This window comes from Dipodomys merriami, unplaced genomic scaffold, assembly GCF_024711535.1.
Source record: "Dipodomys merriami isolate MVZ:Mamm:240054 unplaced genomic scaffold, mDipMer1.0.p SCAF_6, whole genome shotgun sequence".
NCBI lineage: Eukaryota > Metazoa > Chordata > Mammalia > Rodentia > Heteromyidae > Dipodomys > Dipodomys merriami.
The window spans coordinates 69,537,113-69,609,201 of record NW_027206179.1 but is presented as its reverse complement, the minus strand read 5'-3'; the positions used below and the strand labels follow the sequence as shown (position 1 = coordinate 69,609,201).

At 39.0% G+C, this 72,089-nt stretch overlaps 1 long non-coding RNA gene and 1 pseudogene across 1 annotated transcript; both read right to left on the bottom strand.

The window, feature by feature from the left end:
* Nucleotides 1-32,692: 32,692 nt before the first annotated feature.
* Nucleotides 32,693-65,511, bottom strand: LOC138813569 (uncharacterized). The gene is made up of 3 exons (XR_011367850.1): nt 65,429-65,511; nt 50,539-50,641; nt 32,693-32,897 (listed from the first exon to the last, which is right to left on the bottom strand). It is a non-coding gene; the product is annotated as an uncharacterized lncRNA (long non-coding RNA).
* Nucleotides 36,902-38,727, bottom strand: LOC138813568 (lysine--tRNA ligase pseudogene; annotated as a pseudogene).
* Nucleotides 65,512-72,089: the final 6,578 nt, after the last annotated feature.

Genomic DNA, 72,089 nt, shown 5'->3' with positions numbered 1-72,089 from the left:
TAATCCTAGCTACTCAGGAGGCTGAGAGATGAGGATCTTGGTTTGAAGCCAGCCCTGGCAGGAAAGTCCATGAAATACTTATCTCCAATTAACTAATAAAAAAACCAGAAGTGGAGCTGTGGCTCAAGTGGTAGAGTGCCAACTTTGAGCAACAAAGCTCAGAGACAGCTCTGAGGCCCTGAATTCAAATCCTAGGACCAGCACACACATACATACACCACCACCACCACCACCACCACCACTACCACACACCACAGAGAGAGAGAAAGAAAAAGAGAGAGAGAGAGAGAGAGAGAGAGAGAGAGAGAGCACTAAATAGATACTCTACTGGGAACTGGTGACTCACACCTGTAATCCTAGCTACTTAGGAGGCTGAAATAAGCAACCAGTTCAAAGCCAACCATTGCAGACAATTCTGAGATTCTTATTTCCAATTAGCCAGTGTCAGAAATAGAGATATGACTCAAGTGGTAGGCTTTGAGTCAAAAAGGCAAGTGAGAGTGTAAGGCCCTGAGTTCCACACCCAATACTGGCACAAAAATAAATAAATAATACACAATTTTTATTTTGTTGCATGTTTAAGTTTTGGGGCTAGCTCAGTTAAAGTCTTGGATCCTTTTGGAAAGCATGTACAGAGAGAAATAATTAAAGACAATGATATCAACATAGGGATTACACCATTCGGATCCCCATGCTGCCCAAGCAAACTAGAATTTGGGGAAGAAAATTATACTCCCAGGAAGAGAAGATACATTTGTACCAAGAGCTCTGAACATCTTACCTCCTGCTTTCCTACTTTCTCTGTGATTTAGCATTTGTCTAGCTGTTAAATTTTTGTGTGTGTCTGCTAGTCCTGGGCCTTGAACTCAGGGCCTACGCACTGTTCCTGAGTTTCTTTTGCTCAATCCTAGCACTCTACCACTTGAGCCACAATGCCACTTCTGGCTTTTTCTGTTTATGTGGTACTGAAGAATCAAACCCAGGGCTTTCTGCATGCTAGGCAAGAACTCTACCAGTAATCCACAGTCCCAGCCCTTAGCTTTTGTCTATACTTCTTTTTCTGTGTGTGTGCCAGTGCTGGGGCTTGAACTCATGACCTAGATGCTGTCCTTAAGATTTTTTACTCAAAGCTAGTGCTTTACCAGTTGAGCCAGAGTTCCACTTCCAATTTTTTGGTAATTTAATTGGAAATAAGAGTCTTGCAAACTTTTCTGCCTGGGTTGTCTTTGAACCATGACCCTCAGATCTCAAGCTCCTAAATAGCTAAGAATACATGTGTGAGCCCTGGTCACCTGGCTAATAGACATTTATTTCTATAACTTGTATTTCAGATCTTTTGGGAATAGAGCACAGGCAGATAATTTGGGGACAATAATCAAAGGAAGAGGCAGATAAATGGCCATCATCCAATACTATGATATTACCTCCAAAACTTCCATTTGAAACTTAGAAGACTTCTACAGCTTGATCACTTTTGTGTTTTTAAATGATTTAATCTTTGGGGCTAGATTCCAGGTCTTCCGAGTGCCTCACAATCTCCCTCAGCCATTTTGAAGTAGTGCCCCCCACTTCCAAGGGGCTCCTGCAGCCCTGGGAACTGAGGCTCAGTTTGGGCCCTCCACCATTTCTTTCCAGCTGGCACGTCAGGAAGATGGTTATAACCATGCATCTCTCCAGATGCTCACTGTAAAAATATACTCAGGAAAACCACAGCATCCATTGTCCCGTTTTAGCTTTTGCTCAAGGGAAAGTGGGTATTTTCAAACTGTTTCAAAGAAAAGCACCAATTTCAAGGTCAGATAAAATACCTTCCTTTAGGTTCTAGAAAGTTCCACCATATCTCCCACACTACTTTTGTGCTAGCTTCTTGCTCTGTCTGTCCATGTTGATTTGTTTCAATCCCCCTACTTACAGGAGAGTTTGGGGAATATTTGAACTCAATTTTTTGCTTTTGTATTTGGGGGTGGGGGGCTTGAACTCAGGGTCTGGATGCTGGTTCTAAGCTTTTTTGCTCAAAGCTAGCACTATACCACTTGAGCCACAGCTCACTTCTGGGTTTTGGTACTTAGTTGGAGATAAGAATTTCACAGACTTTCCTGCCCAGCTGGCTTTGACCCATGGTCCTCAGACTGAGTAGCTAGGATTATAGGTGTGAGCCACTTGTGCTCAGTTTGAATTCAGTTCTTTTAGCAATGCTAAGAAAAGGATTCTGTCTGAGACAACTCTTCATGCTATCATGTGACATGTTAGTTACATAAACAAGAGACATTCCATTACAAAATTCTTTGGGAATGTGTAATGAATTGTTTTTAATATTTAACCAAAGGAAATGAGCACAGATTTGTCAGAGAGTATCAGACAGAAGTAGCTTAGCTTAGGGTCTGGTGACTCATGCCTGTAATCCTTGCTACTCAGAAGGCTAAGATCTGAGGATCATGGTTCAAAGCCAGCCAGGGCAGAAAAGCCCATGAGACTCTTTTCTCCAATTAACAAAAAGCTTGAAGTATACCTTAGGTTCAGTGGTAAATACGAGTCTTGAATATAGAAGCTCAGGGACATTGCCCAAACCCCAAGATTAAGCCCCACTACCAGCACAAAACACACACACACACACACACAAAACCCACAAGCCCAAACCAGCTAGTCCTCTGACTTATGTTACCAAGTCATGAATGAAAATTTTCACATTCTCTCACTTGAGAAGAAATTCAGTGTGGGAAAGAATAAGGAAGGTTCATTTCCTATCAGAGATGAAGCTGAAGCTAAACCTCAAGATCTTGAAGATGTTGTGTTGACAACTTGCTAGGTCTTTAATAGAAGAGATCTGACTTATGAAAACATCTGGAGACAAAATGTGAATGAGATAAAGCACTTTAAGATTTTCCCCTTGGAAATAATACTATCTCTTTTTGTGGACAGACAAGAAGATATAAAAAGAAATTTAAAATATCCTCTTATCAATTCTATTACTGGCCCATGAGTATATTTCTTTTTAGCCTTAAAATCATTTGTGCAGGCTGGGAATGCAATTAGCTGACAGACTACTCAGGAAGCTGAGATCTTGAGGACTATGAGTCAAAGCTATCTCAGGCCAAAAAGTCCATGACATTCTGTCTCCAAAACAAGCAGAAAAAAGGTGGGCTAGAAGCATGGCCCAAGTGGTAGAGTTCCAGTTGAGCAAGTAAGCAGAATGAGTTAGAGGATCTGAATTCAAACCCCAGTACCACACACACACACACACACACACACACACACACACACACACGCAAAATTAAAAGCAAAACCTAACATTAAAAAGTTAACATTATAAAAACAAAATTATTAATAATAATAATGATAATAATGTGTGCAGTGTGTAGCTCCCTGGTAGAGCATTTGCCTGGCATGCAGGAAGTACTGAATTAGATCCTTGATACTAAAAATATGATTATTAATAAAATTATTTTTATTATTTTTCATTTGTTTACTATTATTAATAAATAATTATAATACTTTGTGCATATTTGCTCACTTTTGTTTATATAGAAATGTTTAGAAAGCTACCTTGAAGATAAACAGATATCAGAATAATGGTCTAGTACTGAATATATTTTTTAAAAAAATCAACAGTCTATCAAGCCCTAAATTTCATTTTCAATGTCATCTTGCTCTCTTATGTGCCCTTTCCCCTTTCCCCATGAGCTCTAGGGGAAATCTGAGAGAAGCAGATCCTTCTCTGCTTCTAATGGTTTTTGCAATGGTTGCCCACACTAGTTGGATTCATGCCATTGACCTCTGCTTAATTATTAATAGACTTCTTTCTTGCTCTCAGAGGTATCTCAATGGACTCAATAAATTATATGGTCACCTTCTATAAAAAGGCACCCTAGCTTAAGTGTTTCTACATACTTTGCATGGAAAATGAAAAATTCACCTGAATATTCAATCTTGTTTTGAAAAAGAAAAATATTTTTCTCCTGTACTTTTTTGATTTTTAAATTTATTTATTTTGTTGTAATACTGGTGCTTGGACTCAGGGCTTGGGCTTTTTAGCTTTTATACTAAAGGTGGATGCTCTACCACTTGAGCCAAACCCCTACTTCCAGTGTGAGTGTGTGTGTGTGTGTGTGTGTGTGTGTGTGTGTGTGTGTGTATCTGTGTCTGTGTCTGTGTGTGCATGTGCATTATGGCTAATTAGAGATGAGTCTCAGGAAAATTTCTGCCCAGGATCACAGGTGTAAGCCACCAATTCCTAAGTCAGACTTTTTCCTAAGTCCTAAGACAGACTTTTCTGTCAGGGCTAACTATGAACCATGATCCTCAGAACTCAGCCTCCTGAATAGTTAGGATGACAGGTATGAGCCACTGGTGCCTAGCTTGGAAGCCAATTCTAAATGCTGTTCATTAAACTCAGCCTATCAGTATACCTCTTACATTTATCTCTACTTTACATATTTTGTGGGTCAAGCTAACAATAAAAAACTGGAAAATGCTAACACTGTTTTGGATGTTGTTGTTCTTGTTATAAATTCCAGTTCCTAAGAGTTTGTAACTCATACACAAAACATTCTGATATGCAAGGACTTGAGAACTGAATCAAATCACACTTAACTATATTTTATTACAGAATGCCTGGGGAACGAGTAGAATTGAAAGATGTCAGAAAGTGTGATAATCTGGAGCTTTGGAACTCTTATTAGAGTAATTGCCAGGTGTGGATGACTTACAATCCTAGCTGCTCAGATGAATATGATTTGAGAACTGCAGTTCAAAGTCAGCCTGGATAAGAAAGTCCATGAATTTCTTATCTCCAATTAACCACCTAAAAGCCAGAAATGGAACTATGGCTCAAATGGTAGAGCATCAGCTTTCAGTGATAAACCTAAAGGTTAGCACCCAGACCCTGAGTTCCAGCCCCAGTATGAGTACACATACACACACACACACACACACACACACACACACACACACACACACACACACACACACCATCTAGAGCTAAAAATGTAGCTCTGTGGAAGATCACTCTTAGAATTTACCCAGGTTTAATCTCCAACATCAAATTAAATATATACATATATATATACACATATATATTTATATATCACACAAATATATGTGAATATTCGTAAAATATACGAAAAATGTATAAAGAAGAAGGAAGGGGAAAATGATACGCTATCACTCATTACTTGCTTAAACCATAAGCCTTGCTTTCATTCTCAAGTTTGCTTAAATGATTATCTAACTATTATCTAGATCATTGGTTTCGATGGATTTCCTAGATCCCTGACTGTCTCCATCGCTTGGAATAAAAAACAGGGCAGATAATTTTCTCCATGTTGCTTCCCTGAGTGCTTTTGTAAAGCAATATCATGGCCCAAAACATGGGCATAGGTCTCTTGAGTTCATGAAACTTTGTTGCATTCTCACAGTGGCTGTGGCTGATGCTCCAGGGATCTTCTCCTTGAGTCAGGACTCTATCCTCTGATATTTTTGTCAATTGTGGGGCTTGAACTCTGGGCCTGGGCACTGTCCCTCAGCTCTTCAGCTCAAGGCTAACCTTCTACCAATTGAGCCAAAGTGCCACTTTAGGTTTTCTGAATGGTTTATTGGAGATAAGAGTCTCACCGGTGTTCCTGCCAGGGTTGGCTTTAAACCATGATCCTCACATCTCACCTCCTGAGTAGCTAGGATTATAGGCAGGAGCCACCAGCGCCCTCTGATTTTAACTGCTTCAAAATCACCCTTTCTGTCTGCCCTGTTTCATTGGGATCTCTAGTGCCAGTATTCATTCATAAACTGTGGTTCATAACACATGATCACACTCTAGTCCTGGGTCCTTGTATATTCATCTACTGTTTATTTACTTGTTTACATCCTTAATTAACTCAAAAATTCAAAAACTTTCCAGGCATCCATGGCTCACACCTGTAATCCTACTTACTCAAGAGGCAAAGATCTACAGATCAAGATTCAAAGCTAGCCAGGACAGGAAAGTCTATAAGACTATTATCTTCAATTGAACATCAAAAAGCCAAAAGTGAATCTATGGCTCAAGTAGGAGCTCATGTCTTGAGTGAAAAAGCTCAGGGAGGGAGGAATGTGGCTTAGTGATACAGCATGCATGAAGCCCTGATTTTGATTCCTCAGTACCACATAAACAGAAAAAAGGTAGAAGTTATGTTGTGGCTCAAGTGGCATAGTGTTAGTCTTGAGCAAAAGAAGCTCAGGGACAGTGCCCAGGCTCTGAATTCAAGCCCCAGGTCGGGTTTTAAAAAAAGCTAAAGGACAGTGCCCTGAGTTCAAGTCCCAGTACCAGCACCTGCACACAAAAATAACAATAATATATTCAAAGAAACAATTCTTTTTTTTTGGGGGGGGGTGTTTGGTACTTCTTGTGTGTCATATTGAAGAAATAGTTCCTTACCCTGAGGTCATAAAGCTGCTTCTTTATATTTTATTCTATTTTTTTTAGGTTTTTCTTTTGACATTTAAGTTCTTAATCCATCTGGATTTCATTTTTATGTACAGTCAGAAGTAGGAAACCCATTTTTTTCCATATGAATAACCAATTTTTCCAACGTCATTTGTTGAACTATATTTTTCCCTTTATCAATGTCACAGGAACACAACATACCCTCCAAAAACAAAGCCCCCAAAATTCCCCAAAGTTTCTTCTTCCTAATATTAAGTAAATCATAACAAGTAAACATCATTTTAAATGCATTCTTTTGGTTCAGTTATTATTGTTGTTTGGGGTGGGGATTTTTTGGTGCTGGAAATGGAACCTAAGGCCTTGAATATGTTAGGCAAGCCCTCTACCACTGAGCTAAACTGCCCATACTCCTATTAACATTGTATATAAGTAGATGCAAGCTTATACACAAGAAAGTTTATACCTATGGAACCACTATAAACTCACTGACAAAGTACATTATTTTTTTCATATTTTATAGGAAAGGTGAAGAAGGCTACAAGATGTTAAGTGGATGTTGTATTTAGACTACAGAGATGCTAACTCTTTCCCTGAATGCTAACCCAGATTAGCAGCAGAGTAAGGATTTTAGATAGACCTGATAGTTCTTGATCTTCCACAACTTGACAAGGATTTTTCTCCAGATACACATTTGGAGTTCCTAGCTCTCTTTACATTAACTAATTGGTTTATGATTCAGACAACCTCATGGGGAAAAAACACATAGACACACAAACCAAATCTACCATAGAAAGATTATAGCTGAGGTGTAGGATCAGGAGAATTTCTGCTCTGTGCATAGCTCTGATGGGAAGGCAGGAAAGCATCTGACTTAGGATTGTAATGATTTCTTCCTCATATGCAGCAAGGAGGGAACTATGGCTGGATCCTCAAATGATGAGCTCCATAGAGTCACAAAATCATAATCAAAGTGAATCAAGGTTGAGCACTCACCCAACAGTTGTGAAACTGATGGCTCAAGGAAGGAGGTGGAGGTAAGACAGGAAATGGCCAGCAGCTCTCTGCTGCTCAGTGGTCAGATATCCCCAGCTACTATCCCTCCTGGCCCCCATTCATCCACTCGCCTCTAAAGATGATAAGCAAGGGGAAATCACCTTCAAGAACAAATCAGCTGAATTTGGTATGAAATATGCACATGCACAAGAGATGAAAAGCAACAGGTATTTTTTTCTTTTTCTGTCTTATACTGTATAAAATTTTGTACTTCCAAAAGGTATGGCATGAACAGGGCAGATATTTCATGCAGAATAATGGTTCAATAAATTGGGATCAAAATTATAATGAAGATAAATTCTATACTACACAAATTATTCAGGGAATTTAATTATATATTCTTCCATATATTAAAACAAAGGTGGGGAGCAGTGTGTTGGTGGGTTATCTGTGTAATCCTAGCTACTCTGGAGAATGAGATCTGAAAATCAGAGTTTGAAACCTACACAGAAAAGTCCTGAGAAGACTCATTTCTAATTAATCACTAGAAAGATAAAAGTCGAACTGTCAGACACTGTCACTCAGTTGGTAGAGCATCAGCTTTGAGCAGAAAAAGCCAAGCAAAAGCACAAGGCCCTGAGTGAAAACGTCACTGCTGACATAAAAAGGAAAAAAATCATAATTGTTCAATTTAAAGTATATTTTAATATTTAAAGCAGGGAAAATAACTATAGAGTTGATTTTTATTTGACACTGATCTATATCTGCATAATTTATACTTCAAAGCTGAAGGATACAAAATCTATTAGCCTTAGTTTTGTCTTTGGTATTACTAAAAGGGCAGGTAAATGCCCCTAAGCAAAGCTGAACCATTATTTACTAACCTAAAGGCTAAAGCCAATTGTCGTATCCAAGTTATAAAGTCCTTATGAAAACAACTTATAATGGAAATTCTGACCCACTTCAGCTCTGGTAAGGCAACATGGTTCAACAATAGTAACAATAATAATAAATCTGGTTTTCTTATATTCAAGTTCATACCAAATTCTTGCTGGGAGGAAAATCAATTTATATTTCCAGGGAGGAATTCCAAAACAGAACTGGGTATTTATCATGCCTTAACTGAACTGACAACCTCTTTGCGTTTTATTTTAGAGGCTTTCCTACGTGTTTACAATTGTGATTTTATTTTCCCCAAAGTTAACCAATGAGCAAAAGACATTGACCTTTCCACTCTTGCCCTAAAGTAAGTCACCTCCCTCCTAATTAAATTAAGGTATGACAGCAATTCGTCTTATTAAAGATTCCATTAAAATACTCTTTCATAGCAAAGTATGTACTTGCTTAGCTTTGGCATCTTTAACTGCCGTCATTGGCTTGAATCATTCCCTTTGAAATACTTGCCAACTATTTTTTGCTCAATACCACAATAGCAATGCAGTAATATATGAGTGATTTATCCTGGTAAGTTTGTAACTGCTCTCTGAAGTTCAGACCAAAGGTTCACTTTTCTCTCTTAAATGACAAGTCAACTCACAATGTATTGTGTGGCCTTGGCGGATATAAACACCACCACCCATCGCTTGATTGCTTTCACTGACAAATAGAGGTTAAAGCACACGTATAATACACATGGACATTCATACTTATGCATACGTATGCTTATCAGAATTTCTCCTCCCCGCCCCCTCTTTCTTTTGTGCAGGTACGGAGGCTTGAACTCAGGGCTTCATACTCTCACTTGACTTTTCTCTAGTGGCAGTGCTCTACCACTTGAGCCACAGCTCCACTTCTGGAGCTGGTTTAATCAGAGATAAGAATCTCATGAACTTTGCTGCTGCCCAGGAATGCTCCCTTCTTAGCCTCCTGAGTAGCTGGGATTATAGAGGTGAGCCCCCAGCATGAGTGTACAATTTTATAAATGTATAGATTTTCAAAATGGAGACAACAAAAGATTTCATTCGTTCAAAGCTTTTCAAAAAAAATCTTTTTGCTTCAGCCTATTAATTTATATAAGCCTCTCTTTTCTAGGTTGCCTAACCATTAGACTTTATCCACAACCACCCAAATGAGTGTGTTTTCAAGTTGGTTTCTAGTTTTACTTCTGTGTGTGGCTTTAAAAAAAAATCCACAACAAAAGGAAAAAATGCTTGTAGACTGCAGTTCCTGAGGCTGAACACTTATTTAGAAAGGTCACTGTACCCCAAGGACTGATTGCCAGTTCTTTTGAATTTTCCTCCCATGGTTCCACTATGGAAACAGAAAGAAACACAGAGCCATGTTGAAGAGGCAAAAGGTAAAGACCACCCGGGCAGAGCCCACTTAGTGTCCAGTGACCTTCTGCTAGGAAACTATCCAGACCTAATCCCTGCAGATTCTACTTCATCTTGCTCTTTACTGGCTTCAAAGAAGCAGAGGAGACTGATTATCTTAGAAACAAAGCAAGATCAAACCCAGCCTGACCTTGCCCAGAGTCTTAGCCAGTGTTTTCTGATCTTCTTCTCCCCTCTTCACTCACCCCATTTAAGGAGAATGATGATCTGTTTTCTTTCCTGAAATAGCTGTCAGGGATGTATATTCTGAAACATTCGATCACTAATGGAGGACAGAGTGTGTGTGTGTGTGTGTGTGTGTGTGTGTGTGTGTGTGTGTGTGTGTGTGTGTGTGTGTGCGTGTGTGTGTGTGTGTGTGTGTGTGTGTGTGTGTGTTTATACAGCAGCTTGAACTCAGTGCCTGAAAGCTGTTCCTTAGCTTTTTCCACTCAAGGCTAGCATTCTACCACTTGAGCCACAGCTTCACTTCTGGCCTTGGAGATAATAGTCTTGGGGACTTTTCTTCTCAGGCTGGCTTTGAACCACAATCCACAGAATCTCAGCCTCCTGATTAGCTAGGATGATAGGCATGAGCCACTGGCACTAGGGAAATGGGAAACTTCTAAGATATGAAAATATGCATGCAAATTTGTAACCTCTGTACTCAAGGATCAAGAGTAGAGATGGAGTTTTTCACTTGCCACGGAGACATTTACATGACACTCCTGAGGGGAATGACCAGTCCATCCTACCTCCTATGTTCTATGGTATTCTATCAAAATGGACCAGCAGTAGGCAGGCGCTGTACCTGAAAGCCCAGGGGACAGGAAACTTGGCTGAGGTGTTTTGTACTGACTTTTTGTTTGTTGCAATAAAGCAATTCGATAACTTCAAAAACAGTTTGTATTTTTTACACTGTCTGGTAGGAATTGTTAAAATACGATTACATGTGTATGCATACTTGCATAGGCTACCTATGCTGTGGTTGTATCTATCACAGACTGGAACCAATGGACCTCCTTGCAAAACACTAGATTAGCAGGATTATTGGTGATTACAGAACAAGGAGAGTTGGCAGGGTGTGGCAGTTGGGAGTTATCAAATGGGCAAAAAAGGAATAAAAGTGTAACTTGGGGTCAGCAGGGACAAACAAGTTGAAGTTAGACAGTTCTCTACTGGGTAAACAATATTAATTGTATGTGTTGCATTGGTCAGATTCAGAGCTGAATGCTGGAAATTCCAGAGAGAAATAAGCAGATGGCTTATTTGCAACAAGCTTAAGTTTGATGGAGAAGGCAGGCCTATATGTAAGCAAGGTTTAAAATTAAATATAATTACTATATGCCATTTATTATCCAGTCTGTAAAGTAGTAGATAATCAAGAAATGTTTGCTGAATAGATGAAGGATCTCCTGTGGTGCATTCTTTAGTAGGCCATGTTGTTATTAACATGTTGTTAACATGGTGTTGATAACTTATTAATTATATTAATAATATTTGTACTAATAATCATCAATAATAATTAAGTTACCAAAATTGTTCACTATCAACCCATACACACTTCCATATGTTTGTTTATAAATGTTTTTGTACTTTATTTCTCTCCTAGAAGTTGCTAAGTTCACTCAAGGCAGACACCATGTGTGATATTTCCTGTCAAGTGTTTGGCATGGTAGGGGAGGTTTAGGAGGGAGGATTATATCCTGGAAGGAAAAAAAATTCTTTTGAATTTCATTGTTTGTCTTCCAAAGTCATGTATATCTTATTAATATAACTACTTTAATATTAAAATAACTTACTGACAGTACAATGGTGAAAGAGTCTACATTGTAACCTTAAGTCCTTTGATTATAGAAATCAGGTGGAATTAAAGTATACTAATAGTTTATATAGATACAACCATGGGAAAATTCTAATATCTATCTGTCTGTCTATCTATCTATGTATCTATCTACCTATCTATGATTGATGATGCATGCCTATAATTCTAACTTCTCAGAAGGCAGAGGCAGGAGCATCTCAACTTCAAGACAGGCATGGAAGAATCAGGAAGACCAGGTCTGTCTCAGAAACAAAGTATAAAAACAAAGGGCACTTTTTTTGGTGGTACAGCACTTGCCACGTAGGCTCTGGGTTCCATTGCCAGCACCAAAATATAAGAGAAGACGAGAGAGTACATAAAGGTAGAGATAAGCTCCGTGGTAGAGCAGGGCTTGGCTGTGAGGTACAAGGGCCTCGTTCCCAGGCCTAGCACTACAAGAAAGAAAAATAAAACATACAAAGATTCTAGTATAAAAAGAAAAGAAAAAAATGTCGATTAAATTTCATTAGTCAAAAATCTATTCTTCTAAAGAAACGGAAAATGCAAGTCACAAGCTGAAAAATAATTATTCACCCATATATCTAACAAAAGACATTTATCATATGAAATATTCTTCAAACTGAATAAAAAAGGCCAAGGCTAGGTGGTACATGTCTGTAATCATAGCTACCCGAGGAAGTTGAGATCTGAAGATCACAGTTCAAAGCCAGCTTGGGCAAGGACAAGCTCAACACTTATCTCCCATTAACCAGCAAAAAGCCAGAAGTAGAGCTGCGGCTCAAGTAGTAGAGTGCTAGCCTTGAAAAAGCTAATGGATGACACCCAGGCCTTGCGATTTTAAGCCTTAGTATGCGCACATGCGTGCACGCATGCCTGTGCATGCACACGCGTGCACACACACAATTAATTAATTAATTAAAAATTTTAAAAAAGTAACTCTATGTTCATGTTCCTCTGTGGGCTGTGTGTGTGTGTGTGTGTGTGTGTGTGTGTGTGTGTGTGTGTAACACATTAGGGTATGATTTCTTCATCATCCAGTTTTGCCCAAGTAGTAAGTAAAATAAATGTCCTTCAAGTCCATTATTATTCCCTGCTCTGATTCTGCTTATAAATACTCTTGTGATATAATTATAACTGAAGTATTCTGTTAAAAATTTTTCTAGTATTTTGTATTTCTTTTCAAGATTGAAAGAAATAGATATTTGTCTTGAAGCATTATCTATCTTGAGTCCTAGACTGTTTGTATTTATTTCTTAAAAGTTTTAAAAGCCATATTTTCTTTTCTTTCCCTTCCTTCCTCCCTGTGCATGCATGTGTGTGTGTGTGGGGGGATTATGCCAGTACTGGGGCCTGATACTTGTTCTTCCTTAGCTTTTAAACTCAAAGCTGGTGCTCTACCACTTGAGCCACTGTTCTACTTCCAGTTTTTTAGTCATTAATTGAAGAGTCTCACAAATTGGTTTGCCTGGGCTGGCTTTGAACCTTGATCCTCAGATCTCAGCTTCCTGAGTAGTTAGGATTACAGGCATAAGCCACCAGCACCCTATTGTAGTTTTTCTTTATCTGGGCATAATTTATTTTAAAACAGGTGATTTGAACAATGCTTTGCATTTACTTCTTCATCAACAAGACAGATTTCCTGATTCTTTCTTCTTCCCAAATCAAAGGTTTTTTTTTCCAAAACATAATACCTTTCTGTGTGTGGTGGGGGGAACTTGGCGCATTGAAAGCCATCCAGTAGCCTTTGTAAGTTTCTTTGGCTGCATCCACTCCTACTGGTTTGTTTTGATTTGTATTTCTTGATTTCTGACCTCAGATTCTGACATGTGCTTTGAGTTACCCATTTGGAGTTCAGCAGAAAGAAGAGCAAGAGGTATGAGACATGAAATTTGGCTTCTTCTCAAGAAGCGCTTTATGTTAGAAAAACAGAATTGGAAAAGACACACTGGAAACTCCACCCTATACAGAAAGCATTCAGTAAGAGCCCAGAGAAGATGCTACAAAAAGTCCTTGTGAGTACTTGTCTCTCACCGGCAGAGGTGGCATCCTTGAGAGGTCTTGAAAGCAGGCACTCTGCACACTAACTCCACACCGACCATGTTATTTATTCCATGTCTCTGCTATGAAACCGTAATTTTTTGGAGAATATCCCCCTGGCATGTTCCAATCATGGCCCTGACACAGCATACTCTTCTTACAAATTTGGTACAGAATTTCTAAAAATATTTGAAAAATCTATCAATAGTTCTAATGCTCTACTTATGTCTGGAGTTTCAGTGATTTATTTTTCCTCCTTTAAAACTATCTTGAGAGGCTGGGCATTGGTAGTTCATGCATGTAATTCTAGCTATGTAGGAGGCTAAGTCCTGGGGATTGGGGTTCAAACCCAGCCTGAGTAGAAAACCTGAGAAACGTTTATCTCTAATTAACTAATCAAAAAGTTGGAAGTGGAGATGTGGCTCAAAGTGGTAGACCACTATCCTTGAGTGCAAAAATCCAAACAAGAGTGTGGGTCCCTGAATTCAAGCCCCAATACTGTACTGATACAAAGGTTAATAAATAAATGAAGAGCAACAACACCAAGCGGATTTACAGTTAAATTAGTAATAAAATCCAGAAGTTCCATGTTGTAATATTAAAAGATATCCAGCATACAATAACAAATCAATAGATAATCTGAAACAGAAAAAAACATAAGTAGGGAAGAGCCTACTCTAAAAGAACCCGTGAAAAGCAGAGCAGAAAGCATTGCTCAAGGGTATTGAACCAGCATAGGGAGAGGGACGCTCTGAGTTCAGATCCAGTACTTCCAAAAAGTCAAAACCAACTAACGCCCAAAACAACAATGTAATTCAAAAAAGAAATATACCTAGATATTACGTAGGTATTATCGTATAGAAACATACCTGGATATTACAGAAAATTATTTATCAGTATATTGAAATATATGTAGGTTTTTTTAAAAGAGATTATATAGGATGTAAACCCAGACTCAAAGAAAAATAGAAACAAAATTAGATGGAAAATGTGTACTGTAATAAAGAGCTATAAAAAAGTAGAAAATCTGGTGCAGAAGATAATAGGGAAAATAAAAGCTTTGTTAGATACACTTAATAGGAGATTAGACATTGGAGAGTAAAAGAAGGACTAAATTAGCTGGGCGCCAGTGCTCACAACTGTAATCGTAGCTGTTCAGGAGACTGAGATCTGAGGATGGCAGTTTGAAGCTAGCCCAGGAAGGAAAGGCTGTGAAACTCCTATCCCCAAATAATTACTAGAAAAGCAGAAGTGGAGTTGTGGCTCAAAATGGTAGAGCACTAGCCTTGAGCACAAAAGTTCAGGAACAGCAAATAGGCCCTGAGTTCAAACCCCACAACTGATAAAGGGGAAAAAAAAGGAAGAAGGGCTAAACTGAAGACCCATAGGGCAATAACTTTTAAGTGCAGGTGCAACAGGGATCCAGGCAGAAACAGGTAAAGAAAATGTGAACCCTCATACAAACTTCATAAAAACTGTAAGTTAGCACAACTTAAGGTGCTCAGCGAATGTGAATCAAAGTAAGCACAAACAAAATTGGCCAAAGTATCATAACAAAAACAGTAAGAGAGAGAAAGACAGAGACTGAGACAGACTGGGACAAAAGCAGAAAAACAGAGGAAGAGAGAGAGGGAAAAAAGGGAGACAAAGAGTATCATAAAGATAATAAACATATACACAAAAAATACTTATTTCACTTAGGGGGGAAAACAATTAGAAATGGCATTTGGAACCATGCAAAGAGGAGAAACAATCCATCACTCCAAAAATAATACCCAAACAAGTAATTTTAGCCATAATGACAATATTTTGTAAAAAAAAAAAAAATAGAAAAATTTAGTCTTGGGTAAACAAAATGAGTCACTAGCAGATATACAGCCCATGGGAATTTCTGTTCTCTTAAGAAAAAGTAAGCCAGGCCCAAAGAAGCATAGGTCCCATGGTTTCCCTTATTTGCAATATCTAGTATAGGTATGAGTCAAGCGGAAAAGGTCAGATAATGTGATGTTAGGAAAATGAACCCTTAAATATGTATTTTAATGTTTTCGTTTCTTTCATGCATGTGTTTCTAACGCATTTATAAGATTATTTCTTTGTTGCTTTGTATGTCCCTCCCCCACAGTGTAACCCCCGCTTTCACTATATTTGATGTCAGTATAACATGTGGAGGAGCTGGGGACAAACAAGTCGTTTAAGGATTCAGGTGGACCTGTTGCAACAATGAGAAGTACAAAATGTCATGTCAAAACCAACTTTACAATGTCGGTGTGTGTGGGGGGAGGGGGGTATAATTGGGTGGGGGGAGGGGGGAGGCTGGGAAGGGAGGTGAAGGGTAAACAAAGGAGGAGGCTGCAATGCTTGGTAAGAAATGTATGCATTATCCTGCCCATGTAATTGTAGCCCCTCTGTACAGTATGTTCTCAAATAAAATAAAATAAAATTAAAAAAAAAAAAAAAAGAAAAAGTGATACCAATCAGACCTTAAATAGGGATTAGAGATACAGTTGGTATGTAAATGGAGAATTATGGCAGAGTTTCATTGTGCCATTTTTAATTTTTTGTGCTATTCCCGGAGATGAAACTCAGGGCCTAGGCATTATTCCCTGACCGTTTGTACTCAAGGTGCTCTACAACTTGAGCTACAATCCTACTTCTGGCGTGTGTGTGTGTGTGTGTGTGTGTGTGTGTGTGTGTGTGTGTGTGTGTGTGTGTGTGTGTGGAGTTGCATATTGGAGATAAGAGTTTCATGGACTTTTTCTGCCCCGGCTAACTTCAAACCATGATCTTCAACCCCCTGCCTACAATCACAGGCACAAGCCACTAAAACGAGGCTATGTTGCTTTTCATAATGTGAAAGTATGAGTGTGAGTCCCTATTTGAAGGAGAAGCCAACAGTGCTCTTAGTAATTAATGCTATTGTGAATAATGCTGTGATAAACATAGTTGTGCTGGTAGCTTTAGTATGGCCACACTTGTGATCCTTTGGGTAAATGCCCAAAAGTGGGATTGCTGGGTCATAGGGGAGCTCTATGTAGAGTCTTTTGAGGAACCTTCATACTTCTTTCAGAGTGGTTGAACAAGTTTACACTCCCACCAACAATGCAGTAAGGTTCCCTTTTGGCCACATCCCCTCCAGCCTCTGTTGTTACTAGATTTCTTCATTCTAGCCATTCTAACTGGGGTGAGGTGAAATCTCAATGTTGTTTTGATTTGCAGTTCTTTTATGGTCAGAGAAGTTGAGCATTTTTTCATGTGTCTATTGGCCATTCTTATTTCCTCTTCAGAGAGGTCTTTATTAAGTCTTTAGCCCATTTATTAATCAGGTATTGTTTCTTTGATAATTTGTTGTTGGGGGAGCTAATTTTTTGAGTTTGAAGTATATTTTAGATATGTCCATTGTATGGCTAGTGAAGATCTTCTCCTAATCTGTGGGCTTCCTATTGATCTTGCTTGCTGTGTCTTTGCCATGCAGAAGTTTTGCATTTTCATGCAATCCCATTTGTCTAAGCTTTCTTTGATTTGTTGTGTTTCTGGGTCTTTATTAATAAAATTTCAGCCTGTGCCAAGGAGCCCTAAAGTTTCTTCTATTACTTCCTGTAATTTTTTCAGGGTGTCTGCTTTGACTTTGAGGACTTTGATCCATTTGGAGTTGATTCTAGTGCAGGGTGATATATGGGATCTAGTTTTAGTTATCTATAGGTGTTTAACCAATTTTGCCAGCACCATTTACTGAAGAGGCTGTCTTTTTCTGTTTTATTTTTTTAGCTCCCTTATTGAAGATTAGGTGGTTATAGGTCTGTGGGATCATTTCTGGGTCTTCAGTTCTATTCCATTGGCCCTCAGATCTGTTCTGTGCCAGTACCAAGCTGTTTTGATTACAATGGCTTTGTAGTAGAGTTTGAAGTTTGGTATTGATATTCCTCTAGTACTGTTCTTTTTGCTGAGGATTGTTTTTGCTATTCGGGGTCTTTTATTGTTCCATATGACTTTTTTGATTACTTCTATTTCCTTGAAGAATGAGGTTGGGATATTGATAGGTATCGCATTGAATTTGTAGATAGCCTTTGGAAGTATTGCCATTTTCACAGTTAATCCTCTCAATCCAGGAGCATGGGAGGTTTTCCCACTTCCTTTGTTCTGCTTTAATTTCCTTTTTCAGGATTTTAAAGTTTTCATCATAAAGGTCCTTCACTTCTTTAGTTAACTCCTAGGTATATTATTTTTTGTGGGGCTATACAAAAGGAGTTGCTTTCCTGATTTCAGCTGCACTCTTCTCATTATTGGCATACAGGAAAGCCACTGATTTTTTTTTTTTTTTTGGTCAGTCATGGGGCTTGAACTCTGGGCCTGGGCACTCCCTCAGCTCTTCAGCTCAAGGCTAGCGCTCTACTACTTGAGCTACAGCGCCACTTCCGGTTTTCTGGTGGTTTATTGGAGATAAAAGTTTCACGGACTTTCCTGCCCAGGCTGGCTTTGAACCTAGATTCTCAGATCTCAGCCTCCTTAGTAGCTAGGATTACAGGTGAGAGCCACCAGTACCCGGCTAACCCACTGATTTTTGAGGGTTAATTTTGTATGCTGCTACTTTGCCAAAGTTTTGAATCAGCTCAAGTAAGTTGGGAGTCGTCCATGGGGTTCTTTAAATACAAGATCATGTCATCTGCAAAGAGGGAGAGTTTTACTTCATCTTTCCCAATTTGGATCCACTTTACATTTGCATCTTGTCTCATTGTTCTTGCTAGGCATTATAATACTAAATTGAAGAGAAGTGGAGAGAGTGGACATCCTTGTCTCATTCCTGAATTTAGATGAAATGGCTTTAGCTTTTTGCCATTAAGCACAATGCTGGCTGTAGGTTTGCCATACACAAGCTTTACAATATTGAGGAATATTCCATGAATTCCTAGTTTTTCCAGAGCTTTCTTCATCATAAAGGGGTGTTGGATCTTCTCGAGTGCTTTTTTTCTGCATCTATTGAGATAATCATGTGGTTCTTATGCTTGCTCTTATTAATGTGATGAATTATATTAATTGATTTGCATATATTGAGCCAGCTTGGCATCCCTGAAATGAATCCTGTTTGATTGTGGTGTATGTTTTTTTGATGAGTTGTTGAAGTCGATTGGCCAAAATTTTGTTGAGAAGGTTTGCATTGATTTTCATCAAAAAATGGGTCTATAGTTCTCTTTCTTTTATGAATCCATGCCTGGTTTGGGGATGAGGGTTATGATGGCTTCACAGAAGGAGTTTGGTGGTGAAATTTTACTTTCAATTTCATTGAAGAGTTGGAGGAGTATTGGTGTGCGTTCTGCTTTGAAGGCCTTATAGAATTCAGCTGTAAAACCATCTGGTCCTGGGCTTTTCTTGGGTGGGAGGTCTCTTATTGCTGTTTCTATTTTGATGCTTGATATGGATCTGTTAAGTTGGTATAAATCATCTTGATTTATTTTGGGCATGTCAATATTTGTTAGAAATTCATCCATTTCTTCCAGATTCTAAAGCTTATTAGCATAAAGGTTTGGGAAGTATTCCCTTATAATATTCTGAATCTTGGTTGTTTCTGTGGTGATGTTACCATGCTCATCTCTGAGTTAGTTTATATGGGTGTGTTCTCTTCTTTTTCTAGTAAGATTTGCTAAGGGTACATCAATTTTGTTATTTTTTTCCAAGACCCAACTCTTTGTTTTGTTGATTCTTTCTATGGTTGTTTTGGGCGCTAATTCATTTAATTCTGATTCAATTTTAATTATTTCTTTCTGTTTATAGGATTGGGGTTTAGCTTGTTGCTCGTTTTCAAGGGCTTCAGGTGCCTCATTAAGTCATTGGTTTCAGATCTCTCAATTTGTTGATGCAGGAACTCAGAGCTATAAACTTGTCTCTGAGTACTGCCTTTGCTATGAATGGATCAAGAAAATGTGGTGTATATATACAATGGAATTCTATGCCTCCATCAAAAAGAATGACACTGCCCCATTTGTTAGGAAATGGAAATACCTGGAGAAAATTATATTAAGTGATGTAAGCCAGACTCAAAAAACATAGGTCCCATGGTTTCCCTTAGCTGCAATATTTCTAAGACAAGCAGAAGAGGTCAAAAGTTATGTACATATGACCACAAAAGATGATGCTAAGCAAAATGAATCCCGAGATAGGGACACAAGAGGTTTTATCTTTGTTGCTGTTCTTTTTAATCTACTTATAATGTACTATGTGATTTTTTTTTGTTCTTCCCCCATGGTACAACACCTGTTGTCACTGTATTTGATTCCAGTGTCCTGCATCTTGTATATACATTTTTTTTAATTTGGGGAGGGGAAGGGAAATAACAAAATGCTGAAATAAGGATACAGGATGACCCATTGTATCAATGAGGTGTACAAGATAGTATGGTAAAAACGAACTTTACAACTTTGTGGGGAGAGAGGGAGGAGTTGGTAGGTGTAAAGGAAAGGGATGGTAGGGGAAAAGTAAAGGAAGATGGAACAATGCTCGATAGGAAATAGACTCATTATCTTGCTCATGTAACTGTAACCCCTCTGTACAGTATCTTTACAATAAAAATACATACTAAGAACTAAAAGTAATTAATACTATTTGTGGAATTGAGTTATATATCCAGAGGGCACAATTCAGATATTGTGATTCTGTGGATGTGGGATGTAGGTATTGAGGCTTTAACGTTTTTAACAATTTCTCAAGTGAAGCTGACACTGCCTTGGAAATCTTGCTTGTTTGTTTTTGCTGGTTCTAGGCCTTGGACTCAGGGTTTGAGTGCTGTCCCTGAATGCCTTTGTACAAGGTTAGTGCTCTGCTACTTAAGTCACAGCTTCACTTCTAGCTTTTTGAAGGCTAATTGGAAAGAAGCATCTCACAGACTTTCCTGCCTGGTCTGGCTTCAAACTGTAATCCTCAGATGTCATCCTCCTGAGAAGCTAGGCATGAGCCACTGACCCCTGGCATGGAAAACATTTTATAAGAAACACTGGGCTCTAATTTCAAAGATAACTCCATAAAAATTTCAGCATGGGTGTTTTATTTTTAAGAAATTATAAGATAGACAAGTTAGTTCCAAAGAATTCACAAAAATTCAAAGAATATAGCCAAAACAGTCATGAAAAATTACTATCACTGGAATACTGAATAATCTGATTTCAAGATGCGCTGTTGCACTAATCCTGATTTAGTGGTATTGTCTAAAGATAGAAACATAGATCAATGGATCAGAAAAGAGAGTTCTGAAGCAGACTAACATAAAAATCAACCTAGGTTTTAAAAAATTATCTGTAAGTGGTTGTACAAAGGAGTTTCAATTCCACACGTCAGTTTATGACTGCAATGCATCTTACTCAATATCATTCTCCCCTGTATTCCAACCCCACCCATTACCTCAACTTCCCTGCTTCCATTTTCATATATATATATATACATTGAATATCATGGTTTTACTCACTAACCCTTTCTCTCTCTATTCATCTGTTCCCCTCTCCTTGACTTACCCATCTGACAATACAAATTCCAGCTCCTGGTATTCATTTTGTTAAACTATAAGTTAGTTTGCTCAAAGGAATTATGCCATTGTAATCCTCCCCAATGTATACCATACTTCAATTTGTGTAATATATGTGTGTTACATGCATAGGGCCCTATATTTCTTTTCATGCATGTTTAATCATTTGGATCTATTTTCCACATGTGAGAGAAAACATGTGCCTTTTGTCTCTCTGAGCTTGACTTACAGATCAGTGTGTGTGTGTGTGTGTGTGTGTGTGTGTGTGTGTGTGTGTGTGTGTGTGTGTGTGTGTGTGTCTTGAACTCAGGGTCTTGGTACTGTCCCCTTAGCTTTTCCACTCAAGGATAGCACTCTATTACTTTAACCACAGCTCCACTTCCAGCTTTTTGGTAATTAATTGGAAAAAATTAATTGGAAACATGACATTTCTGCCTGGTCTGGCTTCAAAACATGATTTTCAGAACTCAGCCTCCTGATTAGCTGGGGTTGCAGGGGTGAGCCACGGCACTGACCTGGCTCATTTCCAAGTTTTGATGAGGACTCAGAACAACACTGGTGCTCAGGGCAATGGAAATGCTGCAACTGTTTTGAGCTGCCTTTTTTGAGTATATTTTGTTTTTAGCAAATTGAAGATACATTTATAATAGGGTCTGATAATTACACACCTAGGTATTTTTCCAGTAACATCATGTCATATGTAGAAACAGAGAATTCTGTGTGAGTATTCATAGAGGCTTTACAAATTAAAGTCACAAACTGAAAGCAGTCCAAATATCCCTCAATGGGAGAATACAGAATGTGATACATTTTTTCAATGGTATAATATTCAGCTGTTCAAAGGAATAGATTATAGATATATTTCAATGGTATATTGAAGGTAGGCACTAGTGGCTCACACCTGTAATCCTAGCTAGTCTGGAAGCTGAGATCCTTGGATCAAGGTTCAAAGCCAACTCAGGCAGATCAATCTGTGAGACTCTTATATCCAATTAACCAGCAAAAAATTAGAAGTGGAGGTATGGCTCAAGTAATAGAGATCCAATCTTGAGCGAAAAATCCAAGCAAGAATGCAAGCCCCAGAAATCACACACACACACACACACACACACACACACACACACACACACACACACACACACACACACACACACACACACACATGTTGAGCAACAAAGTCCAACAGAAAAGAGTTTCACATATCCTATATGGTTCTGCTTATACTAAATGTGATGAAAGACAGGGGAATCTTTTTGGTAATTCAAATATTTTATATCTTCATTAAGATGATGCATACCTTCCCCTCTCTATCTTTTGATCAGGATTTAAACCAAGGACTTTGCACTTGCTCAGCTGGTGCTCTGACACTTAATCCATGCCTCCAACCCAACTTTTTGCTATTGATTTTGGAGACAAACCCTTGCATTTTGGAGCTAGAGCTTGCCTAGGCTGGCTTCAAACTGTGTATGATCATTTGGATCTCAGCCTCCGGCATAGCTAGGATTATAAGTGTGAACCACTGGCATTTAGGCATATTTTTCAAAACTTTCTACATTTAAATGGACTACAGTATACAGTATTGCAGGTAAGTTATACCTAAATATAAGTGATTTTTTTAACTATGTAGTCCAAGTTGACATCACACTCTTGATTTTCCTATCTCAGTTTTGGGATTAAAGGTATGTGCCACCAATACCCTGCTTGGTGGCATCATTTAAATTTTTATTGACATATAGCAAATTGTATACAGTAAGGGTTTCATCATGACATCTCCCTACATGAATTATTCTAAAAGTCAATATATAAAGAAATATTTAGGAACACTCTAGTTACACAAGATGTAAATACTATAACATTCTTTCTCAACAAACTTTCTTATTTAAAATATTTTCATAATTATAACTCTACAACTTGAAGACTGCTTAATTTCTAAATTCTAATTTCTAATGAATCTGTTTAACTTCTATATTTTCATCTCTGGAGTTCATAGAATCCAATAATTACTTACAGCTACTTGACAAAATAGGTTCTGATAATTGCTTTATATATGAAGTAGTGTATATACTTGTGCAAAAAGGAGACACAATCCAAGTCTTTCACAGTGTAAGCATATCAGGGTTCTATTTTATGACATAATTATAAAATGCTATTCAACATGAATTTGGATAAATATTGAACTCTAGAAAGCTACTCAATAACAATGGCTACCTGTGACATTTTTATTAGGTCTAATCTTTTGGGAGCAAGAATTCAATTATCATCAATACTTCTAATCCAAAGGCAAGAGCAAAAAACAATCTGAAGAAAGAACCAAATTGTTCCTTGTCACCAGGACACCATCCATTTCATTTTGCCTTGGTTAAATGAAAAGGGTTGATGGATGTTAATTTCATTATAGACCTTTAATGCTACAGTAAATAATCCATCTTTTCTGATGAAATACAGTCATGTTTCAGAATTCTGTCATTGTCTTTCACTGTAGCTCAGATTCCTAGGACCTTTTGATCCTTAGATGAGGCCTTTGCTAACTTCCTTTAGAACTGTGGACAGATGCATTTCAGCACTGGCAGGATTAGCTGGGTTAACAATCTTCTGAACTCTGATATACATGGACTGCCTTAGTCACGTTTCTGAAAAATATAAGGAGAAGTTATAAATGCTATAAGGGCAATTTCTTGATTCATGATTTCTTTTTCCTTTTGTTGTTTCTTTGTTTTATTTTTTGTTTTTGTTTTTGTGCCAGTACTGGGACTTGAACTCAAGGCATGCATGCTGCCCCTGAGATTTTTACCACTCCAGGCTGGCACTCTACCACTTGAGCCACATTGTGATTCACTTCTGGTTTTTTAGTGATTAATTGGAGATAAGAGTCTCATGTGCTTTCTTGCTCAGACTGGTTCTGACTCTCACAGGATCCTCAGATCTCAGCCTCCTGAGTAGCTAGCATTACAGGTGTGAGCCATGATTTCTTGAAAGCCTAAGAAAATAGAGAGAGAAACTATAAAAACTTTTTTACAGACTTGAAATCAGCCAGGTGCTTGTATCCTAGTACATGTAATCCTAGCTACTCAGGAGGCTGAGAGCTGAGGATCACAGACCAAAGCCAACTCCAGTTGGGATGCCCATGAGATTCTTACCTCCAATTAACCCACAAAAAGCCAGAAGTGGAGCTGTAGTTCAAATGTTAGAGTACCACTACCAGGCTTTGAGTTCAAGCTCCAGTACCAGTACACACACACACACACACACACACACACACACACACACACACACACACACACACACACACACACACACGAAAACTTGAAATCTAAAGGTCCACTTCTGATTGGGAAGGAAGTAGAAAATGTACAGATAGCACTGTAAAAATGAAGATGGGAAGAGAGGGAGGGTTTTCTTTTTCTTTTTCTTTTTCTTTTTGGGTCCGGTCGTGGGGCCTGAACTCTGGGCCTGGGCGCTGTCCCTCAGCTCTTCAGCTCAAAGCTAGCGCTCTCCCACTTGAGCCACAGCGCCACTTCCGGCTTTTTTCTTTTTGCTTATGTGGTGCTGAGGAATCGAACCCAGGGCCTCATGCATGCAAGGCAAGCACTCTACCACTGAGCCACCTTCCCAGCCCCAAAAAGGAGGGTTTTCTGAGTGATCATGTTTTCATTAAGAAATCACTGATGCAGCTGAGCCCTGGTAGCTGAAGTCTATAATCCCAGCTACTCAGGAAGCTGAAATCTGATGATAGTGGTTCAAGGCCAGCCTGGGCAACAAAGTTCATGACATTCTCTTCATCAGTGAACCACTAAAAAGACAAAGGTGGAGCAATGGCTCAAGTGGTAGGGTGCTAGCCTTAAGCAAAAGAGCTCAAATACAGCACCTAAGCCCTGAATTCAAGCAGCAGGGCTGGCATGAAAAGTGGGGAGAGAAAGAGAGGAAGGAAGGGAGTAAGAAGGAGTACATCATTAGTTACCATGGCTACTCTGAACCTTGTAAACATCACACGATTCTTCAGAATGTACTTTGGGAGGAGTACAATAAATACAAAATGAATTCTTCAGGGTTTGTCACAAATGCCCAGGCCAGAGTTGTGTGGACTCCCCCTGAAGTTGCACCATAAACAAAATCTTTCACAGCCCTGACCTTCAGGGAAAGACTAACATATAATTTAAGTTATTTGGGGGTGAAAAAAATGTTGTTTTGTCTTCTAACCTTTAATGTCCACACATGCTCCCACCGGTGCATATGCACACACATACACATGTACATGCCACACACATATACTTGTGCACACACATCATCCATGTTCACACACATGCACACACGCATCCATGCACACACATAAGATGGCTCTGCGGAAAGGAATGGGCAGCCCAAAGACAAACTCAGTGATGTCCCAGCAGGACTGTTGTGCTCTGGACCCTCTCCGTTGCAGGACAGGAGCACTGTGACATGCAGTCAAGTCCTCGTTGGGCTGAAAAATTCATTCACATGATTTCAATTGCTAACATCTTCAATCCACACAGCTCTTTCTTGGGCATTTGTGGCAAGCCCCACTGATGGCGCTATGGCAGGTAGAATACTTGTGTAACATGCCTGAAGCCGGGGAAGCAAATGTGCAGGCTACAAGTGATCTAGGCAGAGCAAGATGCTCAGAGCAGCCTCTATGGGGCTAGTAACCAAGGAAGAACATTGAAAAGGCATCCAACCACTGGACCCACTTGTGTGAAACGGTAGGCCCTCACTAACCACCGTGAATGAAGTTCACTCTGAGGGATGTGTCATAATTCTATAGAGTTTGGGGGAGAGAAAAAGCTCAAAAGTCACAAGCTGAGCTGTGGCTCAAGTGATAGCTTCAGTATTGAGTGAAGAGCTCAGGGATGATGCCCAGGCCCTGAGCCACCTGTGCCCCTGTTCCTGCCAGCTTACCCAAAAAGCCAGAAATGGAATTTTGAATTAAAAAAAAACAACTAAGCAATAGAATCAGACCCTGAGTTGTAGCTCCAACACAAAACAAAACTCTCCTCTTACGGAACCACTCTAAGCTACGTACAGATTCCTACTACGTATAACTCCATTGACATATGTCTTCCCAACTGAAGTTTATTTTACCCTGCATAAGTGTCATAAAATAGGATCCTTCGTGTAATCCATCCTAGATGATTTTTGACATTTCTCATATTTTTTCATTCCTTTTTCCTAATAACAATTTTATGAAATTCTACTCCAAGGCTTTGGTTACTGCAAATACTCCTGGATTACAAGAATTTGACACACTTTTTTTTTTTCTTTTTTTGGGTCCGGTCGTGGGGCCTGAACTCTGAGCCTGGGCGCTGTCCCTCAGCTCTTCAGCTCAAGGCTAGTGCTCTACCACTTGAGCCACAGCACCACTTCAGCTTTTTTCTTTTTGCTTATGTGGTGCTGAGGAATCGAACCCAGGGCCTCAAGCATGCAAGGTAAGCGCTCTACCACTGAGCCACCTTCCCAGCCCAAACTTGACACACTTTTTAAGGTGAATAATCTCTTAAATACCCAAAGTTGTAATAACAAAGGTTGAATATTTACATGAAACTTTTATCTCTTCAATTAACTACCAAAAAGCTGGAAGTAGTTCTGTAGCTCAAGTGCTAGAACACTAGCCTGAGTGAAAAAAGCTCAGGGACAGCATCTAGGCCCGGAGTTCAAGCCCCAGGTCTAGCACAAAAATAAAAGAATGTTACATAGTGTTTTCCATTCTTTTCTCCCAACACCTCCATGAGGTGGGTATTTCTGTCTTCGTCCTAGGCTAGAAGCCATGGCATAGAGAAGTTAAGTCACCCAACATGGCCCTGTACAAAGTGTTGGCACTGATATGTGAATCTAAGTATCCAGTTTCAAAGTTCCATATTCATCACCATGATGGCAAGGAGTCAGGCTCTGAGCAATGGAGCATCCTCCTTGAGCTTCAGAACTCCTTGGAAAGCTGCCCACTGGCCTTAAGCCTGTCTCAACAAAGGCATATTCTTAGGGAGTACAAAAGATTGGAGAGTGGGCTGTGAATGTGGTTCAGTGGTAGAGTGCTTGCCTAGCATGTATGAAGCCCTGGGTTCGATTCCTCAGTACCACATAAATAGAAAAAGCTGGAAGTGGTGCTGTGGCTCATGGGGTAATGTACTAGCCTTGAGAAAAAAGAAGCTCAGGACCAATGCCCAGGCCCTGGACTGGCCAAAAAAAAAAAGCATTAAGTTACAATAAGCAAAACAATCACATATTTAAAAAAAAAAGATTGAGATGTGTATTTTTAAAAAGTAAAACACTGTAATCCTCCACTTCTCCAACCTCTAACCTCTCCCCCACATTTTTTGGTTGCTCATTGGATGTAAGAATCTCATCGACTTTTTTCCCATGCTGGCTTCCAACCTTGATCCACAGATCTCAGAATCCTAAATAGCTAGATTACAGGCATGAACCACCAGCACTTGGCCAACTGTGTTCTTTTCCATCTAGATATACAGTTCTCCTTGCACTGTTTATGGGAAAGACTTTATCTTTTCCCCATGGAATTTCTATAGAATCTTGCCTAAGAATCAAGAATTCTAAGTATAAATATTTGCTGACTCTCAATTTTGTTTCACAGATACCCATTTTGAGTTATAAAATACCATGCTCTTTTTTAAAATAATGTTTTTTTATTGTGAAAATACTGTACAGACAGGTTACAGTTACATGAGCAAGGTAATGAGTACATTACTTACCAAACATTGTTGCCTCCTCCTTTGTTTTTCCCCTACCATCCCTTCCTTCCCACCTCCTCAACTACACCCCCCCCCCAGTCTAAATTGTAAAGTTTGTGTTTCAACATAGTGTCTTGTACATCTCATTGTTGCAATGGGTCAACCTGTATCCCTATTAAAACAATTTGCTTTTTCCCTTCCCTTCCCAAATTATACCAACATCAAATACAGAGAAGCAGGGGTTATACTGTGGGGGAGGGACATACAAAGCAACAAAAGAAATCACATGGTACCTTATAAATAAGTTAGAAACAATAGCAAGAAAGAAAAAAACCACTTATGTCCCTATCTTGGGGTTCATTTTGCTTAACATCATCTTATCTGACCTTTTTTGCTTGTCCCAGACATATACTAGTTACTTAAAATAAGGGAAACCATGGGACCTATGTTTCTTTGGGCCTGGCTTACCTCACTTAATAGAATTTTTCCAAGTCTTTCCATTTCCTTCCATTTCCTAACAAATGGGGCAAGGTCATTCTTTCTGATGGAGGCATAGAATTCTAGTGTGTGTGTGTGTGTGTGTGTGTGTGTGTGTGTGTGTGTGTGTGTGTGTGTGTGTGTGTGTGTGTGTGTGTGTGTGTGTGTGTGTGTGTGTGTGTGTGTGTGTGTGTGTGTGTGTGTCCCATTTTCTTGATCCATTCATCTACTGAGGGGCATCTGGGTTGGTTCCATATCTTAGCTATAGTAAATGATGCTGCAATAAACATAGTTGTGCTGGTAGCTTTAGTATAGTTTTGTTGGTGATCATGTTTTGACTACTGTTGCCTTGTTAGACATCTTGAAATCAATTAATGAAGAATTCTTCATTTTTACTGTTATTCTTTGAAGATTTTTTTGGCCTATTCTTGGCTTCTTCCTTTAACATATGAATTTCAGTGTCTCTTGCCAGCTGATATTTTAGTCATATTTGTATTCAATCTGTAGATTAACTTGAGGGGTGCTGCCACTTCAACAATACTGAATTTTCTAATCCATGAATATGGGATAAGTTTCCATTTGCTTTAGGTTCTCTTTCTTTTTTTCAGAATTATTTTGTAATTAGATTTTGTAATTCTTTAGGTAAAATTATGTCTGAGTATTTTGATGCTATCATAAATAGAAATCTTTCCTTGATTTAATTTTCAGAGAATTAAATGCTACTTTAGAGAAATATAACTGATTATTTTATATATTGGCCTTGTGTTCTACAGCTTTATTTAACTTGTTTGTTACTTCTGTAGTTTGGGGGGTATTATGTCACTTTTCTATAGGGGAATATTTTCTACTTTCTTTGAAATCTGGATTCATTACATTTAATTGTATTGACTAATCTCTGGTTACGACCGTCAGTCCCAATCCGAGGAGAAATGGCTAGAACAGGCATCCTTGTTTTGTTCTTTTGTTAGTGGGAAAATACTGAGTCTTTCACCACTCAAGTAACTTGTTAGCTGGGGATTTCACAGATGCCCTTCTTTAGATTATGTTCACTTCAACCCGAGTTTTGTTGAATGTTGTTATTACTAAAGAGTTTGCAAGCTGGGTGCTGGTGACTCATACCTAGAGTCCTAGCTATTCAGGAGGCTGAGATCTGAGGACTAAAGTTCAAACCCAGGAAAGTTTATGAGACTCTTTTCTCTAATTAACCACCAAAAAGCTGAAAGTGGAGCTGTGGCTCAAGTGATAGAGAGCCATCTTTGAGTGAAAAAGCTAAAGGAAAAAGGGGTGGGGGAGGGTGAACAAATGCAATCAAAGCATGCTATTCAGTATCCACTATGTGGAAAATGACCTTTGTGGAATTCGTGGGCAGAGATGAGAGGGGGAAATGAGAGGAAAGAGGAATGACAATGTCCAAAAAATAAATTTACTTATTACCTGACTTATGAAATGGTAGTCCTTCTGTGCAGCACCTTAATAACAATGAAATTATTTTTTAAAGCTAAGGAACAGTGCTCAGACTGAATTCATTCAATCCCAGTGAAATGATTATCAATTTTGTTGATCATTTAATCCCAATATTTTTCTTGTGAAAGACTTTTGATTACTAATGCAATCTCTGGTTTCACTTCTCTATTTATAACTCAAATTTCTGTGTCTTCTTGAGTCAATTTTTATGTTTCTTTTTTCAGCTTATATACCATTAATTATCCCTTATGTTTAATTTTTAATGTTTTATTATCTTTAAGTACTTGTACAAAGAGTTGCTTTTCAACAAAAGTTTATGAATACTATGTGTCTTGATGAATGTTACCTCTTTCAACATTCTCATCCATTCCTCCTATCCCCTTCTCTCCTCTTAAATTTTGTAGGATATACATTAAATTCTATATAGATATTTCAAGAGAATGTACATTATTCTGTAGAGTGTCCTAGAAATAAGTATGTTAGGTTTGTGCATAGAGTTGTACAGGTCTTCCATTTCCTTTTTTTTTTTTTTTTTTTTTTTTGTCGGTTGTGGGGCCTGAACTCTGGGCCTGGGTACTGTCCTTCAGCTCTTCAGCTGAAGGCTAGCGCTCTACCACTTGAGCCACAGTGCCACTTCTGGCTTTCTTTCTGCTTATGTGATGCTGAGAAATCAAACCTGGGACCTCATGTATACAAGGCAAGTACTCTACCACTGAGCCACCTTCCCAGCCCACTATTTGTTTCTTCTTCATTGATCTTCTGACTAGGTTTTTCCATTCATTGTGAAATGGTGAATTCAAGAGGTCTGTTATTATGAGACATTATCAATTTCTTCCTTCAAGCCAATCACTTTTTCCTTTAGATATTCTGGGCCTTGGTACTAGGTACATAAAAGATTATAATGGTTATAGCTTCCTTATGGATCAATATATTGTTATTGTAAAATCTCCCTATTTATCTCTAATAATATTTTAAATGTTTTGTCTGATATTAGTATAGCCACTCCAGGTTTCTTATGGTGTTTGTTAGAATGATGTATTTTTTTCTACTTACTTTATATCTTTGAATCCAAAATATGGCTCCAACTTTATCCTTGATATGTATCCTATGGATGGTGTATAATTGGATGTCTTTTCTAGCCAGTCTGAGAATACCTGGCTTTTGGTCCAAAATGTTTTAATCTTTTTATCTTGATCCAAAATGCTTTTTTTTATTGTGAAAATACCATACAGAGGGGTAACAATTACATGAGCAAGGTAATGAGTACATTTCTTATCAAGCATTGTTGCCTCCTCCTTTGTTTCCCCCTACCATCCCTGCCCTTCCATCTCCCCACTCCTCCAAAGTTGTAAAGTTTGTTTTCGACATAACGTTTTGTACATCTCATTGTTGCAATGGATCCATCTGTATCCCTATTTAAACGATTTGTTTTTTCCCTTCCCCTCCACAAATTATACCAACATCGAATACAGTGAAAACAGGAGTTATACCGTGGGGGAGGGACATACAAAGCAACAAAGAAATCATCTTATAAATATGTTAGAAACAATAGCAAGAAAGAAAACCATATGTTTTAATTGTTTTATTTGTTTTCTTTTTCTTTTTAGTCCTCAAATTTCTTTTTTTATTTAAATTTATTTACTGTTATTGTAAAGGTGATGTATAGAGGGGTTACAGTTATATGTCGGGTAAAAAGTACATATTTTAAACAAGGTCACCCCTTCCCTGGCTCTCTCCCAGTTTTTCTCTCCCTTCCTCACCCATGAGTTATACAGTATATTTCCAACATAGTGACTAGTGAGTATCACCGTTGCATTTGTTCACCCTTTGACCGAATTTTTTAATATAACTATTTTAATTTTGTTTATCTCAAATAAAAGAGTTAAGAGACAGTGTTCAGACCCTGAGTTCAAATCTCAGTACTGACAAAAAGGGGAAAGAAGAGGTGAGAGCTGGCATACTAACAACCATCTAAGAAGTAGCAGTAGGTAAAGAAACTTACTGTCCTTATTCAATCACCGCCCCCCCACCCACCATTTTGTCTGGTCATTAAGAGAAATCACATTTGCTTATCTTTATGTTTATCTGAAAGAATGTCAAGTATGATCATTTTGATCTGAAAAATGTCAAGTATATGCTCACAAGTCTGTATGCATATAAAAGTACTACACTGGACTTAGTTTCTTTTTTCAGGTATTTGTTTTTCTTTTGGCTGCAGCTTGAACTCAGGGCCTCATGCTCTTGTTTGGCTCTACCACTTGAGCCATAGCTTCACTTTGGGCTATTTACTGGTTAATTGGAGAAAAGAGCCTCATGGACTTTCCTTCCCTGTCTAGCTTCAAACCAAGATCCTCAGATCCCAGCCTCCTGAGTAGCTAGGATTATAGATGTAAGCCACCAGCGCCCAGCTCTTCCAGGCATTTGTATCCATTACTAGAAGATCCAGTTGAGTTGATAACTTTAAATATTTGTGAGACCTGGAGCACTGAAAGTGGACAAGGAAAATCATACTGGGAGAAAAGAGCTCCCCCGTAAGCCACAGAGACTCTGTTGAGAGTTTAATGAGATAATGGCTGTATGGAGACCTGATACAAGTTGGTACCCAAAGCACATATTGACAACAATGATGACGATGATGATTGCTACCTAGTGGTTGCCGGATCTCAATCTGTACAAAGACTTTGGGACCACTCAGCCATGCATTAAACACTGCCAGAAATGTTTCTTGTTCCCCAGCACATGTTTTGGCCCCAAATATAAATGTTAATGTTAAACTCTCATCTATTCTCTGGCATCTCGAGCTGCAGCCCTTTCTAATTTCACTCAGATAAACATAGCCAAGTATTTTCTTCCAAAACACATCTACAGTCCATCCAAGGGCTTTCCTACAGACAGATTCCCAGAACACCAAGCAAAAACGAAAAGACGTCAAGTAAACAAAAGCAACTTTATTTACCCCAAAAAAGTCAACTTAAGATTGAACAGAGGAAGAATGAATCAGCCTCGCTCACCATCAGCAGATGTTTCTTGTGGTCAGTGTGCAGTTTCATTTTTTTCTTTTCTTTTTTAGATCTCTGCCTGTCTTTTGCAAGCTTTAGTGTGTGTGCAAACCACCTGGTGGGCTTCTAAATTGAAGATTCCGAGGACCCAACTTCAGAGAATTCAGCACCTGGAAGGAGTATGAGAAAATTGTATGTGATCATCATCCTAAAATCTCAGCAAAGAGATGACCGCCACATCAAGTCATTGGTACTGGCTACGTTCGTTGTCTTTTCCTACTCTGGAGGAGTTTATAGCTGTAAAGTGAAGTGTACCATTATGGCTAATTCCACAGCTGCACAAGGAAATGCCCCACCCTGGCTATCCATGGTCCCTCCTGTTTCTGTTTTGACCACCTGCTCTGCCAGCTGCCTTGTTCTTGGAATGGCTGCCTTACATGGAGAGAATAACCCATAGCTGTTTTCAATTAGGTAAACAAAACCATTGGTTATTCTACAAACCATTTCAGAAACTGTTTACCAAGGGAGACGCACAGCTTGAAGTCTGGCCTGATGGGGTATGCTCAGGAAAAGGAGCATCAGCATCAACCTGCACAACTGCTTCTGGGCTGGGGTGCTCAAACATGTCCCCTTTGGAGAAAGGTCACACAGAAAGTGGGAAGTATTGTCCTAAGCATCATCTCTTCTTCTCTCATGGCTTCTTCATGGCTTACTGGATACAAATGTTACAGGTGCTAATGACTCCCATGTGAGGAGGTCTGCATTCACCCAAGAGGGGTTCAAACTACAGTCATGTCCCAGAGGAGCTATGATGCACGTGCTTGCTACCTGGCAAGAAGAAAATAGGTAAGACTTTGGCAAAACGAAAACTAATCCATTAAATCAATGCATGACCAAATGAATGATATGCGTGACCTTACATAATTTCAATGATGTTAGGAAACTTCTAATTTAGCTGAGCACTGATGACTCATGCCTGTCATCTTAGCCACTCAAGAGGCTGAGATCTGATGATCCAGGTTTGAAGATAGCATGGGTAGAAACATAAGGGAGACACTTAAAAAAACTGGAAAATGGAGATATGGCTCAAGTGGTACAGCACCAGCCATGAGTAGAAAAGTTAAATGAGAACATGAGGCCCTGAGTTCAGGGCCCCAGTACAAGCAACATGCACAAAAGAAAACTAGTAACTTGTATTAATTAGACCCATTAATTCTAATGTTCTTCCATCTTCTTTTTTGTTGGTGGTGGTAATGGTGGTTGGGGAGCTTGAACTCAGAGTCTGGGCACTATGCCTGAGCTTTTTGGTTCAAGGCTAATGCTCTACCACTTTGAGTCACAACGCCACTTCTAGTTTTTTGGTAGTTAATTGGAGATAAGCATTTCATGGACTTTCCTTCCCAGGCTGGCTTTGATCTGCCATCCTTGGATTTCAGCCTCTTGAATACAGGATTACAGGCATGAGCCACCAGTGGCTGGTTTCCCATTGTCTTTTGATTCTTGGCTTTTCCATACCTGTAACTGAAGCTCAGTTTATTAGTAAATTCCAAGGATGATGCAAAGTCTTCAGATGGGAGAATATTGAAAGAACATAGATAGGTTGTTCTTGGATGGATACCTCCATGAGAAGAAAAGAGAGAGAGAATGGCATAGGGCATACACATATACATATGTATAAATATAGTAGATGGATGCATAATAGATATACATTTAGATAAATATACATGTATACTTGAAAATAATTATATATTGAGTAGCTCTATGTTGTTGGACAAATTTTATAAAATGACTATTATGTTGTCATGGGTAATATGTCTAAAGCACCTACTCTAGTTTTTAAGTACTGTTGCTCATTAATAGTAACTATTTTATCAAAACACTAAGACATGGACATGATAAATTAAACAGGACTCTAAACATTCACACAGTGAGACCAAGGGAGGATCACAAAGACTCAGTAGCTACGTGCTTATAAAATGATGTTTATTGAAATGAACTCCAAGAAATGGAAACAAGAGGTTTTTTGTTATTTTGCTTTTTGTTTTGTTTTGTTTCTTTTCTCCTTCCTCACTGTTTTTTATTTCTGTAGCTTTTTTTTCTGGTATGTAAATTTATCTGTATGGGGGATGGTAAGGGGAGGCACAGAAATGGTGGGACAAAGGATGAACAAATGCAGAATTGATACTAGACATTATGTTGAAAATGAACTATACATCTTGTGAGAGGAGAGGAGGCTGGGGTGGGGCGGAAATGAGGGAAGAGATAACACTGTTCAAAAAGAAATGTACTCATTCATTACCTGGCTTATGTAACTGTAACCCCTATGTATATCACCTTTACAATATAAATAAATAAATATTCTTAGAAAAAACTAAGAAAAAAATGAAAACTAAAATTCATGCTGAGGATGTAACTCAGTGGAAGAGTGTTTATCTAGCATGTGTGAAGCCTTAGTTTCCATATTCAGCCCTGCAAAACAAAAATAAGTATACTGCTCCAGAACCTAAGCTGGGACATATTACTTGGAGTTGTTGTGGGATTTGAACTTAAGAAGCTTGAAATAGTTACTATGTAAATTTTAAGTAAGCTTAAAGTAGAAGAAGCACTAGACACCATCTCTTTAGATAAGATGGATTCTCCTGTAGTGTGTGGTGTTTGATAATATTTCAATGTTGCTTGTGGATTGTCTCCAGTCTGCTTTGGAGGAGGAAACTGGAGTTCTACAGTGGTTAGTAAAATGAGATACACTGTCTTTTCCTCAGTGAGAACCATCAGGGCACATTCTCAACTACCTCAAAAATACCAAGGGGGTAGCCAATGACTCTCTACCTGCATTGTTGATCAGATTTGGGAGGGGTGGTGCACACTGGACCTTGGGCTTGAAATCAAAGCCTGGGCACTGTCCCTGAAGACCTTTTACCCAAGGCTAGCATTCTACCACTTCAACTCCAACTCCACTTCTGGAGCTTTTTTGGTGGTTACTTGGAGATAAGAGTCTCGTGAACTTTCCTTCTCTGAACCATAATCCTCAGATCTCAGCCTCCGTAGGATTGCAGGCATGAGCTATCAATATCTGGCTGGTCAGTATTACTTTATAGCCCTGTTACATTGAAACATTCAATAAGTACTTACTGATTAATTAGATGATTTTGATTTCTCTTTTCTAGCAAAAATATTTCTGTGTCTACCATTCCAAGCCTGATCTTTTAAGGATTTGTGCTATTATTCCAAGGGCTCAGAATATATCAATGGAAAGGTCAAGCATGCAAAGATTCCACTTTCTGAGTTAACATTCTAGCTAAGGAGAGAAGAATTATATGCAAATAAAACACCAAACATGATGAACAAAAAGTTTTGGGGTTTTTCTTTTGGCCAGTTTTGGGGCTTGAACTCAGAGCCTGTGCACTGCCCTGAGTCTCTCTTTCTCAAGGCTTGCACTCTACCACTTAAACCACAGCACCACTTCCAGTTTTTTCTGTTTATGCGGTACTGAGGGATTGAACCCAGGGCTTAATGCATGCTAGGCAAGCATTCTACCACTCAGCCACATCCCTGCCCCCCGCAAAAAGTTTTATGTTATGCCTGCATAACTTTTTCCTGGATACAGGAAAAAGAGGAATGTAGAATTGGTGAGGGAATCTAAGTCCCAGTCTGGAGAAAGGTGAGGTTCATAGAAGTTTGTAAAAAGTACTTAACATATGTTTGTTTTGTGTTGTGTGTGCCAGTACTGAGCCTTGAAGTCAGGGTGTGGGCGACTGTCCCTTAGTTTTGTTTTTTGTTTTTTTTTTTTTAACTCTTTTCAAAGCTGGTGCTCTACCACTTCAGCTGTAGTTCCATTTCTGGCGTTGGGTGGTTAATTGGAGATAATAGTCTTACTACAGACTTTCTGGAGCTGCCTTTGAACCACTATCCTCAGATCTCAGCCTCTTGAGTACCTGGATTACAGGCATGAGCCACCAACACCCAGCCATATGTTGTTTATTTAAATATTTTTTGTAAAGAGATAAGTAGTTTATTTGTTAACAAGGAGTAAAAAGGACTTTGTAATTCCTTTTCTCTCTTCTGGTGGCTGAAACAGAATTGTGGTCGGACGGATGGTGACATACAAGAATTCCCTCACAGATTTTATTTTTTGTAGACAGGCAAAATTGCATGTTATACGACTTATTCTTTTCTAGACAGAAGTGCCAACTGTTGAGCTTTCCAGTGCGTCAGTGGCTGCTACAGTTCCCTCTTGTCTTCAGGTTTCATGGTACTTCCTTGATATTCTTGGAGTCTGTGGGGAACACGGTGAGGTGGTCCAGGCCTATGCCCCAGCCAGAAGCTGGGGGCAGCCCATACTCCAGGGCAGTACAGAAGTTTTCATCTAGAACATGGCTTCATCGTCACTAGTGGCTTTGCCTTAACCTGTTCTTCAAACAGCTGCCGCTGCCACATGGGATCATTCAGCTCCATGGAGGCATTGAACATTTCCTTCTTCATGACAAACATCTCAAAGTATTCAGTCAGATCCTCTTTGGAGTGGTGCCATTTAGCCAAAGGGCTCATTATCTGCAGGTAATCAATGATGAACGAAGGATTGATGCATGTTACTTCCAGGAACTCTCCCACAAGCTTGTTGAGAAGTCGAGCAGTTGTCCAAGATGGAGGGCATTCAACAGCTTTGGCCACACAGATATCATCACGAATTCTGCAAGTTTCTTCAGTTTCAAACAGGCTAGTCTCAGGTAGTTTCACTCTGAGGGCTTTCTCAAGCTCTTCCACCATGCTGATTCTCCAGAAGGTTGGGGTGATGTCAATCTCAAAGGCTTGGCCCTCTGGGCCATCGGAATGGTAGGAAACCTTGTATCTGCCTTTAATGTTTCTAACCATTCCTGAAATCATCTTCTTAGTGATTTCCATGAGATCATGATAATCTGCATATACCATGTAAAACTCACAGGTGGTAAACTCAGGATTGTGAGTCAAATCAATGCCTTTGTTCCAAAACTGATGTCCAAGTTCATAAACCCAGTCAATGCCACCAACCATTAGCATCTTATGGTAGAGTTCTGGAGCAATTCTCATGTACAAGTTCATATTCAGCTCATTGTGATAACTGATGAAAGGTTTGGCCCAGCTCCCCTTGGGATGATGTTCATCAGAGGAGTTTCGATCTCTAGGAATCCCAGCTCATCCAAGAAACTTCTGATATACAATATATTTCTGCCTCACAAAGTCATTCAGGATCAAGTCCAAGTATCTCTGACAATATCTTGTTTCCTTGTCTTTGAGGCCAAAGTGTAGATGAGGTAACATATGCAGACAGGGAGACAAGAGCATGATTTCATAGGGAATGATGCTCAGTTCACCTTTCTTGGTTTTCCCAGGATTCCCCTGAACTTCAATTATGTGTCCTCGATGCAGTTTATTATTGATGCCAATAAATTCTTCCTCTGATTAATATGCCATGACTTGTAACTTGACTCGCTCTCCTAGAAGGTCATAGAAGATGAGTTTTCTCCCAGAAGCTCTTTCGGCATGGATTCTACCTGCCACCTTTAAGGTAATGTCAGTCAGGTGGTCCCCGGGCTACAGGTGATGGTATTCTTGGATGAAAGGGGTAAGAGAGATGTCTACATGGAACTTGTGTGGTTACAGGCCCTCCCCACTGACCTTCAGCTGGTGGGCTGCTTGACTGCGGATCTTGTAGTATTGGTTTGGGTCCAGGCTCTACTTCTTGGTACCCACAGCATCGTCTGTGGTGTGGTTGGTGGCTGCCGCAGTGGCCTGACTGGGCTGTTTCTCATTGAGCTCCTTCTGCTTGGCTTCTTCCTCTGTCACTTTTTTCTCAGCTTTCAGGCCTCTCTTTGGCTCACTTCTTTTATCAGAAAGTGGCTTGTCCTCGTGCAGCATTGTGAAAGGAGCACGTTGGCCCAGTCGAAGGTCTCTCTGACCCCACTCTGCCCAGGTTTGGCACAGGGACCCCCTAACAAGCCCAATAGCAGCTTGCATGAACATGGCAGAATACCTTGGAATTAATTACCACCACCACTTCTTGCTCAGTTTCAACTCGCCTCCCACTTTCATGTCTGCCTCCTGCAGAGTGGCCATCTTCCCCCGGAACCTGATCCAAAAGTCATGGTGTTTGAGCTAATATTTATAGAAGACCTGAAGAAAAGCTCCCTAACGCAGCATGAGGGACAAGATTTAGAGGAGGCAATAGAGGTTCAGACTCATGTGGAAGAACAAGTAAGGGTGTAGGAGCCATCTGGAGATGAGGCAGCCCGGGTAGGGTGGGCAGGAAGGGTAGCATGCTGAGTGTGGAGATGTGAATTTGATTGGGGGACGGAGGGAGGATGATGCAGATTTCCAGATGGGCCATACTAGAAACTAACCACCAGCACTGGCAAGGGGACTTGGAGACAATGACCAGTATCTTAGCCTTTGGCTATAATGAAGTAGATTTTATCAGGCTAGCCATTGGCTTGGAATTCTCTAAGAAGCTGATTAAACTAAAACAATCATCACAATCACTGTCTGAAGACGTTGTGGAACCTATGAGCTACCTAAACTTGAGTGGCCCAACTACATTGGGGTGAAAGTTCTCCCTCAACACTTTTCTGGGCCCTTGCCAACTTCTGAGGGGAGTGGGGGATGGGTCAGACAAAAGTAACAGCAGACATCTGCCATCCCAAGTTGGCTTTCGGGGAAGGCAATCCCCAAGGCAATCTGACATTTCCATTTCCACCTCCTGAGGTAGAGGGGAGGGAGGGAGGGGGCTGGTAAGGGTGAGAGGCCAAAAGTCAAGTGAACTACAGGCAAATACTCAAACAAATCACCTCTTGTCACTGGGCCTACAAACACTGGTAATTAGGGTAGGATGAAGGGATAGAAGCTGCATATGTTAGGAGATTTCATGTTAAAACTCGAGTAGTACTTCCTAGGAGAATGGAAAATTAAAGATTATTCTTTGCTAAAACAGAAATTCATGTCCATCTTGGAATGGAACAATTTGATCTATCCATAGTCTAATGATTTTGATTTTCCATGTAGAAAGAACTCTTAGATGAAGATATTATCAATTTTTCAAATTTCTATAATACCTGACACCCAATACCTTCCATTCAGAAATTTATTACCAACCTGTTAACAGACAAAACCAAGAGAAACCTAAAACCAAAAGAAAGAATAAAAATTAGCAACTGTTCCACATGTGACAGTTATTAGGTGTCATAGGTAAAAAGCTGTGAAGTGATAGTTATAGATTATTAGATTCAAATGAATAGTGAAGTGGAAGATTTCACCAGAAAATAGGAATTTGTTAAACAGAATAAAATGGAAATTCCAGAACCATAAATACTGGAAATCAGAAATTCAATAACAAACAGCAAATCAAACATAATAAAATTTCAGCAGCAAAATACTCACCTGAAATACTGGAAGACATATTAACAAGAAAAGAATGCCAGGCACTGGTGACTCATGCAGGTAAGCCTAGCCACTCAAAAGGTTGAGATCTGAGGATCAAAGTTCAAAGCTAGCCCAAGAAAGTCTGTGAGATTCTTACCTCCAATGATCCACCAAAAAGCTGGAAGTAGAGCCATGGCTCAAGAGGTAGAACACTAGCTTTGAGCAAAAAAAGCTCAGGGATAGAGCCCCAATTCAAACCCTGGGATTGGCACAAAAATTTTTTTTTTAAAAAAACAAGAAGAGAAAACAGTATGGAAAGTAAAGGAAATTTTAAAAGATCTAAAAAGTGTATAATTGGAGTTCAAGATAGAAAAGAGAGGTATAGACCAGACACAATATTTGCAAAGTACTTGTGTAGCAGTTTCAAAACCAACAAAAGGTCCAAGTAAAAGATTAAAGAAAAACTATGAACCACTAGCAAATTAAATTAAAAAAAATCAAAACAAAACACCCACATCTGGACACTGAGCCACAAAGCTGAAATTGAAGAAAAATATAAAAGAAAAAAAGACAATGTGGAAACACTCAAAGGAAAATAGACACATTACCTTACAAAGAGCAGAAACAGGACTGTGAGGACTGAATTCTCAACTGAAATTATCCAAACCCATAGAAAATGGAATAACACATTTAACATACTGAAAGAAAAGACTTTACAATCCATAATCCTTTGAGTGAAAGCAATCCTTTGAAAAGACAACCAATACAGATAAACAGAAACAGGAGAAATTTGGCAGCAAAACAGTCAGTGAAAGAAATATTCAGAGTTCCTCCTGCAAGAAGCAAATAATATAGGCACAAAGGCTCAGCAAGAAGACATGAATGCAGAATATATGAGGGAATCTGAAGAACTAATTTTCTATATTACAATAACAATGTTATATGCTTACATTAAATATGCTTGAAAATGCAGGTAGAATTAATTATGCTATGCTTTTCATGCTAAACATAGAATAGGGTTTGTAGATGCAATCTTTTCATTGATGAAAAGGAGTGACCAAAAAAAAATTTTATTTAGAGTAGCACTAATCAGCCAGGAATTGTGTTGAAATCTCTAGTATAATAGTAACAAAAGGAAATATCTCAAAGAAATGGAGACGTCAAATAGAATTAAAATAAAATTACAAATATTTGATCGAAGTGTAGTCCAATATTAGAAAATATATTAATTTAGCCTGTTAATTTACCCAATAACATTTATAAGCTTTAATACAAACAACCTGAAAAGCACTGGACAAAGCCATGAACCAGTGGCTCCCATAATCCTAGCAACTCAGGAAGCTGAGATCTGAAGATCGGGGTTCAAATCCAGCCTGGGCAGAAAAGTCTGTGAGACTCTTATCACCAATAAACTACTCAGCAACAGCCAGAAGTGGTGCTGTGGCTCAAATGGTAGAACACTACCTTTGAGCACAGACACTCAGGGACAGCACCCAGACCCTGAGTTCAAGTTCATGACTGACCAAAAAAAACTGCTTTTTGTCCAGTGTTTTTTGTTTTTTATTTTTTAGGTTTTTCATTGTTAGTCATGGGGCTTGAACTCGGAGCCTGGGTGCTGTCCCTGGGACTTTTCTACTCAGGGCTAACACTCTACCACTTTGAGACATATAGCTCTACTTCCGGTTTTCTGGTGGTTAATTGGAAATAAGAGTATCACTGACTTTCCTCAGATTGCAGCCTCCTGAGTAGCTAGGATTAAAGGCCTGAACCCATCAGAGTCTGGCTTGTTATTCATTTTGTTTGTTTGTTTATTGTGCCAGTCCTCAGACTTGAACTTAGGACCTGGGCACTGTCCTAGAGCTGTTTTGCTCAAGGATAGTGTTCTACCACTTGAATTACAGCTTCATTTCTGGCTTTTTCGTGGTTAACTGGAGATTAGAATCTAATGAATTTTCCTACCCAAATTGGTTTTGAACTCTGATCCTCATATCTCAGCCTCCTGCTAGGATTACAGGTATGAGTGCTTGGCTTAACCTAGAGTTTTACAAAATAAACTCAAATAAACCAGGCACTGGTGGCTCATGCCTATAATCCTAGCTATTCAGAGGCTGAGATTTGAGGATCACAGCTTGAAGCCAGCCTGGCAGGAAGTCCAAAAGATTCTCCAAAAAGCTGAAAGTGGAGCTGGAATTCAAGCGATAGAGCACTAGACTAGCCTTGAGCCAAAAAGCTCAGGGGCAGGGCTCAGGCCCCAAGTTCAAGACCCAGATCCAGCACACACACACACACACACACACACACACACACACACACACACACACACACACACACGGTAGGGGATGCAAACTAAGTTACAGCCAGATGCTGTAACTTAGAATGAAGCATCTGATAATATAGTATAGGCATGCTGTGACCAAGGCAAGTGCTTTCATATATTGCTGATTGGGTTGTAAATCGATGGGCCCATAATAAAAGGCAATTTTCTATCTACTGAACTTATAAATGTGTGTCTACTACATGTCACTTCTGGTAGTTTCTTACAACTAACTATATGACCTACATGTGTTATTGTGTACATACAAGATTCTTTAATAGGAAAGAGAAATCAAAGTACCCTGAATTACAAAGTAACAAATAGGTATAGACAAGTCCATCAAGCCTGCCATCATTTTTACAAGAGGAAGGCAGAGGACACCTTGAGAAGGTCTACACACTTTTTCTTTCTATTTGTATAAACATTTCAGGGGAAATTCCCATCATCAGATCAAATGTGGGCATTCAGTGCCAGGCACCAATGGCTCACACCTATGATCCTAGCTACTTGGTAGGTTGACATGTGCGGGTCCTGAAAGCCAAACCAGGCAGGCAAACTCTTATCTCCAATCAATAGCAAAATGATGTAAGTGGAAGTGTGTCTCAAGTGGTAGAATTGCAGTCTTGAATGGAAAAAGCCAAGCAATAGCTCAAGGCCCTGAGTTTAAGTTCCATCACACACACACACACACACACACACACACACACACACACACACACACACACACACACACACGCAGAACACACTCAGATAAGTCAGATAAATAATAATTTTTTGAATTGACTTTTTAGCATCTGTATATCCCATAGAACAATTTGGAATTTAGTTCTACTAAACGTGCACTGATTGTTTATTTGAAATTTAAACTTCATCAGGAGTCCTTAAGCCTTTATCTGGTAACTGTGGCAATGGTGGGAGGGTTAGCTGTGAGCATGGAAAGAATGGATGGTTCATGGCAAACAAGCAGGGGTCTGGACAACGCCTTTTTCCTCTATGTATTTTATATTTTGATTTTAAATTATGTAACTTCATTACCTGTTAGTATAGAAGTGGACTAATACCTATCATGTACTATGAATCAAGATTTCTCTTTTATGTTATTTATGGTGAAACCAGGCTTCATCTATCACTTTATAATTTGAAAACATAAATGTCCATAATTTGGTGCAAGCTATAAAGACATTCTGTGAATTCTGTTTTTAAAGTGCTCAAACTCCTCTTGGGCTTCTCCCAATTCCTCCTTTTATAGTGGAATAAATAAAAAAAACTTGCATAAGAGGGTGTACAGAAAAAAATCAAGGTGTCAAAAAGCATTATGCTTGAGAAGGCCAGCTCAGCCAGGTTTTAGAAATCTCAAATCTTTTCAGTCTTTTGACATCTTCTCGGATAACTCAGATGTCTAGTCAGACATCTTGCTGTAGCAAACACCAGGTGGAAAAAAAAAATCAAAGGGCAGTGTGACAGGGGACTTGTTAATGTGACAAGCCTCTGGTCAGCACCTGGTGTGTGCACACACACACATACACACACACACACACACATATTCATGCATGTGCACATGAGCCAAGGTACCAAAGTAATTCAAGATTTTCTTGATGATTAAAAACATCTTTCTTATTTTGAGGGGATGGGTGGGGTTGGGAGAGATGAGAAGAATTATGAAAGGGGTGACTTTGATTGAGATGCATTGTAGTTGTAATCTGACATGTTGCATTGAAACCCCTCTGTATAGCTACTTAGAGATAAAAAATAAAAAATTCAAAACCCTCTATATTGATGTAATAAACACAATTTAAGTGATATGGTGATTTATATTTTTTAAAGTCCTGAGTAATTCTGATTAGCTATGGTCTCTCTTCTTCATTATGAAATGAAGAACAACATGAATAGCAACACTGTTATTTATTTCAAAATTTACTTTGTTTTAAATAGAAAGGACAACAAAGGTATTCTTCCAGCTCCTTGGCCAGTAAATTTATAGATGGCATCAATTAACTTTCATCTGTGTGTGTGTGTGTGCGTGCGTGCACACGCTCATGCTGATGCTTGGGCTTGAGCTGAGGTCCTAGATGCTGTCCTTGATCTTTTTGTTCTACCACTTGAGCCACTCCTCCACTTCTGGACTTTTGCTAGTTAATTAGAGATAAGAATCTCACAGACATTTTTGTCCTAGACTGGCTTCAAACTGTGATACTCAGTTCTCAGTCTCCTATGATCCTAGGATTAGGGATATGAATCCTAGCTTTATTTTTCATTTTAAGTAATATTTTTAAGCCTCTATGGTACCAAAGTAGACCCACAGGCCTTAGACTTGCTAAGCAAGTGTTCTTCCATGAGCTACATTCTCAGACATTATTTTTTTCTTTTAGTATTATTAAGTGGCTTCTTTCAGAGGTTTGTGTAATATGAATCAGCAGAGATATTTTAAGTAGAGAATGATTTCTGAAGGAGATATTATTGCTTGAAAAATCACAGGACAATCAAGACACTGTCATGTGGAAAGTAGAGTTTCTAAAAATGTCGTCAGCCATAGTCCTAACCAGCTAATCTGCTGAGAGATTCTCACCCTCCACAGAGTTATTTTGTTAATTACTTAATTTATTTTGCAAATGATCAAATGCAACAATTTAAGCTGTTAGATTAACCTAACGGCTCTTATGAGACTCTCTTTTGTGGTTGTTTTTGTTTTTTATTTCTTTGTGCTAGTTCTGAGGTTTGGACTCAGGGCTTAGGCTCTGTTCCTAAGAGTTTTTTTTGCTTATACTGGCACTCTACCACTTGAACCACACCTCCACTTCCAGCTTTTTGGTGGTTAATTGGAGATAAAAGTCTCACTGACTTTCCTATACTAGCTGGTTTTAAACTGAGATCCTTAGATCTCAGCCTCCTGAGTAGCTAGGATTACAAGCATGAGCCACCAGAGCCTGGCTTCATCTGTTTTACAGAGATAGAAAGCAGCTATTAAATCACAGTCTAACTTGAAAACACATACAAATTTTTCCTAATCAATACAATCACAGCACAAGAATGTAACTTTAAATAAAGGTAGTTATTCACAGGAAAATCTCTTAAGCTTATAATTTTCTTTTCTTATGAATATTTTCACTTTTTGTCTTTGGTTAGAATTTCAGCTGAAATAAAGACAAAAGACAAGTTACCTTCCTGTTGCAACTGTTGTAATTTAAAGTAAAAATCCAAATAATCATACAATTAGATGCTCTATAATAAAACACAAATCTATGTTCTATACTAAAACAAATCTTAGTTTAGCATTCAGTTGCTTTGTGTGTGTATTTTCTCTTTTTTTTCTTCTGTCTGAGTTTATAATCAAAACAGTACTGATCTTTCTTAAAATTTTACCATCTCCATCTTGATGGTATTTGCAGTGCTCCAAATGAGAACCATATGCGCTTCCCAAACCTATTTAACACTGGTAGCCAGATGTTTGAACAAATGATAAGGGACAGCTTTACCACCTCCTCCCAACAGTGAAGCAGAAGTCTGGCCATTTATTGGCTCTCACAGTCTGCCTTCATCTCTGCCAGCAAGGACAAAAAAGAAATCTCTCTTGCTAATAATGTGACTAAGACTCATTGTGTTCAGTAATGATCAATGATGTCAAATATTCGGAGAGATGAAAACAAATACCTTCATAACATTTACAAGACAAAGATGGGTTGTAAAAATCTCACCTCTTCACCCTGTGATTGCCGGTTCACACCTATAATCCTAGCTACTCAGTAGCTGAATCTGAGGATCATGGTTCAAAGCCAGACCAGGAAAGACCCTGAGACTTTGATCTCCAATTAACCACCAAAAGGCCAGAAGCTGAACTGTGGTTCAAGTGATAGAGTGCTAGCCTTGAGAAGGGAAAAAAAAAAAAAAAACAACTCAGGGACAGCACCAGGCCGAGTTTAAGCCCCTGCACCAAAACAAAATAAACAGAAAGTAGAGCTATGGTTCAAGTGGTAGAGAGCTAGCTTTGAGCAAAAAAACTCAGGGACAATTATTTAGCACAGAGTTCAAGCCCAGGAGCAGTACCAAAAAATAAAAGAAAAATTATGCTTTCAGAGCCATGCAAACAGATAAAACAGATAAGACACTGTCTTTTTTATTTTGTTTTGTTTTGGTGGTGGTGGGGCTTGAACTCTGGGCCTGAGCGCTGTCCCTCAGATCTTCAGGTTAGAGCTAGCGCTCTACCACTTGAGCTACAGCACCACTTTTGGTTTTCTAGTGGTTTATTGGAGATAAGGGTTTCACAGACTTTCCTTCCCCAGCCTGGCTTTGAACTGCAATCCTCAGATCTCAGCCTCCTGAGTAGCTGCGATTACATGCGTGAGCCACAGGCACCCAGCTAAGACATTGTCTTTTAGGGCAAAAGATTAACTAACCAACTAAGTATGTTAATAACTAACCCAACATATAACTATCCCTATTCCTTTCCCACATTAAGGACTGCGTTTGCTTGCAAGCACTACTGTTACTAATCACTAATTATTGCTTTCTGGAAAAATCCATGTATTCAATGCTTATTTTGTAAAAAGCAAAGAAACTAGTAAACTTGATGCATAATATGCTTTTGTATATGTGTGTGTGGGTCCTGGGGCTTATCCTTGAGCTTCTTTTTGCTCAAGGCTAGTGGTCTACCACTTGAACCACAGCTTCACTTCCAGAATATTCTGTGTAGTTTATTAGAGATACAAGTCTCATCAACTTTTCTGCTCAGGCTGGCTTCGAACCAAGATCCTCAGATCTCAGCCTCCTGAGTAGCTAGGATTATGAGCCATCAGCACTAGCTATATATACCCTTTTAAGTAGCCTTGTGTAAGTCAGTTATTTGCAATAATTTCAGGAACTAATGTGCAACCAAAATATTGATCTATGCAAATAAGGAAAAGGGTAAGACCTTATAATTAAACAGGATATTACAATATCCTACTTAATCTAATTTTAAAAAATAACTTTAGATGAGAGCAGGTATAGTTTTACACTCTTGCAATCCCAGTACTTCAAAAGGCTGGAATAAAAAACAAGAGCCTATCTCAAAAAAAAAAAACCAATAACAATAGCAACAGAAATTTTTTAATGACTACTGATTCTCAAAGGAAGAACAATAATATAATTATTAAAGATAATCATTTGTGATGTGGTGTAACATTATAAAGATGGCTTGTGGCAAGCTAAAATTTCACTTGAAGCATGAAATTATCAAAAACCATACAAAGATTCAAGAAACTAATAAGATAGAATGCTAAAAAATATCCAAACAGAAGAAAAGTGTCAGAAATAGAGAATAAAGAATAATGGTGTCAGCCAGGTGCTGGTGGCTCACGCCTGTAATCCTAGCTACTCAGGAGGCTGAGATCTGAGGATCGCGGTTCAAAGCCAACCCGGGCAGGAGAGACCGTGAGACTCCTATCTCCAATAAACCACCAGAAAACCGGAAGAGGTGCTATAGCTCAAGTGGTAGAGCGCTCGCCTTGAGCTAAAGAGCTGAGGGACAGCGCCCAGGCCCAGAGTTCAAGCCCCATGACCGACCAAAAAAAAAAAAAGAATAATAGGAAACAAATGAAAATATGTTAAATTTAAACCTTAACCATACTGGTAAATATATTAAACATACATAGCCAAACATTGTGATTAGAAAACAGAGATTTCTAGATGCAGGTAGTTCAAACCTGTAATCCTAGCTTCTCAGGAGGTTGAGATCTGAGAATAACAGTTTGAAGTCAGCTCAGACAGGAAAGACCATGAGACTCTTATGTCCAATAAACTACCAAAAGGCCAGAAATAGAGCTGTGGCTCAAGTGATAGAACATGAGCCTTGAGCAAAAGAAGCTCAAGGACAATGCCCAAACCTTGAGTTCAAGTCTCAGGACTAGTACACACATACACACATACACACAAATACACATAAACACACATGTGGAAATCGTTTAACTGGATACCTAGCAAGCTCTGAGTATATACTCTATAAGAATATTTCAAATGCTAAGGACTAAAAAATGCTGAAAGCTAGATCACACAAACACTAATCAAAAGCATTTTGGTGTGGCTGAACAATTAACATAAAAGGTAAATAGTAAAACAGGAAATATTACTAAGAATGAGTAAGTTTATAAGATTAAATAAGTCTATTTGTAAAGGCAGAATAAATGTGGAGCTAAAACTGGAGTCACACTTAAAGAAAAGATGATCAAACACAAAATTTGTATACACACAAGTTGATTTTCATGTATTTCATGTATTTCTTTTGAAGTTATGAAAACATTAAGTAGAAAATCACTGTCCACATAAAAGACTTCACTATTAGCCAAGGTGATCTGATCTAGGCAATACTTCCAGAACCATTGAAGGACAAGAGAAGACCTTAGGTTCTTCAAAGCATACAGGGAATATTCAGCAAGAGAGAGCCAAAACAAGCTCTCGATATACATAAAAGGACAAGAGTCAAACAGCTTATGTTATCTGATTAAAAATAAATTAATTAGGAACAAATAGAAAAAAGTTATTTGGAAAATTTGAAAACATTTGTCAATTAAAAGGGAAAAAAAGATTTGAAATTATCCATATGGCAAAGAAGAAATCTCAAGGAAAAGTAGGACCTATGTGAAATTGAAAAGAAAAAGAAAAGTGTAAGTACTAAATATCTACTTAAGGAGTAATATCTGATATCACCATTTGGAATAGAGGTATTACCTGAAGAATCTTGATATAATCCTAGCTACTCAAGAAACTGAGACCTAGGATAGAGTTTCAAAGCCAGTCCATGGAAGGAAAGTTAGTAAGACTGTTATAGAACTTATATAAAAAATCTAGAAGTAGAGCTGAAGCTCATGTGAAAGAGTGCTAGCTTTGAGCAAAAGAAGTTCATGAACAGTGCTCACTCCCTGGATTCAAGCCCTAAGACTAGCACCAAAAGAAAGAAAGATAAAGAAATCAATACAAGAAGGAAACTATGCAGCCATGTTTCTGAAAATGGTCAATAAAACTGAACAAGAAAATAAGAGAGAATGATCAGTATCCCCAACAATTTATGCTAGTGAATTTGACATCTGAAAAGCACAAATTATCTATATGGATAGAAAAGAAAGCATATCAAAATATGCTTGTCCATTAGAATAAAACTAAATTTATAAATAGAAACCATACCTAAAGAAAATTCCAGCATTAAGTATTTATATAAGCAAAAGCAGAGAGAGATGCTGTCTGCAAATGTGTGATTGTGCGTGGATATCTGCATATACTCGTATATGCATATTTAAACCAATGGGAAGCTTCCATAAGCACTCCAGAGCAGAAGTAGTGTACAGGGGTACTGCTGAGAACAGCACTTCTGTGGCTGTCTGGCGTGAGGTGTTTAGCAAGGTCCATGGTGATGGAAGAGGAATAATAAACACCATAACATCAAGTGGCCAACATGAGAGGTCACAGTAAGAAAGTTAAAAACAATAGGACATTTCAAAAGGGAAGTTGTAATCACGAGAGTGCTACAAATCTGGGCCTAAAATATTCCTAAATTTCTGTCACAAACAAAATAAAACAAAACAGCAACTACAACTACAACAACAACAAAAGAAAACCCAGGGCTGGGAAGGTGGCTGAGTAGTAGAGTGCATGCCTTGCATGTATGAGGCCCTGGGTTCCACATAAGAAGAAAAGAACAAAGGTGGCGCTGTGGCCCAAGAGGAGGAGGAGGAGGAGGAGGGGGGGGGGGGGGAGGAGGAGGAGGAGGAGGAGGAGGAGGAGGAGGAGGAGGAGGAGGAGGAGGAGGAGGAGGAGGAGGAGGAGGAGGAGGAGGAGGAGGAGGAGGAGGAGGAGGAGGAGGAGGAGGAGGAGGAGGAGGAGGAGGAGGAGGAGGAGGAGGAGGAGGAGGAGGAGGAGGAGGAGGAGGAGATGATAATAGAGCTGGGTAACCACTATAATTGTGTAAAGTTTTATCTAAGTATATCTCCATTTTCTACCCAGTCCAGACAATAAGCAGCTAAAACCTCGCGGGTTTGATATGTCAAGGGACTGAGCTTATATACAGCAGGATAGTTCATGTTTGAGAGGAAACCACAGAAGGAGATGATTCATGAATATGAATAGAATTTTTATCCAACCTTTTTGCTGACCACAAAAGTAACAAGGAACTCCATGAGGATCTGCTAGAAGAGAATCTGGCGTTGTCAGCTCTAAGGACTGATCAGCAACAGCAATCAATAGCTATATAATAGAAGAAGAAAGGATATAGAATTTGGAATATTTTTTATTGTGAAAATACTGTACAGAGGGGTTACAATTACATGGGCAAGGTAATGAGTACATTTCTTATCAAGCATTGTAGCCTCCTCCTTTGTTTCCCCTTCCCATCCCTTCCCATCCTCCCCCCGCGACCCCCACCCAATATTCCCCGCCGGCCCCACCAAAGTTGTAAAGTTGGTTTTCGATATAATGACTTGTACATCTCATTATTGCAATGGGTCCACCTGTATCCCTATTTAAATGATTTGTTTTTCCCCTTCCCCTCCACAAATTATACCAACATCAAATACAGTGAAAGCAGGGGTTATACTGTGGGAGAGGGACATACAAAGCAACAAAGAAATATTCTTATAAATGTGTTAGAAACAATCGCATGAAAGAAAAAAAACATTTGAATATATATCTTAGGGTTCATTTCCCTAACATCACCTTATCTGAAGTTTTCTGCTTGACTCAGACAAATACTAGATATTTCAAATAAGGGAAACCATGGGGCCTATGTTTCTTTGGGCTTGGCTTACTTCACTTAATGTAATTTTTTCCAAGCCTTTCCATTTCCTAACAAATGGGGCAATGTCGTTCTTTCTGATGGAGGCATAGAATTCCATTGTATATATATATATATATATATATATATATATATATATATATATATATATATATCACATTTTCTTGATCCATTCATCTACTGAGGGGCATCTGGGTTGGTTCCATATCTTAACTATAGTAAATAATGCTGCAATAACCATAGTTGTGCTGGTAGCTTTAGTGTGGTCTTGTTTGTAAACATTTGGGTAAATGCCCAAAAGTGGGATTGCTGGGTCATAGGGGAGCTCTATGTGGAGTCTTTTGAGGACGCTCCATACTGCTTTCCAAAGTGGTTGAACAAGTTTACACTCCCACCAACAATGCAGTAGGGTTCCTTTCTGTCCACATCACCTCCAGCATCTGTTGTTATTAGAGTTCTTGATTATAGCCATTCTAACTGGAGTGAGGTGGTATCTAAATGTTGTTTTGATTTGCATTTCTTTTATGGTCAGAGAAGTTGAGCATTTCTTCATGTGTCTATTGGCCATCCTTCTTTCCTCTTCAGAGAAGTTTCTCTTTAAGTCTTTAGCCCACTTATTTATTGGGCAGTTGTTTCTTTGAAGATTTGTTGTTGGGGGATTTAATTTTTTGAGTTCAAGGTATATTTTAGATATGAGACCCTTATCCCTTGTATGGCTAGTGAAGATCTTCTCCCAATCGGTGGGCTTTCTATTGATCTTGGTAGCTATGTACTTTGCCATGTAGAAGCTCTGCAATTTCATGCAATCCCATTTGTCCAACTTTTCTTTGATTTGTTGTGTTTCTGGGTCTCTATTGAGAAAATTTCGGCCTGTGCCAACAAGACCCAGGGTTTCTCCTATTCCATCCTGTAATGTTTTCAGAGTGATGGTTTGACTCCAAGGTCTTTGATCCATTTGGAGTTGATTCTGGTGCAGGGTGATATATAAGGATCTAGCTTTAGTTTTCTACAAGTAGTTAACCAGTTTTCCCAGCACCATTTACTGAAGAGGTTGTCTTTCTTCCATTCTATTTTTTTAGCTCCCTTATCGACGATTAGATGGCTATAGGTCTGGAGGTTAATTTCTGGGTTTTCAATTCTATTCCATTGGTCCTGATGTCTGTTCTTGTGCCAGTACCAAGCTGTTTTGATTACTATGGCTTTTTGGTAGAGTTTGAAATTTGGTATTGATATTCCTCCAGCACTGTTCTTTCTGTTGAGGATCGTTTTTGCTATTCGGGGTCTGTTCCATATGAATTTTTGGATTGCCTCTTCTATTTCCTTGAAGAATGATGTTGGAATTTTGATAGGTATTGCATTGAATTTGTAGATAGCCTTGGGAAGTATTGCCATTTTCACGATGTTGATCTTTCCAATCCAGGAGCATGGGGGTTTTTTTGCCACTTTCTAAGTTCTGTTTTGATTTTCTTTTTCAAGTTTTTAAAGTTTTCATCATAGAGGTCCTTCACTTCTTTGGTTAAGTTAAGAATTTGTAATATTTTTGTATTTGCATGCTGATCCTGGGGCTTGAACTCAACAGCTAGACACTGTCCCTGAGCTTTTTTGCTTAGGGCTAGCATTCTACCACTTGAGCCACAGCTTCACTTATGGCTTTATGGGACAGGGGCAGGGGAGCAAATTAATTGGAAATAAGAATCTTGTGGACTTTCCTGCCATGGCTGGCCTCATACTGCAATCCTCTGATCTCAGCCTCCTGAGTAGCTAGGATTACAGGGCCTAACTGGTTTGAAATTTGAATACAAAATTCTGATAACCACAAAAGTCATCAAAAGAACACAACACATTACAAAGTTGCTACAATATATTGTCTACATGTACAGTTTCCACCCCAAATTACAAGAATGCAGTAAAACAAGTAAGTGTTACACAAACTTATGACAAAGAGAGCCAATAGAAACTGTCTCTAGGTGGCTCTAAAGACTTCATAGCAGCTATTACCTATACATGTAGGTTTACATGCAGTAGGTTTACATATGTTATCCGTGAGTGAAGTAACAAGAAGTTTCATTGAAAAATAAAATGGATTCTTTTTGATCTTTTAACCTGGAGCTGAAAGCAGGTACTGGTGGCTTACACCTGTACTCCTAGCTACTCAGGAAGCTGAGATCTGAAGATCATGGTTCAAAGATAGCAAAGATTTATCTTCAACAAACCACCAAAAAGTCCAAAGTAGAGCCGTGGCTCACGTAGTAGAGAGTCATTCTTGAGCGTAAAAGCTCAGGGACAATGCCCAGGCTGATTTCAAGACTCAAGACTGTCAACTAAATAAAAGTTTCTAGAAAATACTCATTGGAGTTTCAAAAGAGAAGAATAAAGAATATATTATAAGAAGAAACCACAGGAGGGAAGGGAAGTCAATGGTGGCTGAGTTATATCTCTGTCATCTCTTGTCACAAACACACCAACTCAAACAACTATCCTCACACCAAACTTACTCCTAAAGAGCTAAGGAAATCAAGACTAGAAACACAGTAGATTTGACTACTCCATCTCTCTCAAATACACCAGCTGGCACCAGTGGATGTGGAAACAGCTGGGAGTCCAGATGTGGCCAGGAAGGAGCCCATTGAGCTCAGCTCTGGCAGCTGGAATCCTTCCAACCAATCCTTCCCACCAATAGGACCACACCAACCACATCATAGACACCACTCATGCGTCAATAGATAGTCTTGATGACCGCCGCAGCTCTGCCAATAGCCACAGGTGTGTCTTGGAAATCTCTATGGAGACCTAAATGGTGTTATTCTGTGTCCCTGGGAGCCAGCATGGGAATGTATAAACAGAACATTCACTCTGCTGTCCTGTACTGAGGACTGGGTCTACTGCCTTACAGGTACTGGATAACTACTCTATTGTGGTGATAAACCAAGTCAGAAAGCCCCTACTGGCCTTGGCAGCACAGGCTTTAAAGAAAAATAATTTTACTCTTCTGGGCACTAGTAACTCACACTCTAGGTACTTAGGAGTCTGAGATCTGAAGATTATGACTCAAAGCCAGCCAAAGCAGGAAAGTTCCTGGAACTCTTATCTCCAAGCAACAACCAATAAAGCTGGAAGTGGAGCTGTAGCTCAAGTGGTAGAGTGCTTGCCTTAAGCACAAATACTCAGGGACAGTGCCCAGCTCCCCCCCTTGCAAATCAATTAATCCATTAATGAATAATTGTACTCTGGGAAGAAGTAGCCATCCTTCTTACCAACAATGGCTGCTTTTGTCTTTGTCCTTTTTGTCTTGTTAGAGGGTTTTTTTCTCTCTATTGCTTTTTTCTTCTTCTTTCTTCTTCTTTTTTGGCAGCCATTTAATTTTATTTAATTTTATATTTTTTATTGTAAAGATACTATACAGAGGGTTACAGTTACATGAGTAAGGTAATGAGTACACTTCCTATTGAGCATTATTACCCCCTCCATTGTTTTCCCCCTACCATCCCTTCCCTACCTACCTTCCCCGAGGATCTTTTTTTTTTAATTGTGATTAAGTGATTACATAATTTCCCAAATTTCACAGTATTGTAGAATAATGATGCTAATTTAAAGTCACAAGTTCATTCTAACTTTCCTGGAACAAATTGTCTATCACAATCTATAACATATAACGGTGTACACATATACAACATACATGTGATCAGCAGCATGGGGATATTTAGTAGTGGTTCGACCAGATGAGTGGGAGTTCTTTGTTTCTTAAGTCCTGTTAGTTTTGTCGTATCACCTAACATTTTGGATTTAGCATCCACTTATCAGGGAGACCATGTACGGTTTGTCTCTTTGCTCTTGGCTTACCTCGCTCAACACGATTCCTTCTAGCTCCATCCATTTCCCTGTAAATGCCATTATTTTGTCATTTCTAATGGCTGCATAATATTCCATTGTGTATAGATACCACAATTTTTGGATCCATTCATTTGTGGTGGGACATCTGGGTTGTTTCCATATCCTAGCTATTGTGAACAGTACTTGGCAGCCATTTTACATAAGCCACAACACCCACTTTTTTTTTTTAGCCATTTCTTCTTCTCTCTCCTATTAACCTCCCTCCTTTATTTCTTTCTACCCACAATTAGAATATAACCTTCTTTTATTTTTCTTCTTTCTCTAGTCCCTTGTCCACAATCTTTCTTTGTTGTCATCATTTTGGGGCAAGTGGGTAGATGGACAGATCCTCTTTTTATTCTCCTTTCTTTACCAATAATCCTTTTTTCTTTTCTTTTCTTTTTTTTTTTTCAGTCTAGTCCTGGGGACTGAACTCTGGGCCTGGGTGCTATCCCTCAGCTCTTCAGCTCAAGGCTAGCACTCTACCACTTGAGCCACAGCACCACTTCTGGCTTTTTTCTTTTTGCTTATGTGGTGCTGAGGAATCGAACCCAGGGCCTCAGGCATGCAAGGCAAGCACTCTACCACTGAGCCACCTTCCCAGCCCCTCCCAATAATCCTTTAGCTGGAACTTTTCTATTTTCTTTCTCAGTGACCCTCCTATTTACTATTGCTACCTCCCCTTCCATCTTCATAATAGAGATCTACTAGATGTCATATATTATTAATTAGAGGTATTCTTCTTTTCTTCCCATTGCTTCTCTAACCAACTACTCTTTACTTCATAAAGTATTATCTTTGCTCTTGTATTTCTCTGATGATAATGAAGTGATGACAGTATAGTTGTGTGTGTGTGTGTGTGTGTGTGTGTGTGTGTGTGTGTGTGTGTGTGTGAGCGCGCGCACACGCCAATCAGGGTCTGGTCATTGTCCTTTAGCTTTTTCTCTCAAGTCTGGTATTTGAGACTCAGCCCCACTTCTAGTGTTTTGGTGGCTAAATGGAGATGAGTCTTAAGAGCTTTCCTGCCTGAGCTGACTTCAAACTGTCATCCTCAGATCTCAGTCTCCTGAGTAGCTAGAATTGCAGGTGTGAGTTATTTGTACCTGGATTCTGAACAAAATTACTAAAAGCAAGGAGAATATGGAATGTTATACTCCAACCCTTCTCTTACAATTTCTTAAACTCATCTTCCTCACCCATTTTTCAAAATATATTGTATTTATCTATGGAAATCCCACAATGAAATCCTTTGTATAATTAATTTACACTATAGATATATCCCCAAGGGGTATAGCAGGCTCATTTAGGCTTTTTGAAAGTCTTCATACACAATGGCAAGTATTCAGGTAAACATGATTCATTATAATAAGAGACAAGATCAGAGGTGGGGAAAAAAAACTGTTACAAAGACCAATGAGTAAAATTATTCTGATCAAATTTGAACTTCAAAATAAATATTTGCTCTACAATACAAACAACTGTATGGAGAATTTCACAAGAGAACTGGATTCTGAATTTTATTGAAGTATAGAAAATATAACCATAAAAACACAAACCAACTGAAACATGCAATTGTATTAAGTCTGAGCATATTGGGCACAGTAGAAGAAAGCAGCATTTTTGTACATTATGGAAAAATTACTCGGATCGTAAAGCAATGAAACCTAGAGAAGATCAAATAAGGCATGCTGAAAAGCCTAATTCATGGAGTCACAGAAATAAGACAAGAAAGAACTGGGAAGATGAAATGTTTGAAACAGAAAGTGAGTGTGGCCCGTAATGAGTGAAAGCCAATGGAGGACAATTCTAAAATGGTTCTAGAAGTTTGTCTTCCTTAAAATTACAAGCCTTACAGAATAGGGTGTACCCTTGGAATAAGAGTGTTCTTGAGAGTGACAGATGATCATGCTCAGAAAGAAAAGGTCAAGCCAGGCACCAGTGGCTCACGCCTGAAATCCTAGTTTCTCAGGAAGCTGAGCTCTGAGGCTCACAGTTCAAAGCCAGTCCATGAGACTCTTAGCTCCAATTAATCAGCCCAAGATTCAGAAGTGGAGCATTGCCTTGAGCAAAAAGTGCAGGGACAGTGCTCAGGCTCTGAGTTCAAGCCCCATGGCTAGCAAAATAAAATTTCAAAAGTTCTTGATCCTTTTTCTATTGGCTTCACTTCTCGGTCTATAAATACAAGGTTACTTGGTTCCATGATGCCAAGACATTTTACCCAGAGTGGTGTCTGTCAATGAGAAACTTGCTGGGTCCTCACCCTCAGCATAAGGAACTATGATAGCAAAAGGTGAGAGTGAAGAACTAATCCACATTACTTAGTACAGTCCCATGTCTCTGAAATTAGCCTTTGAGGTAGAAGATAGGTACAAATTACCTGTCACCTGCCTCTTTACCCAATATATACACCTTACGATATTGTAGGAGCTGTTATGCTTTTATCTGACCAATTCCTAAAAATTCTTCTTGTGTGCACTGTGTTAGCAACTTTCCTTGATTTTTGCTTTTTGGTTCCTGGATATCTTAATAAGATTTTAAACTAGGACAAATGAGGTACTCATACCAATTCATGATTTTAATAGGAAAGGATAGAATTGATCAAATTAGATAAAAATGATAGACTATAATTTTGAAACTGACTCTAACAGTTCAAACTAACCAATAAAGTAAGAAAAGTCAGAAAAAAGAACATAAGTAAATAAAAATGAACACGGGCTAATAACCATCATTAAAATTGAGATTTAAATTTTTTATTGAAAAAGTAGGTATAGTAACACCTAGGGAAGTTTTACAGAATAAATGCACTACATTTTTTGAAAAGTTTAGAATTTATAATATCAAACATACTAAAATTTTAGCATTTTATGAGACTAAAATTAAAACTAAGCATACTTAGCAATTTTAAGCAGTTCAATGAGAATGCAAGGCATTATTTTATTTATAATTATTGTATTTTCATTCAAATATCATTTTCCTCCATTGCAATTTTCCACAGACAGTTTCTGAAAAATGATATAATTTCTTCTTAAATGTTTTATAGGATTCTTCATATGTTCATATGGACCTAGTATTTTCTTTGTATATTTTCATTTCACTTTAATTTTTTTCCTTTTTAATTTTTTTATTATCTTTAAGTAGTTGCACAAAGGAGTTCCATTTAACAACATGTGAATTGACATGTTCACATTGACATTGATCAGTGTCATTGTGTGTCTTTTAAAGTATGTGCTTAATTCATTTCAGAAATAAAACCCTATTCACTATAATTCTTTCTACCTCACTAAAGTTTGATATTAATCAATTTTTCAAAAACATTATTTAATCTGAACTACTGAGCTTGTTGGTATGAAATTATTGGTGGTGCTCTTATACAACCTTTAATTATGATTAGGATTGGAGTAATGTACTTAAGTTATCCTTGACTTTTGTAATTTTTCTCTTTTTTTTGGTCGGTTGTGGGGCTTGAACTCTGGGCTTGGACGCTGTCCTGCAACTCTTCAGCTCAAAGTGAGCACTCTACCGCTTGAGCCACAGCGCCACTTCTGATTTTTATAATTTTTAAATTATTATTATTATTTTATCTCCAGTAATCCATTCCTCTTGTTTATTTTGTAGTGATTGCTCTTGGGCTTACCATATGTATCTTTTAGCTTATAACATTTTACAATAAAAATGACATTCCACATAGGGTATGGAGTTGGCAATGATGTTCTTTAATTTCTATGTTTTCTTGTCCTATAATTTACTTTCTGTGTATGATATAAATCCTGTAATATATTGTTAAGGTATTTGCCTTAAATTATTCTTGCAATAATTTATTGCTGTAAATCATTCTTCTAATTATTTTAAAAGGCTGCAAAATGTCATGTATATTTACTGTTATAATACTGAAAGTTTTCAATATCAAGTCTTCAAACTTTCCACTGAGATGCCAGCTGCATGTAACTCGGACACAGTGCCTTATATCACTTTCGCTCTTTGCATTGCTTTTAATTATTAATCCTTTCTATGTTTTATTTTTAAACATTTTTATTTTTATATCATCCAGAGCATGAATCTTTAAAGACCACAATCAAATTGTCAAGTTAGTAATAACATAACCAAGTCTACTTTTATTTCTGACATTGTATTTTCTTTTTTTTTTTTAATTTTATTTTATTTTATTTGAGAACATACTGTACAGAGGGGTTACAATTACATGGGCAGGATAATGCATACATTTCTTACCAAGCATTGCAGCCTCCTCCTTTGTTTACCCTTCACCTCCCTTCCCAGCCTCCCCCCTCCCCCCCACCCAATCATACCCCCCTCCCCCTCCACACCGACATTGTAAAGCTGGTTTTGACATGACATTTTGTACTTCTCATTGTTGCAACAGGTCCACCTGAATCCTTAAATGACTTGTTTGTCCCCATCTCCTCTGACATTGTATTTTCATCTTGAGATTCTGTGAGTCTTTTTATTATTGTTCAGTTTTCTTCCCATCATCCCCTTGTTTCCATCACCCCAGTTTCCCCAGTGCAGAGACTCAAGCCGAACCCTAAAAGTAGCTTGAAGATTCTTATCTGTTACTTCTGTTTTGTCATTTTTTGAACACGTTTCTAATGATGAATTTTTCTTCTGGCTACAAGTAACATTTTCCTGATCACTTATACTGGCAGATTTTTCATAGAATTGTAGGTACTATGGATGTCATGTTGTTTCTTGATGGATTTAGTTGTATTCCCTTAAATCGTAGTGAATCTTCTTTCTAGCAAATTACTTAGAATAACTCGGATTTGTTTAAGGTTAGGAGTAGAGCAGACTTTTAGTTTGCAACTAATTTAGCCACATTGGAAAAGCATTAATGTGTTCGGCGGTCCAGTCACTGCCCATGTCCCCACAATGTCTAGCCACATAGCAACATCCTGTCTGACCATTCACAATCCTGTACATCTGATATCTGACCACTCCCATGGAAGCATAAACTGCCCCAAACTGTGCATGGGTATTGGAATTTCATTTCCCCAAGTTGTCTGTTTCTTTGGCTGTGGGTGGTTTCTCTCATGGGTACACAGATCACTGCTATGTCAGGGGTTCAAGGCTACCTCTCGGCATCTCTACGTGTCCTTTTTCCTTAGGATATTCTGCCCAGCAGATTATGGGTTCTGAACTCTCCCTGGATTCTCATTTTAGTCTCTTCAACTTCAGAGGGGAAATTCAGACTCTGGGTTATCTTTTCACTTATGCAGTCTCGTGAGGTAACACAACTGCGTTACTCATTAGATAACAGAAATGTGATTTTCATCATTTGTTTCTCTTCTTGTCCAGTATTGTACTTAAATTGGGAGTGAGTAGGGGGCGGTGGGGGAGAAGTTGCAGTTAAAACGTTCCTCATTTTTATTAAAATTTACTTAAATCCTTTGAGAAGTAATAAAAGTATAATTCTAAAACCACAAATATTCTGTAATTTGGTCTCTTTCATAATTTGGAACCATCTCTGTTGACTCACAAATTCTTAAAATTTTCATCTGGATTTTCTGACACTGGCCTAATGTTTTGTGGAGTGTAAGAACCCTATCAAGGATATTCCTCTATAATTGTATTTCTTTGGAAGCAGTAACTAGGTTGAAGTTAAAAGTACATACCATGAAATTCCTATAGAGTTAACTTTCAAAACTGTATGTGTATGGCACATACAAATTGAATGGAGAGCTATGATGGTAAAAGAAAAACCCGAGAATGTAAAAACTAGGAAAAGAAACACTAGAAAAATGGAGGTGGGGTCAGCCAGACACTCAATCCCATACAATAAAATGTAGCTGATGTACTTTACTTTCAAAGTGAGTTCCCACATCCTGTTTTCATTTCTATTTTGGAGGTGACCAGACCACCCTCTAGGGGGATAAAGAAGCATGCCAATTAGCCAAATTCAGCATGCTTTGCTGTCACAAAAAAGTAACAACACCTTCTGGAGACTTTTTCTCTTTTGTTTCCCTCTAACTGACTTTACTTCAAGTTTCAGAGTTTAACAACATTTAGAAATTTCCAAATTCTATCTCTCCTCTCACCCCCCCCCATATCTTAATAGGTTATTCTTATGTAATCTCAGGAAAGCAAATCTTGGGTGTATAATCCTATTTACATAATCCTATTTACAAAGCCAAGGTTTGACTATGTCTGCCATGGTCTGTTGTATTAATAACCAAGAAAAGTGATGAGAATTTAGCAGTCTGGCATAACAGTGCTTGGGCCAAAATCAATGGTAAAAGTTTGTAACACCAAGTCATTAAGACTATTCCTGTGCCTTTTGGTTATCCTGTTGCAGAGTATCTAAGCTTCCCGTGGGAGAAAAATGTTCTAAACTATGTTTCAATCTTATCTTAGTAGTTAGATGATTTCAGATAAAGGGGTGTGTGTGTGTGTGTGTGTGTGTGTGTGTGTGTGTGTGTGTGTGTGTGTGTGTGTGTGTGTGTGTGTGTGTGTGTGTGTGTGTGTGTGTGTGTGTGTGTGTGTGTGTGTGTGTGTGTGTGTGTGTGTGTGTGTGTTTGCTAGTTAGTCCCAGGGTTTGAACTCAAGGCCTGAGCACTGCCCTGACCATTTATGCTTAACACTAGTGTTCTACCCTTTGAACCACAGCTCTACCTCTTGCTTTTCCCTGGTTAATTGGAGATAAGAGTCTCCTATATTTCCAGCCCAGGCTGGTTTCAAAGCATGACCTTTAGTTCTCAACCTCCCATTTCAGCTATTTTTTTTCTAATTTATTTTATGAGTTTTAAATTTAAAAGTAACAAAACCAAATAACAGATAAATTCCCTGAAGATAAAATTGCCAAGCAAGTTTTCCTTTTTCCTATTTTAAAAAAAATCTCTATCTTCTTAATTGTATCAGTTTTCCAGTAAACAAAAGAAATGTATTACTTTGGGGATGGGGTTCTTAGGGACATTCCTAAATGCCTCTTTGGTTTTGTGGTGTGAATTTATTTAGAGGCTCCATTAACTTTTTTTTTTTTTTTTTTTTTTTTTTTTTTGCTAAGAAACCCTTAGGTCGTTGTGGGTTTTTTGTTTCAGTGGCTAAGAGGGATCTGAAGACCAACCCAATCACCTAACTTCTAATTTTAACTCATCACCTCAAAAAACATATTTTTACACCTATTACCTAAAAGGGTAATTAGAGGAAATGGCAGTGTGGCTTAGCGGTTAGAGACTTGGCTGGAGAATGAAAGAACCTGGACTCCTTACTCCCACTCCTGGAGCTGACTCTATGTCATTGGGTTAACCCTTGAACCCCTAGAAATGCAGAGTTGTCAAAAGGAAAACCAACATTTCGCCAGAGGTGATGAGGGTAGTGTTTTCCAGAATAGAGCCATTGTGTAATTGTCTTGGACAGCTGTAATTTATTCCGAGACTTTATAATCGATGGTACATTTGGATGGCATCTCTGTAGAGAGCATGTTTTGGAGTGAACAAAAGTTACCTTCTCTGACTGCCCTCATTTTCTCCAGCCTGCCAGTGAATCTGAAAGACCACGTTGATTGTGGAATACAATTGAGGTTCAAAACAAGGTTGAAAATATCAACTTTACTTTTGGCCAAATCTACTCTTGATGGTAGAATACCAGTGTAGTTACTATTCAATCTAAGTACTATGTCAAACTAATACATATTTTCACCTCTGCCTGTTGTCCACCCTAATTTATTCATTGATAGAGACAAAAAAAGGAGAGGATCATTCACTCAAATTAGGATCAGAACCCAGTTCATATCTCAAACTCCAGAAAACATCCATGGTTAAGAGATCAAATTGATCCAATATGAGAGAGCAAATATTAGGAGCCAGTCCAATAATTACCTGGAGATATATTAAGAAAATAAATGTAAAAAGTTTGGAAAGATTCCACTTGTCGCCTATAATCCTACTTACTTAGAAGGTTGAGATGTAAGGAGTGTGGTTCAAAGCCAGCCCAAACTGCAAAGTCCATGAAACTCTTATCTCCAGTTAACCAGCAAAAAGCTGGAAGTGGGGGAGCCATGGCTCATTATAAAGTGCTAACTTTGAGAACAAAAGCTAAGTGATGGTGCCTAGGCTCTGAGTTCAAGCCCCAGTACCAGTACAATAAAAATAAATAAAATAAAGAAATAAATAAGCCACTTGTATAAAAGGATATTTTATATCCTTTTATATCCTATATCACATAGGATATAAGGCAGCCTAATGACTTAAATGCTTATAACAAAAACCACAGAGGAGACAAATATCAAAATGCAAAGCAAAATGCAAACAACACTGACCCTAGAGAAAATACAACTAATAACAAACATTAAGATCTGGAACAATCAAACTCTAAAGAACTCATACAACTCAACAACAAACAGATGTAGATATCTCAATTTAAAAGTAAGCAACAGGGCTGGGAAGTTGGCTCAGTGGTAGAGTGCTTGCCTCATATGCATGAGGCCCTGGGTTTGATTCCTTAGTACCACATAAGCAGAAAAAAAAGCCGGAAGTGGCTCTGTGGCTCAAGTGGTAGGGCACTAACCTTGAGCCCAAGAGCTGAGGGCAGCGCCCAGGCCCAGAGTTCAGGCCCTACAACTGACACACACACACACAAAAAGAGCAACAGATTAGATTATCTCCATAGAAGATCACATGAATGACCACAACACATGAAAAATATTCTCAATATCAGTTGCCAGAAAGATAAGATCAAAATCACAAAAAGAAAATCACCTCACATCTACAGAGACAAGGAAAATAACAAAGGCATGCATGTGCTGATGAGGTTGAGAGAAAATGAGCGTTCCATACATTGTCTGGATGCTAGCTGAACACTCACTTTGGAACACAGTTTAGCAGTTTAATTATGGGGTCACCACATGACCCAGCAATTCTGCTTCTCAGGAAATACCCAGGAGTAACGAAAATATCAATCCTCATAAAACTTTTACACAACTGTTCATAGCAGCATTATTCATAATGGACAAAAGAAGAGAAAACAATGCAAATGTCCACCAAACGGTGAGTTCATAAATGAACTATGGGTATATGTATGAGGGATTATTACTCGCCTTTTAAAAAGCAGTGACACCTGTAATCCTTGCTGCTTTGAGGATCACACTTGAAAGCCAATCTGGGCAGGAAAGTCTGTTAGACTCTTGTCTCTAATTAACCACCAATAAGCCAAGACAGAGCTATGGTTCAAATGGATGGCAGCCTTGAATGAAAAAGCTGAAGGACAGTCCTGGCTAAGTTCAATCCCCCACAAGCACACAAAAAAAGTAGTGAAATGAGAGGAGGGAGTGAATGATTAAAAAGAATTGGAGGACAGGGAAGTTATGTGATACAATAAAATCTATGTGATACAACTATGGTGAGTACATCATCATTGCCAGAACCACAGAAGGGAACACACTAAAAGTGAGCCTCATGCAGACTGTGAATCAAGTACGAGAAAAAACGAACCATCAGACTATGTTTGGCAACTATTCTAATTCATGTTTGCCTAGATGGTTATTTAAGGCTGAGTTATTTAGTATCCAAATCTCCTTAGATTTCGACACAAGTACCTTATAGCTTCCTCAGTTCACCTTCAATATTCTTTTTTTTTTTTTTTTTGGTTTGGTCATGGGGCCTGAACTCTGGGCCTGGACGCTGTCCCTCAGCTCTTCAGCTCAAGGCTAGCACTTTACCACTTGAGCCACAGCGCCACTTCCATTTTTTTTTCTTTTTTGCTTATGTGGTGCTGAGGAATCGAACCCAGGGCCTCGGGCATGCAAGGCAAGCACTCTACCACTGAGCCACCTTCCCAGCCCCACCTCAATATTCTTGTTTGCTTACTTGTTTGTTCTTGTGCCAGGACTGGGGCTTAACCTCAAGACATGAGTACTGTCCCTTGAATTCAGGACATGAGTACTCTCCCTTGTTGCTCTGGGCTGGTGATCTACCACTTGAACCAAAGCTCCACTTCTGGATTTTTGCTGGCTAAGAGTCTCACTGATATTTCTGCCATGTCCTAAATAAACATGTTTTCTTCAAAAGTTAATTTCTTCAGGTTTTTGTTCTAGTGACAGAAAACTACTAACCCAGTCATAGGAAACATTGAAAATGAAATTTTGAGAAGTCAACACTACAGGTACATTAATCAAGGTGATTGGTAGATTTTCCAGTGTCTTTGCTATCACTCCTTTTCAGTATACTGAAGTTCACACTCAGGGCCTTGTGCTGGCTTGGCATGCTTGCTTTGCTAATCTTCTATCACTTGAGCCATACCACCAGCCCTGATTTTGCTTCTTTTTTTATGTGCTACATTTTTAAGCATTTTTTATTGTGACTAGGTGATTACACACATTTCATAAATTTCACAATATTGTGAGATACAAACACTATTCTAACCTTCATGGGGCAAAGTGTCTTTATCATTGCCGGTGTCCCCCTTCAGATGCCTCCAGGGGAAAAGTGGCCACTGAGCCCAGGACGGACGCCGGGAACAGACTGCTGAGACCAGACTCGAGGTGCAGATCTATTACTGCAGTGCACAAGCTTATGTGCAGCACAGCATCCAATCAGCAGCAGCCTAATGTAACATTGCACAACTCTCAGCAAATAGGCAGGCCTTTTAATGTAATCTTTAGCCAATGGCGTGCGTACACACACTCTTTCCGGATTTGGGGGGCAGGACTTCCGTGGGTCTCTTCCACAGGGCGGAAGCGACTAGTGCTCCTGGCTCCGGACCGTGTTGACCTTGCTGGGTGTGCCCAGGGGGGTGTGGTTCCGGCCCAGGGCAGCCGCCACAAGGTCAGGGAGGCGTAGGGCAGAGCCAGGCCTCAGCACCCCTGTCTGGTAAACCCACGAGAGCGCTCCACATAGCTGGTCTATCGTTTATGAGTTCTATGAGCTTTGGCAATACAGTTATTTGCTCTTCTCTTTTTATTATTTTTATTTTCCATTACCTTTAAGTAGTTGTGCAGATGAGTCTCAATTCAACCTGTCCATTTATGATTACAATGCATCCTGATCAATGTCACCCTGCCTTTCCCCCCTGCCCCATCTGTTCCAATCTGTAATTCTTGTTCAAGGAACAAGAATGTGTTGGCCAGTTCTTCCTCTCTCTTGTCATCTGCTCCCTTTCCCCTTGAACCCCAATCCATCCTCTGACAAAACAGGTTTCAACTTCCTGCTATTCATTGTTGGTTTTTTTGGACACCTCACAGAGTCATATAGATTTTTCTGCCCAGGCCATATTTCTGCAAATCTTGGATCTCTAGAGCCCCACCCCCTTGGGCAGCTAGGATTGCAGGCATAAGCCAATAACACCAGTCCTGCTCAACATTTTAACCCACCTTGACAGCCAAAGGAGGATGCTTCCACCAAGCTTCATCCCTGCAAACGATTCAGGCTAATCATCTGCATAAAATATGCACTCTCAGACTTCTCTGACAAACAGATTGCTAGGCAAAGCTCACTACAGTTGAATATAAACAATATCCATTTCACTTATCTAACACACTGTTGGAGCCCTTCAGCATTTTCTGAGACATGAACTTTGCTTTCTCTGGTGCTTAAACAAACACACTGAGAAATACTTAATACTTATTGAAAGCATGTGGATGGTAGGTCCCATTTATAAATATATATGTAAACATATACAGGGCCCATATGCATATGTACCCAAGTGTATTAACTGAAGTCTGGCATATGCAGGGGAGGATTCCAATGGTGTAACTTCTCTGAACAACTAACTTACAGTCTAACAAAAATGAATACAAGAAAGTTGGAACTTGAATGCAGGGGGGTGAAGTTAAAGGGGGACAGACAGACAGAGAAAGAAAGGGTGGGTAATGCAGTTATAATGTTTAATGTGCAATCATGTCAAAGTTGAACTATGTAACTTGGGATGAAGAGCAATGGGAGAATAATGACAATGATTGAGATACACTGTTCTTAGAATCTGAGTTGTGGAACTGAAATCTCTTTATATAAATAATTTAAAATGATAATTTTTTGGTTAGGTTTCAACTTAGTCTTTTTTAAGAATTATACTATTTGAGGGGCTGGGAAGATGGCTCAGTGATAGAGTGCTTGCCTTGAATGCATGAGGCCCTGGGTTCAATTCCTCAGCACCACATAAGCAGAAAAAGCTGGAAGTTGTGGCTCAAGTGGTAGAGTGCTGGCCTTGAGCTGAGACAGTGCCCAGGCCCAGAGTTCAGGCCCACAACTAACAGAAGAAGGAGAAGAAGGAGAAGGAGAAGAAGAAGAAGGAGAAGGAGAAGGAGAAGAAGAGGAGGAGGAGGAGGAAGAGGAGGAAGAATTCTAGAAGAGGAGGAGGAGGAGGAGGAAGAGGAAGAAGAATTCTACTATTTGAATTCCCCATAGATTCAATTATACTTCAGTTAATTCATTTATCACCACTTGGATGTCACCCAATGTGCTTACATCTAGATTTACAGCCATATTCTAGTTCCCACTGATGAGGGAACACATGCAGCCTGTGTTTCTTTAGGTCTGGCTTACTTCACTTAACATCATTCTCTCCTAGTCTTTCCATTTCCTTTTCCTTTTGATGGATAAGGAGAACTCCATTGTGTACATATGCCACATTTTCTTGATCCATTTGTTGATTGAGGGGCATCTGGGCTGCAATCCAATGTACGTAAGTGAAAATGGAACTAGGTATCTTGAGGGGATGGGTGGGGTTGGGAGAGATAGGGGAGAATTAATAGAAGGGGTGACATTGAGCAAGATGTATTGTACTCACAAACTGACATGTTGAATGGAAGCTCCTATGTACAACTACTTAAGGATATTTTTAATCGGAAAGCAGCAAATAAAAGCAAAAGCAAAAGCAATGAAATAAGCAGTAAATATGTAGATAGGGCTAGAGAAAAAGAGAGGTGTATTTTGTAATAAGTAGTGGGTTTCAGCCAATCACAAGCAATGAGCTTTAGGTAACCAGTCAGTCAACTGCTCTGACCATGACCAGATAAGGCATCCTGCTAGACGTAACCAATCAGATTTCTTCCTTTGCTTTCCACATTTGCCTTTTATAGCTCTTGGTTCACTATGGTCCTTACAGTTCTCTGAGCCCCTTCTGGTTCTGAGTTTTGCTGATTCATGAATTGGTCTTTGCTCAAATAAACTTTGCCAAAAAACACAACAACAATTGGACAGGTCCAAGTGTTAAGTGATGGATGTAGTGGTTAACAAGGAATCATAGAGAGAGTCACTGGTCAAGTCATCCAAAGTCATTACATCACTATATCAAGATGGCAATTGATGCAATTATTACCATTGAAACAGCTAGAGCTAGGCTGAGTTAATCTTAGGCTTTTTTTCTATATCTCTACATATATATATATATATATATATATATATATATATATATATTAAAGGTTTTTATTTTATTTTTTGCTTCTTTTTGTTTTTGTTTTTGTTTGTTGTTGCCACTCTTGGGTTTTGAACTCAAGGCCTGAGCACTATCCCTGAGCTCCCTTGTTCTCAAGGCTAGTGCTCTATCACTTGAGCCACAGATCCACTTCTGGCTTTTTTTTTTGGGTGGGGGGACAGGGTGCTTAATTGGAGATAATAGTCTCATATATATTTCTGCCTTTTGTTGGGTAGTTTGGTGGAAGTTAGTGCAATAAATCGAATCTGGGAGTTAGAGGCATAGCTCAGTAAATAAGAGCGCTAGCTACTGAGCAAACAACTCAGGTACAGAGTTCAAGTCTCAGTCTCAAACCAAAAAAAAGAAAAGAAAAGAAAAGAAAGGAAAGAAATAGAACCCAAATGATTACAATTGCATCCTGATTAAATCCATGATCTAGTTCCTTGTAGATTCATTTTGATAAATTATTTGTCTTTTTTCAAAGACCAAAATTACTATGATACTAATAGTCCAGGAAAAAAATGTTTTCTATTATATCTAAATGATTTTGTATGTGAGTGTGTGTGTGAGTGAGTGTGTGTGTGTGTGTGTGTGTGTGTGTGTGTGTGTGTGTGTGTGTGTGCTGGTACTGGGGCTTGAACTTAGGACCTAAGCACTATCCTTCAGCTTATTTGTTTAAGACTGGCACTATACCGCTTGAGCCACAGTGCCACTTCTGGCTTTTGGGGGTGCTTAATTAAATGTAAGAGTCTCATGGACATTAGCTTCCAGCAGCTAGCAATAATTTTTGAAAAAGGATTCCTTATGTGCGAAATTTGGAGAAAAAACTACTTTCAGGTTTCTTGTCACTGTTGATTAAAGTCAATAAATGTAATGGCTACCATTTCCCAGAAAGTAGTAGAAATGCATTTACTACTTTACTTCTTTTTTTTTTTTTTTTTTTTGGTTGGGGGGCTTGAACTCTTCAGCTCAAGGTTAGCGCTCTACCACTTGAGCCACAGTGCCTTTTCTGGTTTTATGAAAGGTTTATTGGAGATAAGAGTCTCATGGACTTTCTTTGCCCAGGCTGGCTTTGAACCGCAATCCTCAGATCTCAGCTTCCTTAGTAGCTAGGATTACAGGCGTGAGCCACCAGCACCCAGCTACTTTTTTTTTTTTTAACCAGTCCTGGGGCTTGAACTCTGGGCCTGGGTGCTGTCCCTGACTTCTTTTGCTCAAGATTCTAGCTCTACCACTTGAACCACAGTGCCACTCCCAGCTTTTTCTGAGTAGTTTATTGGAGATTAGAGTCTCGTGGATTTTCCTGTCCAGGCTGGCTTTGAAACAAGATCTTCATATCTCAGCCACTTGAGTAGCTAGGATTACAGGTGTGAGCCACTGGTGCCTGGATCTTTATACCTTCCTAAAATGGAATCTTCTAGGAAAATAAATCTGTACTTTCTCTGATTTTTTTTGATCCACACTCATGATCCTATGTGTTTGACTTATAAATTCTTTTATTTTTTAATTTTGGTTTAAAACCTGGGCTCCACCTTAATACCTGATGCTATCATTCATTGGTTAATGCTCTACCAACTGAACGTGCTCTAAATTCTAAATTCATATACAAACAAAAATAAAAGCATAGCAAAGTTAGGCAGATTTAGAAACACCACAAAACTCCTAGTAGGTAAGCAAAATGTGAAATAAAAGTTTTCACATAATTGAAAAAATAATTTTGTTAACCAGATGAGACTAAATATCAAGGAAGATTCTAAGTCATGCCCTAAGAATTGCTCCACGAAAGAGCTAGGAAATTTTACCTATGTTAGCTATGAAATTAGATAACATGGGCTGGGAAGTTGGCTTAGTGGTAGAGCGCTTGCCTTGCATGCCTGAGGCCCTGGGTTCAATTCCTCAGCACCACATAAGCAAAAAGAAAAAAGCCGGAAGTGGTGCTGTGGCTCAAGTGGTAGAGCGCTAGCCTTGAGCTGAAGAGCTGAGGGACAGTGCCCAGGCCCAGAGTTCAGGCCCCACGACTGGACCCCCCCCCCAAAAAAGAAATTAGATAACACAAGCAGGTTCTTAATTCCATTTTGCTTGAGTTTTATCTATGTGGGTATTCTGAACAGCAGTGCTGCAGGTGATTGGTTTATAATCTGTAAATCTATAAAGGCTAAAGATGTTGGTACAGTGTTTTAATTAACCCACAGGTCATCAGGGCACTACAGAAGCCCTGGGCCAAGTGACAGTGACAAATTGAATGCTTTATCCTTTATTATACTCTGCTATTGAGAGTCAGATGCCCACATCTGGCATCGTGCACAGGAACCTGTTTATGTACCTCCTTTTCTCAGCACTGTGAACCAGTATTTCATTGTGCTTTTAGAAGAAAAGGTAATAAACAGCTCTGAGACATTAATTAATTCTCATGATTCATAGGTCCCCTGAGTAGGAGGAAAGAAAAAAAATCACATTCTAAAAGCATGAGCTTATTTTTTTCTTTTTCTTGCCTTAAAAAAAAGCAGACTCTCAAAGCACATATCATTCTTTCAGCATTTAGTAGCGAATTAGATACTCTGCATCCTGAAGCCTTGACATATCTTTACCCATTTCCAAAGGCAGAGGCAGAACGAAGGAAGAACACAACAGTTTGTACTCACAAAATGGTGCTAATAACAACACACCAGGCCAAGACACTGAGGGCATAGAGATAAATGGAGTGTTGGAGGTGATGATTTTCATCTTCATTAATGTCTTGTTGTTTGGAGGTATACTGACATTCTCAAGTAGCAAATCTGGGTTCAACCTCTTCAGAAGCTATATCTTCAAATCAGAGCCCAATACCTGTGTATACCTGTAAGCCCAGCTATTCAGGAGATAGAGACAGAAGGAGCCCAAGTTCAAGTCCTGCACAGACAAAGTTCCTGAGACCCTATCTCAAAAACAAACTGAAAATAAAAATTGCTGGGGCTGTCACTCCAGTGGTAGAGCACTAGTCTAGAAGAGGAAGGCCATGGATTCAATCCCCCAGACTGCTTGGAGAACAAGCATGTGAGGGGAAAATGGAACACAGCACAACACTCCAAAGTGAGATCAGCTGCCATTGCTAGGACAGGACAGACTTGAGGGATTTGACACCTGTTTTGTGTTCCCTAACTTCCTTCCCTGCCATCAACAAAAGAGTGTTCCAGTACTGTCTTCTCTGTTGAGCTGTGTGCTCCAAAAATCTGCACTGCTCCCAAAGCATGTTCTGCAGATTGCTGCATACCCTCTGGGCTCAACCTGCTCTTTCCTGCTATCTCCCGTGTGTCATTGGAATTTTGCACAGGTTTGTGAGCTACCTCCTTTGCACTCCTCACATCTACAAAGGCTGGTCACGGGATTGACTCAAAGGAGTTTAATTATTGTCATTCTTCCCTTCCTTAAGCCAGGGTGTATTCTTCATCAGTCATGGAAGGTTGGATTCCTATTTCTGCATTCCTCTACCCCCATGCCCCAAAATCTTTATTCCTCCTTCTTCATTGGAGATGGGCCCAGAGGAGGCTCAAGTGGCTTCTTTAAATAGCTTTGTCTATTATTCAGGTCTCTTTGCATAGCAATGTTTTTTGTTGGGGTGGTGCTTTGGTTTGGTTTTGTTGTTGTTTTTTGTCGGTTGTGGGGCTTGAACTCGGCCTGGGTGCTATCCCTGAG